Source organism: Dipteris shenzhenensis, chromosome 9 (assembly GCF_047967505.1).
Source record: "Dipteris shenzhenensis isolate YYH24624 ecotype China chromosome 9, Dip_SZ_1.0, whole genome shotgun sequence".
Classification (NCBI taxonomy): domain Eukaryota; kingdom Viridiplantae; phylum Streptophyta; class Polypodiopsida; order Gleicheniales; family Dipteridaceae; genus Dipteris; species Dipteris shenzhenensis.
In genome coordinates, this window is record NC_141604.1 from 14,132,208 (window position 1) to 14,204,296 (window position 72,089).

A 72,089-nucleotide genomic window follows, 5' to 3' on the forward strand; every position below is an offset into this window, starting at 1 on the left:
TTTTCTATCTTATGATCATGACATATTAATATATTTCATATGTCATGATGGATAATGCTACATATTGGCTAGCATCTATGCTATTTGAACAACCAGGGAGCAATAAGATCAAGTAGAATTCAAACGATGTCTATCAGTGGAGTAAAAAGATGGGCACAGTTGTGGGTGGAGAGTTGCCTACAACTACATGTTGTTGCTTAGAGAGATTTTTGATTTGGAGTTACTAGTCAAAATGGAATCATATATAGAAGTTGATCTACTAGTGTTTTGGGCTGAGAGTATTTAGCGCCTAATTGATACCATTGGGAAATAACCTAAAAATATGACTACATTGTAGCATGTATAAAACCTTATCTTTACACTTGTATGCTTGTAAAAGCCTTTATTTGAGATGTGTAAATCTCATAACTTTTTTATATTTCCCTCCAAGAGGAGAAGAGACCGAGTCTAATGAAAGTATGTTATGTTTATACTTCTATGATTATTTAAGCCTTTATTTCGGATGTGTAAATCTCATAACTTTTTTAATTTTTCCTCCAAGAGGAGAAGAGATTCAGTCTAATGAAAGCATGTATGAAACCTTATCTTTATACTCCTATGCAATCTAATGAAAAAACCATTATTAATGTTGGGGAATGACCTGAAAATATGACTACATTGCAGCATGTATGAAATCTTATCTTTATATTTCTATGCTTGTTTAAGCCTTTATTTGGGATGTGTAAATCTCATAACTTTTTTATATTTTTATAGCAGAAGGAGGATGTATAAGACATAGCAACTGAAGAAGAATACGATGTAGACCACTCTCTCAATAAGATGAGTCATGCAATATGACTCTATTGCAGTAGATTGGAAGTTCATTCAACGCTATGTTGTTAATTCAACAACAACCTCATACTTTTGAATTTGGTGAAGAGGAGATTTTAATCCTCTTGAATCCTTAGAAAGAGGTTTATGTCAAAGTCATTACAACCATCCTCAGGTTTGATACAACCTTTTCCTTGGCTTTATACTTTTGTATTTTGATTAAAACCAACAAGCTAATACTTTTCTTTTTTGGGTAGTAATGTTATAGCAGATTTTCCTCAAAATATACAAAGAGTTTCATATATCTCGATCCTCGTATTTCTAAAGTGCTTAGCAATAAAAAAAATACCATACAGGATGTTTGCAAGTGGTTGAAGCATGTTCCTATGAATGAGGCACATGTTATCTTTACAACATATTATGAGAAGTAAGCAACAAACCCTACTTGTTTTTTCTTTCTATTGCATTGCTAGAATTGTCTCAAACACAGTAATTATTCTTTATTGACAATGCAGCTCACATTGGAGTTTGGTGGTCATGGACATCTTTGCTAAGAAGTGCTTCTTTGCCAACTCAATGGCATCCATCCATGGCACTGTGTTAGAGTAAGTATAGACTACACTTGTTGTCACTTCTTTACATGTAGATTGATATGCAATGCACATATTCACTCTTGTTATATGTTTTGATGTGTAGATAGGTTGGAAAGTTGGTAGGTGCTATCAACATAGTAATGCGGCAATGTGACTTGGCACAACAAATAGAGTATATAACATGTCAGGTATCACATCAAGAGGATAGCCACATCTACAATTGTGGATGGAGGGTGAGCTACAATCGCTTTTTGGTACTTGGTCAAATTTTTGAGATACAAAATGACACCACATTGTCAACATGTTAGGACTTGCATCTCTATGCATTTATAACATGTACCATTCGAGCAATCATTAAGGGCAACATTATGGACCTTCCCACAAGTCAAATAGATAATGGCTCAGAGGAGTGAGAAATGAATGCCGTCAAAGAGTCAAAGGGGATAAAAGACCTCAACTCTACAAACGTGGCTTCATTGGAAGAATTGGGAAGCTCTTTTAATGTTAGGGTTATGATTCAACATAGACCTCAACAACTTCCCTTGTGTTTTCTTGTAAGGGCCAAAGGGAACATACTTAGCAAAGAAGGGGGTGGAAGGCCGTGAAAGTAGTAAAGAGCTTAGGAGCTTGGTTTTATTCCTCAATGTCAATCTTCCGCCGTCCTGGTTGGAGTTGGATTCCCTTGGCTTAAAGTTGTAATTGAACTAGTTTCGCAAGCTTCTGTTCCCTGGGCCTAAATTCGTAATTGAACCAGTTTTGCAAGCTTCTGCAAGGATCCCATTGCGGACAATAGCTAAGCAAGCATGTGAAGTCTCTACCATGCTCTCGTAATCTGAGTAGGAGACCCTTGTTTTGCATGATTGCACCATTTTTGCAAGATTCCATTTGTGCGTCTTTGTAGCTTTTTCCTTCTATAGACGATTTTTCTGTCTCAAAATTAATTTTCATGCACATGTCTGTAGGTTCATGTTTATAGCAGGATCCCTTCTTGCTCACAAGTTCTGAAGACAAGTTAGATTTCATAAGATTGATCATTCTCCTCTCTGCTTCTCCTGTTTCCTTAATGCTCCTTGCACAGCTTCCAGCGTCATGCAAGTGATGCCTCCATTTCATTTGAGAGGTATTATAGGAAATGATGAGGAGATTGCAAGCCAGTTGAATGTAGTTCTCTATGGATGGAGCTTGATTACTGGCTGTTCTATGAGGGGAGCAATGAGAATGTTGTCCTTGATGCTCTTTTCTGAAGGAAGTTTCTTTTGATGGTGAGTTGATTTGAAATTTTGCAAGAGAGATAGAGAGATATAGTTGTTGTGGGAAATTCTCCTTTTTGGGAAATGCTGCACATCAAATTCGATTGCGTGAAGCTTGAAGAAGCTTGAGGCTTGAAGGAGAAGCTTGAAAGAATGAGCCTTGTCCTTAATACATCAGCCATATTGTGTTTCAATGAAGTCTACTAAGATCATGCATTTGCGTTCCCTAGCATTGCTACGGCTATGCCCCATGGGGCACATTAATGAAGGGAGGTCATGAATTCTAACTGTGGAAGTTGCAACAGGCTGTGAAGCGAGCTTGGGATGAGCTAAGGATTGGCAACGGCTTTCCTTCTACTCCCTTTGCTCCAAAAACCACAAGACAGAAAAAGCCCTTGGGCTCCTTTACATGATACGTGTAGGTTGCCCATCGTTCATCCTCTGCTTTTGGTGATAATTCATCGTACCTAAAGGTCCTAGGTTGACCAAGATACAATAGTAGCCGTTAGATCAAGCCACATTCAAAAAGGTAATCGGACGACCCATTTGTGCCTCCCCCTCGGCCCTCCATGTGGGGGAATGGCCCATGGACAGCCCTTTCTTGGTCGAAAAGTGCCCGACCAATGGCTCATGGCTAGCGGCCGCTCGCCATTGGTCGGGCACTTTCTTCCCAAGAAATGCCTTCCTGGCCCAATCCCTTATACTTGATGCACTTGGTTTGTGGATGTGTCTATTGGATGGGGGAAGATTCCTATTCAATATCAAAATCATTAAAGGCTTAGCACCCTTGGACCATAAAAAACCCAAGGGCTCCAAGTTGCCCATGTGGCTTAAGAAGAGGCCACCTTTCCTTTTTATAGGCTAGGTGAGTCATGTATGTTAAAAAGAAAGAAACCAAGTCGTTTGATCTCAAAACGTATTTTACCATGCACAACTTTGGAATTTTTATTTTTTAGGCAATTTATTATGCTGCTATTTTTAGTTGCTTTATTATGTGGGGGTGCATCCAATCATCGATTTTATTATAGGTCTAAATACGTTAGATTTACAAATTTGACATTTCGATGTGGCTTGATGAGAGGCCTTGGATCTAAAAAACTTCATTAGGCTGCTTGTGTAATAAGCCTATGTGAGTGCTAAATGTGTAATGGAGATGGTTGCATGTTGTCCTCAAAAGCGAATGGGGTGCCAATTGTGCTCCTATTCACGCAAAGGGCCTGGCTTGCAAACCACCGTTTTCTTATCAAGCCGTACTTGCTCCTACTCCAAAGCAAGGGACCTGAGGAACAACCAGGTCTGTAGCCACTTGCACCAAGTGATCTTGATAGCAGAAAGCTGACCAGCAGGCTGCATGGTGCACATGTGCCTCGATCAAAGCCCTTGCTAAAAACCGGCACGTGAGTGGATCTTGGTTTTTAACGTCTATCTCGCTTGCGAAGCAGGCTGTGAGTCCTCGATCCTGGCCTGGACCAGTGGGCACAAAGCTTTGGCACATGTGGGTGTGTTAAAATAAAACTAGATTGCTTGGCCAGCTGGGCTCTTGATGAATACTTCTCTCTTTTGCTATCTTGTTGAGGTTCACATGAGTCACATTGTCAGAAATGATGCAGAAGATTGATGTTCAATTGCATGCAACCTTTTCTAGAGATTTCGTTATCATCCAGTCCTGCTTGCACTTGATGTTGTTCATGTCGACAGTAAAACGTAGTTTTTCTTTTTTTCGGAGGAAGACTAATTCCTATTCTTTGCACTGTAAGCAAATCTATTGTCATTCCACTTCGAGCGAACGACGGGGAGATGTATTTCAGAAATGTATAAATAATAAATCAAAACCAAATTGAGACAGAAGCATGCAACTGTGACAGGAATAATCCAAACCCAAAGCTGCATTGCATGTACGACAAAAGTTCCAGCACCATTTGCAACTTCATTGGATCCCTTTTTTCGAAGGCACAAATGTTTATTTTTTGGGTCAAATTATGTTCCTACGCTTTAGGAAATAGTACTTCCGCACTCTAGCCGGATGGCCCTCGAGCATGTTGTAACCTAATGGACCTACTGTGTTGTGGCTCCTTATGTAGTACTGCTCTAAAGTTCATGCTTTGTCTACAGTGTCTGTTGTTTCCAAAACTTTGATTTCGAAATTTTCTTTGAAGGGCTTGTAACGCTGCAAGTTCTCTTTCATTTTCGCCGGTGGTTTTTTATTGTGCTGTTTGATCCTCCACGGCAGGTCCGTCGTGCTCCCTATGTATTTTCTGTTGTTGGGCTTGCACGTGATGCAGTAGACGACGAGGCTCGCACGATTCCCTTGCGCGGGCGCTTCAGTGGAGGCTCCTCCTTCATCTCGAGGCTCGCGTCTTTCAATGTCGTACCTGCGTAAACATTGACAATTATGTTAGTCATCGAGGTTTTCGGTCTTTTTTTTTTCATTTGAGGTCCATAATAGAATGCATTTATTTACTTGCCCTGGTTTTTCTCTGTTGGCGTGAAAGGATCGTTTCCAATACCGAAGTGCTCCTCATATAAGTCCCTGTCGAAAATATATGTAAGCTTCTCCATTGTCATCACCGGGTGCGTCGCGTCGTGCATCCCTCCAAATTGTTCCATGAATTGTTCGAGTATGGCCGTTCCTTGATCGCGCGTCGTGTCCCTCAGCAACTCCAAGGATACGTTGTACCCGTAATGCAGCAGCTCGCACGCATACGCTGTGATCCCTTTCGTCTTCGTGTCTAGTAGCTTCTGCCCCTCCAAACTTTCCATCATCATATCGGTCTCATCGAACTCAATGTCAAGCTCGACAAGGATCTCTTTGAAGAGTCCTGCAGGAGAAGTGTAATCCATGATGAGTTTGTTGTTCTTGCAACTCGTTAATTCTTTTTCTCAATTGTTGCGGTTTTTTTTAATTTTCGGAAGCATTACGCACCATTTGCGAATCTCAAGCCTCCCGGCTCTCTTTTAGCTGGCAAACGCCTATTGCAGTTGTCAATGAAGTCGCGTAGTTCCGCATACGTATTGAAGCTGTTGATGTAAGCTCCCGGACGTTCTCCTGCATTGTTTGCTAGCCGGAATTGCTTTGTGGTTAGGAAGAACCTCCTCTTTGCTGGTGGAGGTTTTGTTGCCTTCGCGTTGCTTTTGTATAGCTCAAATAGCTGCTTGCAGGCATGACTTATTACACCGTCTTTTCAAATGAGCCCTCTTTTTAAATCTTCAAGAAAAAAAGATTCTTTCATGCTGGTGGAATTTACCTTGTCTGCGTCCATGTCTTATGCTGCAATGTCCCGAGCTTTCTGATTCTCTGCATCTGTTCTCGACAACAGACAAGATATTAGAACCATTTTCCTTGCACGCATGTTTGACGTAACATATTCATGACTTGTCTCTGCCTTTTTCAATCTCTGGTAGTGAATACCTTTATGCGCGTGGTTGTGTTGTCGGCTGTGAGAATTGTCGTGGAATTGGTTTGAATATGTCTGGATGTGGGCAATGTAGTATGCGCAGCCTCGTTCTCTCAGTCACTCTGGACAACATCACGTATGCTAGGCCAGGGGCAAACACTCCTCGAAATATGAGCAGCGCTTTGTTGGATATGGTTGCGCCTTGGGATTTGTGTCCCGTGATAGCGTATGCTAGGGTTAGTGGAAATGTGGACTTGTGGAACCATTTTCCATTTATTGCCTTTCGCTGATGCTTCGAGCGTCGTAATGTGAGCACGGCCGCTGTTGTGTCCACGACGACAGTGATACCGTTGATTTCTCCCCTGCTAGTTGCATTGATGCTCTTGATTTTGCACATTGCTCCATTTGCGGCACCTATTGCGAGGTCGATGTTTTCCGTTATCATTGCCTTCGCCCCCACGCAAATTTTTCCTATCTCGTTGAAGCTTTTGTCCTCCAACCATTCTTTGAGAGCTGGTTCGCTCGCGGCGTTACTGTGTATTTGAGCATGCACAATCATCTCAGGAGTGTTGAATTTCTCCACAAGCTCATCGTTGAAGGTAGCGACATCGATTCTGTGCATGCAAATGATGGTTGTTTCGGCATCGATGAAGTGGCATGCACCTTCCTTGTCGACAATGCACTTACCCAAATAGTCGGAAATCTCGTCAGTTGTGGGCGTCCTGAGTCTTATGGTATGCAAGAATGCCAGGAACGGCATGTCTCGTGCATGTCGCACCGAGAATTGCATGTGGTACATTTTTGCTTGAGCCCAGTGCGCGGAGGACGTGATGTGGCACGGCTCGCAGAGATCCTCGCGGTGTTTGTAGACTGGCGGTAATTGCGCCAGGTCACCAAAAATTATGAGCATTTTGTGTCTGAATGGCTCATGCAATGTGCCATTAGTCACATTGACGATTTGTCTTACCACGAGATCGAAAGTCATCCTTGTTAGCATGGACATCTCGCCAATGATGATCGCGCTGGCTTCCTTGATTGCGAGGTGTCGCTCATCCGTCTCATGGATGTTTAGTGGGTACTGACTGCTGTGCACAGGGATCTTGAATTGGTAGTGTACAATGGTTGCTATCCCGCTCAGCCGCGTCGCAGCCGCCCCTGTTGATGCACAGAGTATTGCCGTTTTGTTTTGCGCTACCAGATGCGAAACATAGTACTGTATCAAGAAGCTTTTGCCGCTACCTGGTGTTCCACAGACAACGTGCAGCCCCAAGCTTGTTGCAGCTAGGCTTTCGAAGACTCTTTGTTGTTCTACTGTCAATGCGGCATTGGCGACGGTGCGAAACTTGGCCATTTTTTCCAACATCCTCGCGCGTGTTGGCCCTTCGACGGTTTGCTGGTCGATGTTAGGTGCTTCCATCGGGCAGTCTCGGATGATCGCAACCTTTTGCAATATCATATTGATCAACTGGTCTGTGTGGTCAGTCGCTAGCAAGTTCCTTTGCGTGTATTCGGTCACATACATCTCGAGGTCCTCGTTGCTCAATATGAGGCCGCACATTTGGCATTCGACAAAGTAGGATCCAGCTGTGTTGGCAGGTGATATGAGCTCCGTTTCATTCCTGAAGCTGAGTTTTCGAAAGAGCACGTTGTAGAAGTACCCCTCTGGTTGATGTCCAGGGTGGTAGTCAGTGAATCTGACTACTCGCTCACATTTTGCGATCCTATTGCCTAAGAGGTCAAGACCGACCGTTCCACGTTGCGTTTCCTTGGGCTTTCGGATCACATATTGCCTATGGTAATCGTAGAACGTGCTATCCTTGATGACGCTCGGTCTCCCGCAGTATATGTCGACTGGGTGCAGGGTGACGTTGTTTTGCGAGACGATGCGTTGTCTTAGAGATGGTGGCGAGGAGTCGACATAGTGAACGGTCTCGCTCCTTGTGATTGTTGGTATCTGCATGCAGTTTAGCGCGGCCTTTGTTGGAGAGGTTGGTTTTGATAGGAGGCTCGCGGCAATGAGTTTCGGCTTTACTTCGTCGAGATGTTGCAACCCCAAACGCGAGGCGTCTTCTGAACGGATGTTCAGTTTGCCCATTGGTTCAGATTTCATCGCATACTTGAGGAGGTAGTGAGAGATTGAAGAGTTTGTCACCCGCTGTATGTTCATGTGTGCACCCCACAACAGTAACACGGAAGGGTGGTAAGGGATGACGTTTCGGTGCTCATGTCCTAGCCGGTAATACAACCAACGTTGCGTCAGAGGGTCGAGAATGGGTTCATATTCTGGCTGTGTTGCAAAAGGGAAGCCGTGCTTGCAACTGTGGTGTGACGGTCCGACGTAGCACTCTTTCCTGCATACGTGCAACTGCTTCCTGAGAACTAGTTCTCGCAGCCTTGTGTTTCGAGGATCCAGGGCCTCATCCCTGGGGACGTAAGCCGCAATCTCATTTGCAATTCGCTGACGGTCATCATGGTGGACCCACAATATGACATGGGCGTGTAGGGAGCCCCTGTTTTGTATCTCATAACGAACGACATGGTGTTGTATTCGGCCAAGCAGACCGTCGAACGAAAGCAAATGCTTGCGCATGAACATGTGGAAGCGTGCGTGGAAAAGTGCCACGCATTCAACAGGACAGTCCTTCCAAGTGAATTGCGCATTATAATGTGTTGCGATGCTCTCGATCACATTAATTTCTTGCCACCATGTATCGGTGACCTCGTCTGCAGTGAATGCCAGAAAGAAATCTGGGAGGCCCCAAGCATCGACCATCGTTATGAGGTCCTTCAGTTGCCATCGATGCCACGATGGGGACCCCGGCATTGTTGATGGCATGCTGTAGCGAAGCACGTGTCTCATTGCGTCTTCATCGGTCGTGGCAGGCTTGGCTTTCCTATATTGGTCGATGTCTCGTTGCAAGCATGTAGAGTTGCTTGAATTGGCAATCATCACTGCCTGTTTTAACTGGAACATGATCAACAAGTACGGCTTGTAGAGCGTGTAGATAGAGAATAAGGTGCATATTCTCATTTTCACATAGCTGAACTGTATGCAGCCATCATAGTAGCCCCGTCCGAAAGGGAATAGGAAGGGGAACATTGTTGACTCCATGGTTATGTCAACGCACGCACTTGCCAGCTCTGCTGCTACTCCGTCGACGTGGAATGAAGCGACCCTCTCTAAAAGCATTTCTGTACCCCGTAGCTGTATGGAGGCAAACTCATGCTTGTCCCTTGCATCAAAGGCGCGACGGTTCGCGGGGTCCACCATGTTTTGCAAAAGCAGGAGCTCAGGCTGAGATTCCGCTATTGACATTAACTCAAAGGGAGCTGTCTCATCGTGTAGTTCCAAGATACCTGCAATGGTTTGAGGACTCAAGATGCACATACCCATCTTGATGTCCGCACGCTCTGCTAAAGAATTGTACTTGCGCAATATTGGATTGTTCTCGATGTTGTATGCGAGCACAGCTGACAGCTCGTTCGTCACGATTTCTTGAGCCGAGCTTAGTGGGACGTTTCGCCAAGATATCAGAGGATTGTCTAGAAGTGACCTTCGATCGAGTGTGCCACGAGCAATCGCATTTGCAGTCGTGGTAACTGAAATGGATACATCTATGATGCTTAGCAGTTGCGTGTGGAGGTGGTTTGTTTTAAGCAACTGCTGAGAGTACTGTGGCATCAACCGCACAATGTATCTGCTCCGCTGGGCATCTCGTGTGCAGTTTTGGCATTTCCAGTAAGTCACTTGCATGCCCATATTCTCGCAGGCATCCAAAAGTATCATGTTTCTGAGTGCGGCGCTGTGGCTCGAGATGCCTATGCCTTGCGAAGAAACGATCCTTTGATTTGTAGACAGTCGCGTGGTTATGCCACAGACACCGCAGATTTGAAGGCTAGAGAAAATAGCCGTGCAATTACTAACCCATTGCTTGTATCTATCTGCAATGGTCAACCACGATAACGTAGCTGGCCTCAAGGACATCTTTCTTGATGTTATATCAAGTTGAATAGCTCGACCTCTGGCTGCTCTGAGCGTTGACGAATGGTCATGTTCGAAGGAGTTTTCGGTGGTCATTTCTACATTGTGACATGAATTGATGTCTTATGTTCGGGTTTAAACACCTACAGGGATTAATAATAAAAACCATTCGAAACTTTGCTACAATTTCACTCACGTGGTTTTGTCTAAACGCAACAGGAAAAACAAAATGGACTGAACCTCTATCTTTAGAAGGTGAAAGAATTGATAAAATAACTTGAATCAAGCAAATACATTTTGTTGTGCGTACCTTTAGGAGAAGACACTCATTTGGAGGCTGCAAACATCTCGAAAACAGAAGTGTTGTAGACATGATTAGTATGTTGGTCGAACCAAGTAAATGTAATGTTCCCTTGTGGAAATAGAATGTGCGAAGAAGTGTGCGTGCTCCAGATGAGGTGTAAAAAAAAAAAAACCATATGTAATGTATGGTGGAGAGCCGGCACATGTCTCTCCAAAAATTATATATCATAGGGGAATGTGCCATCCCCCCGTTTCGAATAGTCACCTCCAGTGTTGGAGGTGTAGCGCATTAATGCGGACTAGAGCAACAGACGGTGCAGAAACATTTCAGAATTGAAATGATCGTACATTCTACTTACGTGGAGTATCCTTTGTGACGTCCACAGCTCGACGAGAAGTCACCTATTTCTTTGCTGGAATGTTGGAATCTGAAAAACAATCATGATTAGTCAATATGCATTCCTCATGTTTTGCATGTTTGGATATGTTGGTTAGCATATGTGCAATTTCCTGAAGATGATAAATTCAAGCACAAAAGCTATACACAATCCAACGATCAAAGATGTTCAAACCATCAAGGTAATCATCTTCACACATCTTCGAGCAGTTGTAGTTACAATCTTTGCCTTTGCAAGATTCCAAAAAATTACGACTATGGAAATATAAAAGTGCGTTCTCAAATCCAAGAGAAGGTTTGCGATAGGTGGAGGCTCCTCTCGTGCCCATCCATTGCCTCCCAAAATTGAAGATGTTGTCCAGGATGTTGCACTCCTTAACAAACATTTATGATATCGACAAGATGAGTGTAACCACAAGCTCAAGACCTTGGCATCTACGGATCTTTTAACTCAGAATACCATTTAAGAGTGAATGTTTGAATACCCTCTAATCGACTACAATACCCTGCTACCTAAATAGGTTTTAGTGCATAAATGTAAGATGATTAAACTATACATCTAAGCTATCCAGCTTGAAATGCAGTGCATAAATGTAAAACGATCAAACTGTACATCTATGCTCACTAGACGCCCACTTTCATCTGTCCAGCTTGAAATGCTTTCGAAACTTTGCCGTGAACCCATCATGCTCATTCTTCAGTAGCTTAGAGCTTTCAGAAGCATCTACCTTGTCACCGGTACTGGAGAATTCCCTCAGTCTCCTCCACATCATCGAGAAAGATGGCAGCAATGTTTTGGGCCTGGATGTTGGTTTAATGTCATCCAGAGGTGCCGAATTCGGAAGGTGGACGGCTGACAGGTTGTCAGTAACCACTTCACCCGAGAGTTCGTCTTCTGGGATTGGGGCTAACGTTCCGTCGTTGTTATCGTGGCCCAAAGTAGCTAACTGTTCATCATATTGCTCCCTCTCGTGGTAATCATCAGTTTCTTCTTCTTGGGTTCTTATCGGCCCAGGGACATCGTAATCTCTAAATTGAGAGTCGTTGAAATTGTCATCCTCTTGTTGATGGGTCCCAGAAAAACCTTGAACTACATGACCTCGTTTGGATGAGGAAGAGAAACGGGATTTAGAGCATGCAGGGAGGAGGGAGGCAAGTGAATGAAAGATTCCACCCGAGAGTTCGTCTTCTGGGATTGGGGCTGACGTTTCGTCGTTGTTATCGTGGCCCAAAGTAGCTAACTGTTCATCATATTGCTCCCTCTCGTGGTAATCATCAGTTTCTTCTTCTTGGGTTCTTATCGGCCCAGGGACATCGTAATCTCTAAACTGAGAGTCGTTGAAATTGTCATCCTCTTGTTGATGGGTCCCAGAAAAACCTTGAACTACACGACCTCGTTTGGATGAGGAAGAGAAACGGGATTCAGAGCATGCAGGGAGGAGGGAGGCGAGTGAATGAAAGATTCCTAAGAGAAGGGAGGCGACCAAGGTAGCAATAAGAGGGATGATCTGAGTGGACAACAAGTGAAGCACGGCGTAACAAGTAAGGGCGACTCCCTGGACGAAAGCTATGAAGGAGGACATCTGCATAAGAGGAGCAGGAGGATACCAGCAGGCAAAGGTGTGCCGCCACGAGTTGATTTTTGAAGCGGAGGATGACGATGAAGACTACATCTTAGTCAACTAAGTGGCGTTCACGAGTTGTCCGTGTTAGGCGATGTTAAAAGTAGCTCCAAAAGAATTTGCATTTACAAAAGAAGATTTGGAAGCCTACCTTGATTGAATTTGGCAAAGCCTACGTTACAGAGCCTTCATGTACGAGACGGCTTTCGTTCGTCCGTTTCGCCTATATTTAAAGGTTTTGCCTTGGCTTTTTACGCAGCTTTTCAAAAGCTTTCAAAGCTTTTGGGCTTTCAGAATTTAAAAAATCTAAGGGTGTATATTGTGCAATGTGGAAGCACAGGATTTCAGAATTTGAAAAAACGTCCTAGTGCTGGCCAAGTAAATAAAAATTGTGGACGTTGAGGAATGAACCAACTGTGGTCAAACGTTTGACTTAGGAAGATCCGTCATCCAGTCTCAATCATCGTTCTCGTTAACGTCAAAATTCGTTTCATTCTGTCGCGTTTCGCTAAGCTTTCTGTTGTAATCTCCGTCGCATGGTGCCGCTCGAAGCTCAAACTGTGCAACTTCATCTCCATTTCGCATTGCTGCACTGAAATCTGAAGTCTGTCGCTGTAATGCGGCTGCAAATCATCCCACTCCCCAATTTTTGAAGAAATTCAGCTCAACAGAAGCCAAGAATTCTCTCCATCCATCATGGATTCTCCTTCCAGCTCCTTCCTGTCTTTAGCATTTACGATAGTCTCTCTGGCATTCTCAGCCTCCGGGCTGGATATCGTCAAGTTCACCGAAAGTGATACGAACACCGTATATAGCCCCTGCAAAGACACAACCGTGCAGAGCGGTGACGGATTCACATTCGGTTTGGCATTCAACACGAACACTTCCTTTTATATAAAAGGAGTACAGTATTCACCTTGTGACCACAGATTAAATATATCTTCTGGTCAAATGGCACTTTTCCGTCCCAAGGTTGATGAGATCAGTCTTCTCACTATCAACGCGAGCTATTTGGACCTGGTAAGCAGAGTTACGTTCTCAACAATCTAGGATCTGTGTTACGATCTTTAAAAATTTCGATGGTTCCCAAGAAATTCTATCGCGCTTTCTTCCTTCGTGCTTGCTGAACATTGATTGTGTCGATTTTAACTGTGCTTATCACGGTTAGGTTCTCACTAATACTATTTTGTGCAAGTTTTTGGTCTTTCTGTCTCACTTTGGGTTTTTTAAGTTTTCGCCAATTTTTCTTCCTTCAGTAGAGATTCTTATTTTATTAGGTCACGTGAACATAAGTCAATTACCTGCAGGACAATCCCATGGAAGCTCCAAATTTTAATGACTTGCTTTCTTAAACTCAAATAGAAGGTGATGTGTGGTGGTAGTGAAGCATCGTCTTTTAGTGCATGTGTTGTTAGCACCTGCAGGCTGGGGTGGATTGCTGCCTTCTTCCAGTATTTAATATTCTCCTCAATAAAAGACACAGCCTTATTAATAGTGTGTGGCATTTGAGAGATGGTGTTACTGTCAACCGGCCAGCAGGTATAAGTATTGCCGTCTCTCTGTTCAGGCCGTTTGCAGCTGGGCACTGTAAACGACCGTTGGAAGCTTTTCTTTTACTTTGAGTTGCGGAGATGGTATGTGTGTGGTCGTCTTGGGCAAATTAAAGATGCTCTGTCAAGACAATCACGTGCGGTATGCTTGTTTTCTAAAATCATTAGAACGATTTTGAAGGTACCTCTCAAATCTGATTGTCTGCGTGGAAAATCATATTTGACTGCTATAAGGTCCATTTTTGTGGGTTTTGTATGTACGAATTCTTTACGGCCTTTTCAGCGGGTCGTCTACCATGGATATTGTGTACATCTCTAAAGTTCTGAAATCTAGTGAGTGGCTCTCAGAAATCAAGATGTCTGCCATACAGCAAGATCAAAAACTTGATAAATAACATGAGTAGAAACTGTACAAATGCTGAAAGATTATCCATACTTTTGTTGCTTGCCAACTTTGACATTCAAATTATCTCATAAATTAGTGGAAATCTAGTCAAAACCAACAATTTTTAGATTCTTGAGTTTTAGGGTTCTAAGTCTCATGATTTTTTATCGTGTTCTCTATGTTGACCTTCAGTGTAAGTATGCTGAAATCATCTCCAAATTCTTATGATGTCTTTGAGCTTCATACCAGTAACCAAAAAAAAACAGATCCTCCAAGGCAGTTTTCCTTGTGCAGTAGTTAACATTACATGCAGTTTTAAAGTATCCATTTGGTACTGTAAAATCATTCTTTTATGAAATTTCTTTTCATTTAATGCAGAATAATACTGCTGAAGTTATGGTGGCATTTGCTGGAAGCAAATATGCAGCGCTGTCATTTCCTCAGGTGGTGACATCTCAACAGCATGTCATTACGAGTTTCACATTGGTACTCTCTTATATCCTATGAATTTTTTGTGGGAAAACTTCTTGCTCTTCTTACACCATAAAATTTACTTCATATGGATGGCTGCACGGTACCATGCAGCAGCATTGCCACGTGGTACACCGTACAATAAGGAGCAGCAGGTGAGGCCTGCATTTGGCCCAAACAGCAGCAGACAGCAGTGGGTTCAAGGCAGAGTGCCAATTGGCCTTATAAAGTTACAGGGGGCCGGGGGGGGGGGGGGTGTTCAGGGGTGCCTATAGAGGCCAATCCCACCTCACTCTAACATCATGAGAAGCATCAGGTTCACCTCTACACCCCAGCAACCTTCAGCTCTAGCAAGCACTCAGCTATGTAGTGGACAGCAACCTTGGGCTTGATCCCCAAAGGGTGTATGGGTGCACCACCAAACAAGGTTAAAGTAGTGTCTTCAGTCCGCGATTCTTTTTTTGCTCCAAGTTCTTAACCTTCACAATTAACTCTATTGCCTACCAAGTGGCTAATTAGACAAGAAGGGAACAAGGCCAACTAAGAAAAACCTCATTTGTGTGTGGACCCAACACAAGTCGCAAATATGCCATACTCCTCAACTCATAGCCTAATGCCTAATTCCTTGTGCATGCAGTATTGATCGTAAGCAGAATGCTGGAGACTGTTTCTCGGACTCATTCTAGACATGTGAGTCGGAATGCCAACACCTCTTCTAGCTATTAACTGTGTTACTTGAACAATGTCGATTCCAAACCATACAATTACACAATATGCCATGTAATAAAGGCAAGATGATACCAAAACCACTTCACTGTATACAAAGAAGAGATTTAAGAGAGCATAGCCAATTGCCTGATACTTCACGAGCATCTTCTGAATAAGATTTCCGATTTAGTGTGACACAGTCCACATTGGGACAGAATGCCAAACTTGCACTCCCGGATTTGCTTCACTCACTCAGAAATACACCACTTTCACCCCCTCCATTCCCTTCGCATTTGCATAAGGAAACCCAGCCACATTGCCTCTTATTTATTCCTGTTTCATTTGCACAATTTAAGAGGCAGGAAACACATAATAGGAAACAAAAGCCCTTCTTCACATACACACTGTATCAACCCCTTGCTGAACTCACCCTCATTCTAGTCTAGAACTCTTGCTACTTTCTTCTAGCTTTCTCGTCTACTCTTTATATGCATGCTTGTGTATATATCTGAAAAATACCAAGCAGGCCAAATCTGGTATCAAGAAGCCTCCTATATGCAAGACTGAACCTGGAATCAACAAGTCTCCTCATGGATTAATCTGTCTGTCACTAATCCTGTAGTCAGGTCATTAGCCAAAAACACCTGGACCTCTATGGTGCCTTTTCGTTATATTTATTCCTTGCTGATGCTCAACTGAAATGGCCACCAGTATGATTCTGGGCCTGGCACACAGCCTCACCCTTGCCTACTCCTAACCTTGATCTAATACCGATGTGAGCATGCAGGAAGGTGGATGCTACCCCTCCCTTGAGGTCAACTTTCAAAGAAGTCAATTCAACATCTGGTACCAAGGTCCCTATCTATGGTTGTGGAAGAGAATGTCTCCTCATAGTGGTGCCTATGCCTTCGTTGTGTAGAGTGGCATGATAGTTACTTGCATTGTTTTCTCATATGTGGCTCATTTTTGTGAATTTGTCTAATTCGCTGCACTCGGTTTCCCCCAAGTTATCCTGTATGATTTCTTTGAAAAAAAAAGTTAAACTGCATGATTTCTCGTCTTGAATAGTCTTAAGTAACCATCTAGAGGCTTTTGTGGGGAATTGCTGTCCCCTATGGAGTTGCAAGCGTTTGCACCTCTTTTGAAGTAGAGTAGATTATTTTGGCTTGGGAAGTGGGCTGTGCTCTCATCAAAAGGATCAAAATTTATGTTTCGCTTAAAAATGGAGAGGAGGATGGCTTCACATCATGTTCCTCATGGGAGATCAAATCCCTTTTGTTACACTTTTTTGTGTGTAATGAGGCTGTAGAATGTATAGCCGTGGCTTTCACACAATTATGCAGTTGGCTCCATTTTCATCAAAGTTCTGTTCTCTTTTGAGGTAGAATGCTACTGAGTCAAACATTGTAAGATCGTCAACTCTTGGCTTTCTGCCATACCATGCTTGAAAAGGTTCTTCTTGTAAATGCCGTGAGCATCTATTTGCGATGTGCATCTTCCCAAATATGTTCTGCAAACATTTACCCTTGAGTATGCATCTTGCCATTCCCATTAGGGTCATGTCCTTCGCTTTAGCTACTCCATTTTGTTATGGATGTAGAAGATGCATATTTTTATTACATTGGATTTGCATTACTCTTTGGCACATAATCTCTCCACTTCAAAATGTTTTTGGTTTTGGTTACACTGGCTCCCAGGCATGCTAAAAATAGAACAGAAATTGCTCTGTAATTCAGTGGATTCAAGTAAATCATTAAAGTCATCTGGTTGTTAGAAAGTAAAGGCTCCTCCAAGTGTTCTTAGCAATGTGTATGTGCTGTAACTGTCTGTGTAGATCTCACGAGTCTGAATCTTAATTTGGAAAACAAATGCAACAGAATTTACCATGGGTACAACCCTCATCCATAAGTGCATAAATAATGGGGGCTGCTGAAAGCATGTTCTTCTTGTAATGTGCCTTTTGAACAACATTATACATCCAAAAGCCAGTACTTTTTCTTAAGGTGAATTTTTAGAAAATTAGCCACTCCTTCTTCCTTAAGGTCCTTTTAGCCTGTGTGTGATTCAACAACAACTTCATCTCATTTTTAATTAGAACCTTAAGACACATTTCTTAATTGTCCTTTACAATTCACATTTGATGCCAATCATAATCAAAATCAGGGTTATACTGATGTCTCCATGGCATTCCTAAATGATATCCTTTCCTAGGAAATTTCTTTTCTCGTGATACGGCCCGATAGTGATTTCTAAATTCCTAACTTAAGCTGGGCAACCATGGTATTCTGTTTTTTGTGGGGTCAAAAATCTCTGTCGATCGCCAAAAATGGCCAAACTTTGACAACCTATATCTTTTGATTGACAAACCCGAATTGGGTCATGTAGCATATCAATCCAAATTGCAAGACTGTTTTTTTGCACCATTTAGTAAAGTTACATGCATTAAACAAGCATTTTGGCTAATTTTCTCCACCAAGTTTAGAGCATGGTCACCCATTTTAGGCTATCATTTCTCAAGGGTGAGGATGGTGTGATAGCGCACTTAGGTGCTCCTTTTTCAAGGGGAGTATTTGGGGAAAAAAACAATGCATGATGCATGTCCTCAAGTCTTGTATGCCAATGGCTCCCTGATTGAGTAGATGCTGCCCATGCATGCTGAGTTGTTTGGTTTGTATGAAGCATGTTAGGGTACCTTGCTTTAGGTCCCTTCAACACTTGTGCATCAACTCAAAGTTCTAGGCAAGCTCAAATGGTTCCTCACACATTGAAGGATGGAACTCTGGACATGATCTGGAAGCCTTTCTTCGCTCTTCGACAGTTGGATGAACTGAATCCAGATGTATGAATTTGTTCACACGATGCTTCAGTTACTCTAGAAGACCTTGCTGCATCTCAAAAACCCAGTTACTCTAGAAGACCTTGCTGCATCTCAAAAACCTAGTCCCTGAGTTGTTTGCGATACTAATGTGGTGAGGATTAAGGAAAGCTTAATATTTGAATGTGGCAACATCCAAAAGGTCACGATCTATGGGAGAGGGTTTTAGTTCTTCGTTTTTTATTGCAGAGTCCATGGCTCAGTAGAGCCTGTTTATCTAGAGCAGAACTGTTTTCTTTCATTTCTTGATACCGTAATTTCAGTGTGAATGACTTGGACTCCAAACATCGCATGCCCAAATGTCCGATCATATTAATGCATGGTTTTGAATACAATGATATTTCAAAACTTTGGATGGAACCGATAGAAACACTAGGAGAGTCCTTGTTTTCTCCTTTAACAAATAGGAAGAATGCAACATAAATATAACAATGTGCCAAAATACGAGTCAAGAAGAGTGTAAAACATGTATAAAGATGCAATTAGAGAGAGAATGCATGTAGGAGAAATCAATTGATCTACTGTCCTACACATTAGAACGGTGTAAATCTCTTCACCAAGGCTCTATTCAGAGAAAAGTTTCTAGCTTTCCGCAAAGCTTTGGGCTTACTTCCATTTGGTTATTGAAATCGCTTCTTGTACACTCGGACATTGTCACTGGGAGAGGGGGGGGAAGTGGGGGTGTTCGGAAATATTGTAATATTTCAGGCAATGGCCAATGCATTATATAGTTAGGTGGGGTAGGGACACTTCTTTCCCTAACCACAGTTAGTGGTTGAGTTTAGGTTTGTGCAAGATTTAACCCACACTAGGTTTACGTAGGGTTTATTAACAGCTCCTTGTACTTTCATTTTTGCAGCATCAAATCAGGATTGCTCCATGTTTTTACTCTCTCAATGTCTCCACTTCTCACATGGAATGCTTCAGGCTCTATCAAATCTGCCTTCAGAGCTCTAAGCCATGCAACGAGTGTGCTTCCAATCCATTTGGAAGCACTGATGTTTTGAAGGGTTCTATGCGTTGGATTGGTGATGTTTATATAGAGTAGATAACAAATAGATTGGAAGCACATGCATTTGAGAGAGACGAATGTGGCATTTCCTAAAGTGTCGAAGTTCTCAGGCTTTTGCTGTGCTGTAGTGAGTGAGGTAATGTTAAACGAAAAGAAAGGGTGAGCTAATGTTGCTGCCAAGTTGCTCATATGCAAATTCCTTGATCAGTCTTATGTGTTGTGCTACACTATACACTGTCTAGATCTTTGTATGTGATGTTGATTCAGTGTCCTGAACTGACATGGTGTGAATTGAATCTTATGTCACTTGTTGAACCCTTCGAACACTGCCGAGTCATGGCAAATAAATAGCCATCGCTGGCTTTTGTATTGTGGGAAGAGAAGACATCGTCCCTACCATTATTTTCAACAACTTCGTTGAGACATTCACTTAGCCCTTTAGATGTGTGGAACTGACTCATCTTGCCGAATGAGGAATTGAATTATCGTACTCGACTATTTGCTCCTGTGTGGATGCGATGGCTGCTGTGAATAGACTAATTGAATCTCTCCTAATATGGGTTCCAAAGTCAATGACTTGATGAACTAGCTAAACCATTGGATTTTAAATGGCGAATGCCATATTTTGACCTTTAAGCAGGCATGCCTATCCTTGTCTTTTTATTAGTAATGCCACGGAGGCCGATCCATATTTTGAGGCTGCCTGACTGTTTGCTTAGGGATCTGAATAACCGCTCTATTGAATAAGGGTTACTTATCTATGCACGATGTTATGCAACTTATCTTTCATGCAGTCTTTGAAAATGTTTCATGATGAAAGTGCGTGGAGGACCTAAGGAGAGCAAAACCTTGGAAGCATTCCGATTTGTTATGGTGCTTGTACTTCCACATCTCAAGCTAGCTTTACGGACTTTGTATAGTTGGGATATTTATTCTTACTGAATACTGGGATATTTATTCAACCTTGTTTAATCCTCTGCATACATATAGAACAACAGATCCGACCATCAATGGGACCGCCAAGGGTAGGATGGTATAATTGTGACAGCGCACTTTAAGCCAGAGGGAGGTATCTTGACAGATTATGCACAATAAGGCCTTGGCAGATAAGATGAGAGCCCAGACACAGGTTGTAGTTGACGTAGAGGCTAATTGCCTGGGTTCATCCTGAATTTTCAACATCTCCTCGCTGACACCAGATAGGAGGCAGTGGTTGACAGTTTTGTAAATTTGACTTGTGCTACTTCAGGTACGTTTATGACAAATCTGACAGCAGGGATCGCATGGGAGGGTTTCCAAGCATGTGTGAGTGGGAGGGTTTCCAAGCATGTGTGAGTGCAGATTGAAGCCTTCCAAGGCGTTTTTACGCTCGATTGGGTAAATGTCTTATGCAAAGTGCTTCCAAGTTCCTCGTGACATGCCTTGCTTCGTCTACCCAACCTGTGGGAATGTTGTCCGTCTATGAGATGCTGACCCTGTGGTGTATGGGGACATTGTGACACTAGCTGATCAGTGTGGCAGTTGAGACATTCAGCATGAATATGGTGCAATTTTTTATTGTACTTGACAATCAGATGAAGTCAACCTGCCAAAGTTTCTAAGGTCTCAAGAATACATCACCAAAATTTCTAAATATCTCAAGAACACGTCACCAAGCTGTCCACTGGGATTTGGACGTACACTGCATCCTTGTACTAATAGAACTTTGTATTAGGTAGCACTGAGTTTTTAGCAGTTTAGATCTGGCATGTTAATTAATCTATGTATATATCTACATACATATACATCCATGCATGTGCAGGCACTCACATTGCACCAGCACATACCTCTACCCTGTCAGTTGCGCACACATTTGCACATACCACTACCCTGTCAGTTGCACACACATTCACACAGATGTATTTTGTGCATGCGCACACGCTTACAAAGTGGTACTCTATTTCAGGTTTTGGATTTTAGTAAAGGAAGGCTGCAGAACCTGCTATGGAAGAGCGATGGTTGCAGCTCTTGTAAAGGGAATTCTGCATTCGTGTGCTTGAAAGGAGAAGATTGTGCCATCCCACTGACGAGTTGCAAGACCCTAGGAGGAAATGTTGATTGCAGTCTTAGTTTTCAGACATCCTTCTCAGGATCAGATGAGCATGATAGGGTGTTCAATTCTTGGTATGAGGTCGGTCATCTTCATCAGTACTCTCTTTATGACCTTTACAGCAACCTGAAGAGCTCGCTAACTAGTCAATATAGCAAGTATTTTTGAAGGATTCGGACCACACGTTCTTCGATGAGGGATATATATAAACTTGTATTTGGATTTACTATCCTTTGCATCGCTAATCATGTATTTCAGGAGCTGCTTTGTACATTTGTTTATGCATGTAATTGTCAGAATTTTCATCATAAGAGACATTTTTTCTACCAACCTTGTGTGCATGCATGCGTGTGTGTGTGCGCGCGCGTGTTTGATTAACAACCGCTACTTACAGCATGAGGCATATAAAAATATGGTCAAGGTTGCCATTGCTCCTCTTTGGGCACAATGTTGCAATTATGCCTGGACAGCTTTTGTAACTCGCATGCAGCATGCCTTTCGAGACTATTGAAAGAATTATATGCATAATCTTAAGGAAGATGTCGCAAAAGCTAAAAGCACTTGTCAAGAATTGATAGAAATAGTCATTTTTGAGATTTATCTTAAGCTGAGGCTGCTTGTCTTTGTCAGGCTACTCACTCTCTTCGATGCAACGATCGTAGAAAGTTAGAAAAATGGGAAACTAGGGCCAGGTGGAAGAAAAATGTGCGAAAGAAAGTGAAATCGTGACAACTAGTAGAGCTCGAAAACACACGGGATTACATTATTCACAGAAAGCATCCTTCTCATATAGAGGAGGTATCACGCCGATTCACATATCGGCGTTTATTACAACTCACACACCAAAGGCCGCTATATGGAGACCGCCAATTTATTCTCTCTCTAAATTGTTGTCTAATGCATCATTGATGGTGTCATCGTTTGTTTGCATCACTCCTACCCATCATACAATTTCCTAAACTAATGTAAACCCTGAGCTCTTATCGGATGATTCCTACCTAAGACAAATGACTCAACAACTCCCACAAATTGTCTATTCTGATGACTCCTACCTAATACAAGGACTCCTAGACTTGAATCAAATGACTCAATAACTCCCACAGATTGTTTGGTTATGGTGGGTCAACAGATTGCTCTTCAATCGGCAGAAGACTCCCACTCACAGCCAATGGAGCGACAAAGTCGATGATAGCGATCAACAGAAAGAGGCTTGGTGAACATGTCAGCGAGCATTTGATCTGTGGGATAGTATTGCAAAGTAACCTCGCCATCCTGCAAAGCTTGTCGAATAAAGTGATGATGAACTTGAATGTGTTTGGTTCGCTTATGGAAGGAACCATTCCCAAAAAGACATATGGCCCCTTGGTTGTGAGTGGATATTTGTAATGGGGAGTCAAGAGGTTGTTGGACGTCGTGGAGAAAGCGTTTGAGCCAAATTGCTTCTTTGGATGCGGAACTGAATGCAATATACTCAGCTTCGGTGCTTGACACATTCCTGTTTGCAGGAAGACCAAGTGACGGGGCGGCCAGCGAGGATGAAAACAAAGCCATATGTAGAACAACGAGTGTGAGGATCACCTACCCAATCAGCATCGACATATCCATGAAGGGGAGAAGAATGGGCATGGTAACAAATGGAAGCAGAGATTGTGCCTCGGACATAACGGATGATGCATTTAAGGGCAGCAATATGGAGAGGATGGGGTGAAGAAGCAAACCGACTGAGATAGGAAACGGAAAATGCAAGGTCAGGGCACGTGGTGAGCATGGCGAACATCAAGCTTCTGAGGATTTCACGGTAGGGAAAATCAGAAGGAGAGGTGGGTGGTGAGGATAAGGGAGGAAGAGACTGCATAGGAGTGGAGACAGGGTTACAATCTTGGAATCCCCATTTGCGAAGGAAAGCAAGCAGATAGCTCTCTTGACTAAGATGAACAGTGGAACGATCCTCAGTCCATCGTATGCGCATGCCAAGGAAGTGCGAAATGAGGCCAAGGTCCTTCATAAGGAAGGCACGTTGTAGAGCCTATTTGATTTCCATGAGAAGGGCTGGCCTGATGGAAGCCAGAGCAAGTCGTCTACATAGACGGCAATGAGGCAGATGATCCCATGATGATTTTGTATGTAGATGCTGGGATCAACGGAAAGCGGATAGAAGCGGTGTTGAGCGAAGAACTCATCCAATCGTTTATACCAGGCTCGAGAGGACTGTTTGAGGCTATCCATTGCCTTGTGTAATTTGCAAACGAGGTGAGATTTTCTAGGTGCAGCAGGTTGTTGAATGTAAAGATCTTCCTCGATGTTGTTGTGGAGAAATGTTGTGGTCCATCCATGAACAATTGCAAGGGCGAGAATGAGCCGAACAGAGGTAATGCGTGCTGAGTGAAGCCCTTTGCCACCAGACGAGCCTTATAGTGGGCAATGGATCCGTTCGCGTTGTGCGCTTGATTTTGAATACCCAATTGGTGGGAATAGCATTTCGGCCAGGAGGCAGTGGAGAGACCACATACTGTTGGCATGAATAGACGTCATTTCGTCTTGCATGGCTTGGATCCAATGAGAGGAATCCGCACCGTGAAGGGCAGCTCGAACTGTCAGGGGCTCAAAGTCCTCTACCATGAGGCCAGAGTCAGAATCATTTGTGGACAGTTGGAAATCTTGGAAGTGAGAGGGAGGCCGTCGTGCTCGGACAGGACGACTTTGATCAATCGGAGGGATGGGGTCAGTGTCATGACCATCTTTTGCCGAGTCATCTGATTGATGTGGAGCTGGGAAGGTGTGTGGGGGCGAGATGTCTTGAGTTGGACTAGGAGGACCATGAGAGAAAGGATCGGGTAAAGGGGAGGAATCAAGTGCAGAGGTGGAAGAGGATAGCGTGATGGTAGCTATCTGGGAGGATGAGTTTGGCTCAGAGGTGGAGGGGTGAGTTCCATAATCAACATATGAATCTTTGAGGAAATGGACATCTCGACTGCGAATAATTTTATGAGAAACATGGCAATAAAGACGATACCCTTTTGAATCAGTCGGGAGGCCCATTGATAAGTCCATCCTTGATTTGGGGGCGAGCTTGGTGTGGTCAACTTCGGGGATATGTACGAATGCTCGGCATCTGAATACCTTGAATCGGGAGACATCGGGCTTCTGTTCGGACCATCTTTCGTCTGGAGTCTGATGAGGATGGACTCGTGTGGGTAAACAGTTGAGGATGTCAGCCGCCATGCAGATTACTTCAGTCCAAAAAGGGGTGGGTAGTTGTGCGTCGAAGAGCATGTAAGGTTCGATTTACATTCTCTGCCACTCCGTTCTCTTGAGAAGTATGGGCGTGCAAGAGTTGTCTTGCTATACCTTCAAACTGGCAAAGATCAATGAATGCTTGCGAGTAGAATTCGTCGCCATTGTCAATACGAAGTGCAAGAAGTCGACATCCAGTCTGTCTTTCAGCGAAGGCTTTGAAGGAGTAGAATTTATTGAAAGCTTTACTTTTCAATTTGAGGATGTAGACGAATGTCTTGTGAGAGAAATTGTTGATAAATGTGAGCACATACCTGGAACCACCCAAGCTATTCTGCACCATGTCGCAGATATCAGAATGAACCAATTCGAGGAGACGAGTGGTCTTCATGTTGGAAGGCGGAAAGAGGCATCTTGATTGTTTGCCAGCATAGCATGTGGCACACGAAACCTTGATGTCAAAGAAGCTTCGATCCAGACCACTTACCATGTCATGACGTTGTAGCTATGCCAATCTCTGCATGCTTGCGTGCCCAAGTCGACGATGCCATAGGTTACCAGAGGACCATTCTTCGAAGCTAACTGCTGTAACTTCATCGTCTGGAGTTCGTATAGATTGCCGAACCTTCGCGCATTGGCGACAGTTTGACCTGTGCCATTTTTTATGAGACAGACTCCATTGCAAAAGGTGCTCGCATAGTGTTTGTCATCAAGAGAGCTGATGGAGAGCAGATTTCTCTGCATTCCGGGCACGTACATCACACCTTGAAGTTTGATGCATCTCCCATCTGTTAACTGAATTGTGATGTCACCGATGCCTAGTCCATATTGGACATTTGAGTCTCCCCAACTCCAGCTCCAACTCCAGCTGTACACACAAGCCCATGTAAGCAATCTGTCACTAGTCATTGGTTTTTCGTGTTGTTAATGTGAAATGACCATTCCATAGCTTTCTCTCAAAGACACTCTATGAGTTGTTTTTTTGAGCATATCTCATCTGCATTCTAGGGTTTAGGAGGATGGTAGAGTCCAACCGATTGATTAGAGTAGGCTTCAACAAATTTTCTTAGAAACATGATTTGTTCTTTGTTTTTCTCCTCCATATCGCGTTTTCTAGTAAAGTTTTTGCATGCAGGGTGTTCTTGAGGTATGTCAAAAAGAATTTGCTGAAAAATGCCATTTCAGCCTTTTCTCTACATTTTTGCACCATATCGCGTTTTCAAGCTAACTCTTGGGTTGCTGATTCCCTCATTATGTTTGGGTTTTTTTCCAGGAGAAGAACACAATAAACTATGGCAAGAACCAAAGCAAAGGCCAGAAGGAAAGGAAAAGGACCTGACATTGCAAGGGCTGCCACAGCTCCATCAAGTCTAAATGTTCAAAGAAGGGGAAGCCTATGCACATGCTAGCAAGGAATAGGAAAAAAAGAGTGAGCCAAAGCAAATCTATCCTAATGGAGATCAGGAAGGCTCAGAAATCCATAGGATATGCAATACCCATGGCACCAATCCAGAGGCTTATCAGGGCAATATGCATGAACTGGCATGTGGACTTTAGATGGAAAAGGATTGCACTACTTGCTCTCCAAGAAGCTACTGAAGAGTGGCTCATAGGGTTTTTCATGGACACCATGATGGTAGTAGCACATGCACACAAGGTCACTATCATGAAGAAAGACATCCAAACACTTGTCAGGGTCAGGTATAGATATGGCAAGATCCTTAATGCAAAGGATTGGGATGATCTCAAAATGAGAGATATCTTGTTGATACCTCCAGCCAGGAAACCTAAAGATGATGGAGCCAAGATCATAGAGGTCTTTCACCAACATGAGATGAGAGGCAAGGTTGCCTATGAAGAGTCCCTTGGGGAAAGAGTCAAAGAAACAATGTCTATCTTGCAATCCCAGACATTAGTGAGGATGGTACAAATTCAGCAGAAGCTCCTACAACTTGGACCAAGGATCAGAGTAGCTATCCAGACTGTGAAAGATGACCTAACCTGGGACTTGACAGAAGACTGCATCATGGCTTTAGCACAGAAAGAAAAACATGTCCCTTGCACAATCATGCTTGCAGCTCTATAGTAAGTATATCTTTCTATGTCAATTGTGTTTATGTCTTTGTAGCATTCACTTTTTCATAAGCTAAGTGAAGTTATTTTTTATAGTTTTTTGAAGAGTTAGATCCATTGGAGCCTTCAGTATTCTGTGTATATAGTTGATCCAGCTATATCTTTCAAGCTGAAAGATAACAAGACATCAACCAAAAGCATTTCCAAGTAGTTTTGTTTTTGTAATTTGGATGTGGTTGTTGATATGATTATCTTGCCATATTTCTCAGAGTATGTTCGCTGACCTTTTCCAGTACTACCCTCTAGTGACAAAATCCTAATTGTTTAAATTAGATTTACACTCTCTTGGTCTAATCCCCTCATGTTATTTGTTTCTCTTGCAGCAATCATTGGAGTTTGGTAGATATAGATGTACAGCAAAAGCTATGCTATACAGTCAACTCCTTAAACGGTACCAAGATTTAGAATTGTAAGTCAGTCATTGCCTATACTTTTGCTCTAAAACGAGATTTTCAAGTTTTCTCTTGAAAAGTCAGCCATATCGCATTTACTTTGCAGAAGTATGAGTTTTATAATTTGTTGCCCTTAATTCCCATTGCAGTTGTCTCAAAAGACTAATGGATGCACTGGACCTCTGTGATCCAAAGTTAAAGATGTTAGATTCAACTCACCCAATGCCATTGCAGGTACAGTAATCATTGTCACTTATCTTTATCTCCCTCTTTTTTTTGCACTTTCATAGTCCAATATACATCTTAGCTTTCTATTTTGATAACATAGACACCACAACAGGAGGATCCTTTCTCCTGTGAATGGAGGACTCATGATGGACACATACTTTTTAGAGAAATAGCCTGAATTCGTGAGTACTTTCATTGCATACTATTTGAGAAGTTCTAAATTCAATGCATTGATATAAAAAAGATTGAAAACATTCTTTGTTTTTATTGTAGATGAAAGAGGATAGTTTTGGCTTTGAATATGTACATAGCTTCAGAGCAAAGACAATTTTGAAGCTGCTAGAGCACTCTTCCCCTTGTTTAGCACTAGACCAACGAGTCCATACAGAAGAGGGCTCAAAAGGTGCTGAGGATCTCCGAGTTGAATAAGAGGCTCAGAATGTCCCAGGCACTAGCAATCTAGAAGATATTCTAGAAGGTGTTGGTGTTGATGAGCTGCTTGAGAAATTCTCGAAGGATCTAGAAGGAGAGCCTACAGTTGATCTTTTCCAAAAGCCCGAGCCTATGCATGAGAAGGCAAGGACATCAAAGCAGCATGAGGCTGAGCCCAAGCCCATGGACAAGGAGGCGGGAACATCAAAGCAGTAGGAGGAGTTGATGCACGAGGAGGCAGTACTGACAGAGGATGTGTAGCAGGATGATCCATAGTAGGATGTACAGCAGTAGGATCCACAACAACAGCAATCTAAGCAGCATGTGGAAGATTCTCAGAAGGAGTCTCCATTCCAAAAAAGTCAAGAGAGATTCTGAGCAATAATAGAAAAACAGATGATACTTGTAAACATTCTGTATTAATACATCAAATGTCAACTTTTTTTTTTTTGTTGCAAGTAATACCTGGAGTCAATAGCTTTGTATTATTTGAATTGTCATTGGCCAGTCAACTATATTCCACGCTGGGAGATCTTGCTTTTTTAATAAACCATGTGAGTGAGCATTGTCCATCAATTGATAAAAGTGATCATAAAAAAATATACCCGATTCAGCTAGTGTTGTTGATTTTCTACCTCTGTACTGTAGCTCCCTAATAGCACCATGTAAAGCATTAAAGAATCCCAGTATGCACTGGTCCTGCCACGACCTCTCACTATTGCCCGACCGTTATAGAAGCTTTTTCCTCAGTTCAATATATAATGACCGAAGTGAATTTTGGATGGCTAATTTGATCTATTCATTGATGGTCATCAAGTACGACGGTTTCAATCAGATGATTCCACATGTATTTTGTGTCTATCTCACAGGAGGGTTCAAAAAAAATCGTGAATTAACTTGGGTTACTGGTGTAATTCTAGCCATACCAATTGTATCTTCTGGTGTAATTGGATATTCCTTGCCTCAGGACCAAATCGGTTACTGGGCAGTTAAGATTGTAACCGCCATACCGGAAGCCATTCCTTTAATAGGATCTCCATTGGTGGAGCTACTACGAGGAAGTGTTAGTGTCAATCAATCTACATTGACTCATTTCTATAGTTCACACACTTTCGTCTCACCGCCTCTCACAGCTGTTTCTTGATCTGCATTGGACTTCATGTATCCCTGATCAACAAAATATTTGTCGAATCTGCTATACCAACTTCTGGGTGCTTGCTTTAAGCCATAGAGACTCTTCTTGAGATGGAAAACCTTATTCTCCTTTCTTGGTTCAATATAACCTGTTGGTTGTTGCATGTAGACTTCCTCGTCTAGATAACCATTGAGAAATGCATTCTTGACATCGAGCTAATACACATTCCATCTACTGAGTGTTGCTAGTGATATCAAGAACCATATGGAATCCATCTTTGCTATTGGAGCATAAGTCTCATCATAATCTTGACCATATTGCTGTGCAAATCCTTTTGCAACTAGTCTAGCTTTGTATCTTTGAATACTGCCATCTGGATTGTACTTCACTTTGTATACCCATTTATTTGCTATGGCCTTCTTTCTTGGTGGAAGGTCGCATAATTCCCAAGTATTATTCTTATACAAAGCATCCATTTCTTCTTTCATATCAGTTTGCCATTCTGGCTTGTCTACTGCATCTTCAAAGTACACTAGCTCTTCTATAGCCATGATGGTAGACATAAGAGCATAGTTGGTGGTTTCCACCTGAATTGCTTTGCCTTTCTAAGCATATGTCAATTTGGCTAGAGGTTTGCTTTACCTAGTAGACCGTCTGAGCTGCTATGGCTCAAGGGGAAGACATTACTATTATACTTTTGTACGTAGATGATCTGATTGTGACAAGAAGCAAGGATAGCTTCATCAGAAAACTAAAACAAGACTTATCTACAGAGTTCGACATGAAAGATCTTGGACTTATGCACTATTGTTTTGGAATTAAGTTCTAGAGAGATTCAGATAGCACATTCATAAGTCAACTCAAGTATGTTGACAGTCTCCCAAAGAAGTTTCATATGGCAGATTGCAAGATTGCAGCCACTCCCATGGAACAGAGTTTGAAACTTACTAAAGATTCAGAAAAGCCTACAGTCAATGACAGATACTATAGGCAACTCATTGGATCTCTTATATATCTGACTATCACACCCGGGGGATTCACTCTTCATTAAAGGGGGACGTCACCTGCGTGCATGAACTTCAAGAAAACCCCCTATTTAAGATCCACGTAGGATGATAAAACACCCCTATTTAAGCTTATAAGATACCACCAAAATTCCATTATGTCCCCCCCTTTCCTTAAATCTACATTCTCTCTCAAGCATTTAGATTACACAATAAGCAAATTTAGGTTTTTCCCTATGACTATTTAAAACCATACACAAAATCAAACTTGTTTGGACTAGTTACCCAAGGTAGCCTATATTATGTCCCCCCTTCTTAAATATGACATGGTCCCCCTAGCTTAAATTCAATATTGGGGAAAAAAAAGGGCCCCCACCCCTAATGTATAAGCTTATGCCTCATTTCAAAAAAACCCCCTATTGTACACTCACGTGATATCATAAGTTTCCCCCTGTGAATCCCTCGGGCTATCACATGGCTAGATATTTGTTATGTAGTAAGCTCACTAGCAAAGTTTATGGCAAATCCAAAATAGTCTCAGTGGAATGTAGCCAAAAGAGTCTTGAGATACATCAGAGGTACAAGATAGTTTGGGATAGAATATAGAGAAAGTCATCCACGATTGCATGGATATTGAGACAATTTGGGATAGAATACAGAGGAAGTCATCCACGATTACATGGATACTATGACAACGACTATGCCGAAGATCATGAGACCAGGAGATCGACATAGGGATATGCTTTTTTCCTTGGTCAAGGTGCTATATCATGGTTGTCAAACAAACAACCAACTATTTCTTTGTCTTCGACTGAAGCAAAATATAGATCACTCACTACAGGTGCATGCGAGGCTATATGGCTTAGAAGACTATTGTCAGAAACAGATTACTTTGATGAGTCAAAGTCAATAATAATATACTGTGACAATCAATCGCAGCTTAGCCAAGAATCCAGTATATCACTCCAAGACAAAGCACATTGATGTCAGAGAGCACTTCATCAGAGAAAGAGTGTTATGGTGACATCACATTGTAGCATTACGATAGGAAAGAAAATGTTATAGACATCTTTACCAAACCACTCAGTAAAGAGATTTTCGAGAAACACTGACTAGCTCTCAGTTTGACGCAGAGGAAGGGCATTCCCATTAAAGGGGTGTGATGGAATGTAATGCTCAGTCCTTCTTCGATTCCCTAGAATCATCACCTTGAGGGAAGGCCTACTTCATGATGTTGATCTTGAGGGAAGGTGTTGAGAGTTCACACTCAATCATGTGATCACGTGTGCATAGCACCATCATATGTGATCATATGTGCATAGCACTAACCCAATAGAGTGCTATAAAGGAAAGGGTTAGATCCCCTAACCCTAACCCTAAATGGGTTTGTATATATTCTATTTTTTCAACTAAATCTAGTGTACAGTTAGTCATTTGTGGTGTGCTCTCTAGCTGTGCCCTCTCTCCTCATCTCCACGCTACTCCTCTCCCCTCTTCATATTTTGTCACCTTGTAATTCCCTGGCACAAGCAGTGCAAGCATGAGGTGTACCTTGTTTATTGTTAGCCATGATGGGATATTTTCACTCACTAAGAGTATAGGCCATGTCGACCAAGATGTCGAGCGTAACCCAAAAGGGTTCACGTTATCCATGGCGAGCCCAAGATGTAAGTTGTGTGGCTTCCTCGCAAAGTCTGACCATTGATTGTGTATGTGCTTCCAAGCTACACAATTTGTAGGAATCCTCAATGTGTCATCAGTGGACCAATTTGTAGCATGCCAAGTCATCAACTCCGCTATGAAATTGCATCAAAACATGTGTTATATTCTAGCAATGATGGGAAAGTGTCTCAAGACCTTTACCGGGATCTACTCACCCTGCAAGTCATCTCTATATTGTGGGGGTTAAAGGTCACTGTGCCTTAACCCCGGTTATGTACAATACTCAAACACATATATAAATGAATGAAAAAGAAGATTAGGGTGGTTATGCACCCACCAAACTTGTGTGGCTCTCTGTCTCTCTCTCTTCTTCTTCCGTTCTTGCTTCCGTTGAGAGCACTCTCAACTGGTATCAGAGCCTGGGTGATCTAGCTGAGCGTGCGTGAATGCTTGAAGCTCAGCAGCTCTGTGGGAGGAAGGAGAAGCTTTGTGGGAAGCTTTGTGAGTGACTTTACTTGCATTCGAGTGTGCAGAGATTTTGGAGGAACCTTTGGAATAGTCACTTTGGCTTTGCGAAGTGGTTTTGAGAGCCTGTTAAGTGGTTTCAAAGAAAAAGTCGTTTTTTGAGCTTTTCCCTGTTCCGTTCGATGACAGAGACTCCATATTGACTTGTAGAGGCAACTATTGCTTGCTTTTGGTATCCACTTCACTTCAGGAGCTTGGAAACACCTTCATTTTTGAATCTGGGATCATTTCATTGGATTTCTGACTCAGTGTGTCTGTTCCTACGTTTTTTGCCCGAGTGTTGGAACTTAAGTTTCGAGCAACCATTTGTAGATCTGTCAGTTCCAGTGGACTCAGGAGGTCCTAAAACTTCTATGTTGCTCATCATTCGCACTCCGGTGGAGTTTACATACAGCTCTGTTTCCAAAAACGTTTTTCAGTCCGTGTGTTGGACCCAGTGATTGAGACCACGGTTTCCAAAACCGTCTGTCCCATTGCGTTCCGGATGCCCAAAAACCCCTACCTATTAGTTCTTGTGCAATTCGGTGGAGGATTTTCAGAGTTATAGATCTCTGTGTATTCGATTTCGTCTCTCTGTTATGCATTTTTCATTCTAAGGTTTTGAAACCTTAGATTTATGCCACATGGCAGTGGATAAGTGTTGACTCCCATTTCTCACTCATCGGTTGGGATTTTGGAGTTCTGGCAGAAGAGAGATATTTACAGATTTTCTTGCTAAGTCCGATTATGCAATGGCGCCCATGTTTTGAGGCATCTCAGGTTCTATTTTCAGTAGCGGTCATTATCGTGGGACTATGATTTCTTGAGCATACCTTATGCAGATCACTCTGGTTGCAGTTTGAGCAGTGTGCACTCATTCGTGGTATGATTGGGTTGCAGTGGATGATTTATAGGCCATTTGGATGCATTGTGGTCCTTATTGGATGTGCTGATAGGCCCAAATTGCCTTGTGGGATGCTATTTTTTATGGACGCTTTGCACATGGATGCTATTTTATGTTGAGGGACAGCTTTGACACATTGCTGGTGATGCACTGATAGTGCTATGCTCTCTTGGATGAGATATTATTGATGCATATGCCAGTGGATGGTGTTTATGCTTGAGTCATTTGGCACTTATTGGCATTTTCTTTTGGGCCAGATTTGCTCATATGGATGCGTAGTATATGCACTTGAGTCAGATGCATCTTTTGATGCTTTGAGCTTTGAGTTTTTTGTGATATTTTAGTCTATTGTGGCATACATATTTGGGTGCACCTGGTATTTGGTGTGATTCTCTCTTGCAGGCACTAGCATTTGGGATTTTGTTTCATTTGCATCATGGCATCCTCTTCCATGTCTGAAAAGGAGTTTTTCAACATTAAAAAGTTTGATGGGACAAACTTTTCTTTGTGGAAAGAACAAATAACTTATTCAAAAGAAGCAAATTAAACCCTTGGCAGGGATTGAAGCTAAGCCTGCAAATATGTCTGAGGATGATTGGAATGAGTTGGATGCATTAGCAAAGTCTACTATTAGACTTCAGCTTGCAGAGTCAGTTTATTTCACAGTAGTAAATGAGCAGACTACGGAAGATTTGTGGAAGAAACTGTGTGCCACTTATGAGAAGGAAACTGCCTCTAATAAAGTTTACCTCATGAAGAGGTTGTTTGAGCTGCAGATGAAGGAAGGGGTCTCCATTGCTTCTCACTTGAATGAATTCAATATTATTTTCAGCCAGATTCAGGCTCAAAATATGAATTTTGATGCGGAGACTAAGGCAATATTTCTCTTATGTTCATTGCCATCCTCATGGGATACCTTCCGTGATTAGACGGAAGTCTATGGATGGCAACAAGCAGGATGCAGCCTTAAATGTGCAAAGGGGCAGATCACAGCTCAGGGGGAAGTCCCAAGAAAGAGGGAAGTCTCATAGCAAATCTAGGGCACGGAACATTGAGTGTTACCACTGTGGCAAGAAGGGCCATATGAAAAAGGATTGCTACAAGCTAAAAAGAGAGCAAAAGGATAAGAAAAAGAATGCAAATTGGGGTGCGAATCAAAAGGAAGAGAGTCCAAGGGAGGACAAAGGAAAAGTGAAGATCGAGGAGATCAATGCTGTCACACATGATAGTGACAATGACGTTCTCTTCATGTCTAGTTTATCTACAGAGTTGCTTACCACTTTAGATGATGCATATTCCCAGGATTGGATTTTGGATTCTGGTGCTTCATTCCATGTTACTCCCCATAGGGAATGGTTCTCCACTTATGATAGTGGAAAGACAGGTTGTGTGCATCTTGGAAATGACTATGCATGTGACATAGTGGGAGCAGGTGACATAAAGTTTTCTTTTGCAAATGGGTCTGCATTTGTTTTGAAACATGTGAGACATGTGCCTAAGCTGACCAAGAGTCTTATTTCAGTGGGTCAGCTAGATGATGCTAGTTTTCACACCACTTTTAGCTTTCAGAGTTGGAAAATTCAGAAGGGCTCTATGCTTTTGGCCAAGGGTGCCAAGTGTGGGACTTTGTATCCCTTACACGTATTAGGGGTATTTGATCATGTTGTTGCAATAACCGAGCAGCCAAGCACTTCTTTGTGGCATTGCAGGTTGGGGCACATGAGCCAGAATGGAATGAAACTCTTATGCCGTTTGGGTTATGTACCGCATTTGAGTTTCTCTGATTTTGAATTTTGTGAGCATTGTCTCTATGGGAAGCAAACTAAATCAGCCCATAAAAGAAGGGGAAAGAAAGAGTTTGAAATGCTTGATTTGGTGCATTCAGATGTATGTGGTCCCATACCTACACGGTCATTAGGCGGGGCTGAATACTATGTGACATCCATTCATGATGCAACTAGGAAAGTGTGGGCTTATGCTATAGCTCAGAAGAGTGATGTCTTCCAGGTATTTCAGAAATGGCTGGCCTTGGTTGAGAATCAGTTAGGTAGAACGCTTAAATGCCTACGGACTGATAATGGTGGAGAGTATCTCTCTCATGACTTTCAGCATTTTTGTGATACACGTGGGATTAAGAGGGAGCTCACATCCCCTCGTACTCCAGAGCAAAATCCAGTTGCAGAAAAGATGAACCGTACCATTCAAGAAAGGTTGCAATGCATGCTTTCCAATGCAAGTCTTTCTGGTGGTTTTTGGGCTGAGGCAATGAAGACTACAGTGCATGTGATTAATAGATCACCTAGTAAGAGCTTGGATGGTGGTATTCCTGAAGAGGCATGGAGTGGCAAGAAGCCCTCTTACTCTCATTTGCATATATATGGGTGTAAGGCATATGCACATGTGCCAAAAGAGCTTCGAAAGAAGCTAGATCCTAAGTCTAGGAAATGCATCTTTTTGGGTTATGGTGAAAGTGGAGAGATGGGCTATCGTCTCTGGGATCCAGAAGCAAAGAAGATCATATGCAGCCATGATGTGGTCTTCAATGAGAAGAAGATGCATAAGGCACCCATGAGGGATGTGGAAATGAGGAGAATCACTTTCCAGGATGTGAATCCACCTGCATATGTTGATAGACAGCAAGCTGTCCATGCACCAAATGTGCAAGAAATGGTACCACCAAGTACTCCCACATGTATACAATCAAGGGTAGATGATGGATCATCTATTGGTGGAAATGATGAGCCAAATGTGGCTGATATGTAGGTGGGACAGCAAGCTGAAATGCCCTTGAGAAGATCATCTAGAGTGTCTAGACCGCCTGATAGGTTTGTTCCAGGGGTAGACTATGTGATGCTTACTGATTGCAGGGAGCCTTCTTGCTACAGAGAGGGTATGATGCGTGAGGATCAACGCAAGTGGAAGTATGCTATGCAATCAGAGATGAGTTCACTTATGAAGAATAAGACTTGGGACTTGGTTTCTTTGCCACATGGAAAGAAAGCCTTGCCATGTAAATGGGTCTACAAAATGAAGGTCACAGGTGATGATGTGCCTAGGTACAAGGCCCGTTTGGTTGCTAAAGGGTTCAAGCAAGAGAAGGGTGTGGACTTTGATGAGATATTCTCTCCAGTTGTGAAGATGACCACACTTAGATGCATGCTTGGACTAGTGGCAGTAGAGGATATGGAGCTTATGCAGATGGATGTCAAGACAGCTTTCTTGCATGGAGATTTGCATGAGGAAATTTACATGGTGCAGCCGGAAGGCTTTGAAGAAAAGGGCAAAGAGCATTTAGTTTGCAAGCTAAAGAAGAGTCTCTATGGTCTTAAGCAAGCGCCTAGAGAATGGTATCAGAAGTTTGATGCTTTCATTCGGTCCCAAGGTTTTAGAACGAGTGAAATTGATCATTGCCTCTATACTAAAAGGGCTAAGGATAATAGCCTGATAATCTTGGCACTATATGTGGATGATATGCTATTGGCTAGCAAGAATACTTATGAGCTAGATGCATTAAAGGCCAAGTTGCATGAGGCCTTTGATATGAAGGATTTGGGATTTGCAGGTCATATTCTTGGTATGCACATCATGCGTGATCGGAGTAGGAAACTCCTTTGGCTTTCACAAAAAGAGTATGTTACAAAAGTATTGCAGCGTTTCAATATGGAGGGGGGGGAAGGTAGTGAGTACTCCATTGCCTCCATATGTGAAACTGAGTCATACAGATAGTCCCAAATCAGAAGAGGAGAGGGCCATGATGGCCAAGGTTCCTTATGCATCAGCAGTTGGGAGTCTTATGTATGCTATGATAGCTACTAGACCAGACATTGCATTTGCAATGGGAGTTGTTAGCCGGTATATGGCTAATCCAGGAAAGAGGCATTGGGAGGCAGTTAAGTGCATCATGAGGTACATGAAGGGTACCAAGGAGATGTGCATTTGCTTTGGTAAAGGAGACATGTGTGTACTTGGGTACACAGATTCAGACTATGTAGGGCATGTGGATATAGTAGGAGATCCACTTCTGGTTATGTGTTCACCTTTGCAGATGGTGCAGTGTCGTGGATGTCTCGCGCACAGAAGTGTGTTGCTTTGTCTACCACAGAGGTTGAGTATGTTGCAGCCACAGAGGGTTGCAAGGAGGCTATATGGCTTGATCGGCTAGTGGGAGATTTGGGGATTCATATAGGTGTACCGACATTGCATAGTGATTCCATGAGTGCTATTCAGCTAGCACGGAATCCAGTCTTTCATGCAAAGACCAAACACATTGAGGTCAGATACCATTTCATCAGGGAGGTACTTGAGGACAAGTGCATAGAGCTTGTCAAGGTTCATACAGATGATAACCCTACAAATATGCTGACGAAGAGTCTACCTAGTCAGCGGTTTGAGTATTGTCATGTATTGATGGGCATTGGATAGTATGCTCACTGGTTGTTCTCCCTTAAAGGCACATTGTCCTTTAAGTGGGAGGTTGTGGGGGTTAAAGGTCACTGTGCCTTAACCCCGGTTATGTACAATACTCAAACACATATATAAATGAATGAAAAAGAAGATTAGGGTGGTTATGCACCCACCAAACTTGTGTGGCTCTCTGTCTCTCTCTCTTCTTCTTCCGTTCTTGCTTCCGTTGAGAGCACTCTCATATATCATTGTTCCTCACACTCCGGACAATTAGCCAAATCTCGATCCTCATGATAAAAGAGAATACAATCATTACGGTAAGCATGGATGGTATCATAATCCATACCCACTGTTGTCAGCATCTTCTTCGCTTCATCTCTTGATGCAGGCATGGTATTTGATGCAGGCAACATCTTCTAGAGCAATCTATCGCAATTCAAACATACATAGGCTTCTTATAATGAGAAACTATGATGATTCTTAAAACAAACAATATCCAAATATTGAGATAAATTAATGCAGGAGCTAACCTCATTAAGGCCGAGACACTTGTATTTGATCACTGATACTTTGCTTGTAGATTCAAGATTGAGAGACAAGCCCGTAGTTTTAACATCCCAGCACCCTCGTACAATTGTGTTGATTTCAACTCACATATTGGCCTCAGACTCGGACATCACATGTACATGTGATGTAGAGCCCCTAAAAATAGAATCCATCATGTCTGCCATACCCTCGTTCATCATCTGGCACATTTGGGCACTATCCTCCTGCTCAAAGTGTGAAGGTATATGCGCACCCTCACCACCCTTCTCATCCTGTTTCAAGGTTTCATGTAAATATAAGATCTTGTCTCAAGGTTTCGTGTCATGTATGCATGCAATATTAATCACGAACTCAAATAGCATTGACTTATCGATGATCCATCACCATGTGCACCACCAATGGCGGGTGCTGTTGCGGGCTCCTCCCCATACATCCGCAAGTGGCACATGACAATATGGTGTTGATGTCGTACTTCTTACTTGCAATGAGTGCAATGACAATACAACCTCTCCGTAAGCCACTCTGCGCTCCCGAGTGTTGGTGCATCATCTGACGAGCTTCCACTCATCCCTTCCATCTGCACACCTTCAAAATCACAACACAAAATGCAAGGAAATCCATTAAGATCCAAAAAATAGCCACCCATGAGCAACTTCCTTCTCTTGTCAAATTAAGTGCCCTGAACCATCGCTATATAGCGACGTTATACCCTATTCCATCGCTATATAGCAATGCTATATAGTGTCGCTATATAGCAACTGACCAGTGTTGCTATATAGCGATGCTGGGGGCTAAAACCTGAAACCACGGACGCCTCTGCCTTTCAAAACTCTATTGTGGGAAAAGCAAAAATATATTCTCCTTCATTATATTTGGCAATCTCACTTTCCTCCAACCTCTTCCCCACACTCCTCACCCCTACCAAGCTCCTCTCCCAACACTTGTGCTCCCTCTCCACCCTTCTTCCTCTTTGCTTGTGTGAAAGGACTTTTTTCAAGAAAGTCTTTAAGCAATCTAGGTTCATTTTTTGTGAGATTTCATTTTGTGTGTTGAAACATGTTTCTCCTTGCATTGCTAAGCCCATGTGCTAATTGTCATGCTTAATTTTCAGAGTTGGACAAAAAATGAGATTTGGTGAAAGAAGAAGACTCACCTCTTCTTTTTTTGGTATTTCTCTTCCTCCTTTTTCCCTTCCTTTCGTGCTTTCTCCTTGTCTGTAGGCTTATGCTTGTCCCCTCAATCCAATCCCTTTGAAAGTTGCTTCTCCAAACTCCTCCTTTCACTAATTAGTTATCGAAAAATGGTATGTTTCCTCTCTTTTGAAGGGCCAGTCTACGAAACACCTCCTCTTCCGAGCGGGATCTTTCCAAGTAAGAAAGTGCTTCCTCTATTTTCTTATTTTTATTTTCGTGATTTGCATTGGCCTGTAGCTAGCGCAAGCTGCGGTGATGGGCATAGGAACCCTCCCCTCTCTTATTTCCTCTTCATCCTCTCTTTCCCTCTTTTCCTCCCTCTTTCCCCCCTCTTTCCCTCCCTCTCTTGTTTCCTCTTCCTCGTCCCCTCTCTTTTCCTCTCTTTTGTGTTTGCTTATGCATGAGCTCATAAGCATATGCTCATATGCTTATGCTTATGCATGAGCTTATGCTTATATGCTTATGCTTATGCATGAGCATATGCTTTCTCTCTTCTTCTCTTTTTCCCCTCTCTTTCAATCTCTTCCTTCTCTTCTTTTTCCTTCTCTTTTCCCCTCTCTTTTCTTCTTTTCCCCTCTCTTTTTTCTTCTCTCTTTCTTTGTTTCATCCTCTTCCTTCTCTTCTTTTCCCCTCTCTTATTTCCTCTCTTTCATCCTCTTTTCTCTCTTTTCATAAGCATAAGCATATGCTTTCTCTCTTTTTCTCTTTTTCCCCTCTCTTTTTTCCTCTCTTTTCTTATTTTCCCCTCTCTTTTTTCTTCTCTCTTCCTCTCTTTCAATCTCTTCCTTCTCTTCTTTTTCCCTCTCTTTTCCCCTCTCTTTCATCCTCTTTTCTCTCTTTTCATAACCATATGCATTTGTGTATGCTTATGCTCATATGTTTATGCTTATGCATGAGCATGCTCATATGCTCAAGCATAAGCATATTTATATGCTTTCTCTCTTTTCTCTCTTTTTCCCTCTCTTTTTCCCTCTCTTTCCCCTCTCGTTTTTCCTTCTCTTTTTCCCTCTTCCTCCTCTTCTTTTTCCCTCTCTTTTCCCCTGTTTCATCCTCTTTTCTCTCTTTTCATAAGCATATGCATTTGCGTATGCTTATGCTCATATGCTCTTTTCTCTCTTTTGCTCTTTTCCCCTCTCTTTTTTCATCTCTTTTCTTTTTTTCTCCTTTATTTTTTCCTTAACTTTTCCCCTCTTCTTTTCCCCTCTTCCTTCCTCTTCTTTTTCCCTCTCTTTTCATAAGCATATGCATTTGCGTATGCTTATGCTTATACGCTTATGCTTATGCATGAGCATATGCTCATGCATAAGCATAAGCATATGCTTTCTCTCATTTTTTGCCCTTTTCTCCTTCTCCCCTCTCTTTTTTCTTCTCTCTTCCTCCCTTTCAATCTCTTCCTTCTCTTCTTTTTTCCTCTCTTTTCCCCTCTTTCGTCCTCTTTTCTCTCTTTTCATAAGCATATGCATTTGCTTATGCTTATGCTTATGCATGAGCATATGATCATATGCTCATGCATAAGCATAAGCATATGCTTTCTCTCTTTTTTTCATTTTCCCCTCTCCTTTTTACTCTCTTTTCTTATTTTCCCCTCTTTTTCCTCTCTTTCCCCCTCTCTTTCATCCGCTTTTCTCTCTTTTTTCATCCTCTCTTTCCTTCTCTTTTTTCCTCTCTTTTTCTCTCTTTTTTCTTCTGTTCTTCTCTCTTTTTTCTCCTCTTTTTCCTCTCTTTTCCCCTCTCTTTTTTCCCCTTTTTTCTCCTCTTTTTTCCTCTATTTTCCCCTCCTTTTTCCTCTCTCTTTTCCTCTCTTTTTCCCTCCTTTTTCATCTCTTTTTTCCTCTCTTCCCTTCTCTTTTTTCCTCTCTTTTTCTCTCTTTTCTCCTCTCTTCTTCTCTCTTTTTTCTCCTCTTTTCTCCTCTCTTTTCCTCTCTTTTCCCCTCTCTTTGCCCCTCTCTTGTCCTCTCTTTTTTCCTCTCTTTTGCTCTCTTTTCCTCTCTTTCTTTCTCTCCTTTCCACCCACATGAAGCTTCAACATCTAGACATTGAGCAAGCATATACAGACTTCCATCTCTCAAATTCAAAGAATGTAGGAGTCTATAAATGCTTTCTCAATGTCAGGCTATCTTTTTCTCAAGAACCTTTTCCTATTTTTTCTTTTGCTCCTTAGCTATATTGGGTTCTTTTTTTTCAAACAGATTCTAAATGGAACAACCACGCCCTCACCCACAACTGTCCTCTTAAAACCCCAACCCAGTTCCCCATGTTGGAGTGATTCGAGACATCTCATCTCTGCTGTTACATGTAGTAGAGAAGAATGCACACGATACAGACTGGGTGAAGTATAACGTCCAAGTGTGTGCACTTGGGTGGGGTTGTCACTGAAGGCGCATGGAGCAGGGATGATTGAGGAATGCACGACACAACCTACAAGATCTCCGTAGGTTTTGGAGAGACTGCCACGATTGCTAGAGCACCAAAGATGAATGTATAAAGGACACAATGGGTTGTGTACATGTCTTCATGGGCTGCAAGTATGTAATCTCTATAGATTATGACCTCATATTAGAAGAAATGGAAGATGAGGTCCTGAGTGACCCGCCTAGTAGCTCGGAGGAGGAAAGTACCTCGGACAGTAACGTAGAGCAGTAGACCTCCTCCACTATTTTTGCATTTTTAGAGAATGTCTCTTTTGGAGACAGATTTTGCTAAAGCATAGTTTTGGAGACAGATTTTGCACTCTCTTTTTGTATGTGAGAACTCTTGTTTAACAATAGTATTTTTTGAGATATTTTTTATATATGAAAACCTTCTTGGATTCCACTTGTCTTTCATAAATATTTGTCCTTTCAAAATTGGCTTTTCATAATTGTCTTAAGTAAATATTTGTCCTTTCATAATTGTCCTTTCTCGATTGATGTCCTTTCATAATTTTCTTAGGTAATTAATTGTCTTTTCATAGTTTTATCAAATTGAATTTGAGTTTGAATTTCATAACTATCTTAAGTAATTAATTGTCTTTTCGCATCTTACCTGCTCGTGGTTGTTTTTGTTTTGTGCTTGTGTCTACGTTTGTCCAATCCCCCCAAATTAGACATGGGATCACGCCGCATGTCCAATGAGTACAGAACCCCTCATAGGAGGAGACATCATGATCTGTACTCTCTAGAGGACATTGATTCCACTCAATCTACTCCTCATGGGCCTACTCCTGTGACCTTCCCTACCCCGACTCCTCTCATGCCTAGCACTGCGACTACCCCTCGACAAACTCCTTTGCTAGCAGCCCATGGCTTTGTCGAGAGTCCTGACAAGTTTGTCGCACAGATGAGTGATGTGGAGGTAATGAGATTCTTCTCTTTGCTATCCCAAAGGACCTCAGCAATTCCCTCTCCTACACTAGTAGCTGGACCTACTTGACAGCCATCCCCTCTAGCCCCTTTGACTAAGGGGGCGTACCCATCGCAAGGGAAGAAAGAGTAGGAAGGGTCAATGTTGCTAACTCAGGGGATGTAGACGAGTCAGCACACTCACATCCCTATAGGTCTCCACTTGGTCATGAGACCGAGTACCAGTAAGGTCCCTTGCCCTCTCCTACTCCAACTCCCTCTGCTACTCCTCGCTCCATAAGCACTCACAGTAACACCCCTCTCTCTAGCTCTGCTACTGCCACTCCCATGACTCCTCATTTCCTGCCCGAGGACCTAAACTATGAAGTCACTAGGAGTGGAGAGATAATAGAAAATAAAAAGGGCTCAAAAGTGCTAACCACCATGAGGCGGTTGATGAGCCACCACTTCAAGAGTGGCATAGCTACTGACGAGTGATACCAGGATGACGAAAAGAAGAAGTCAGTCATCGAGGGATTGAAAATACAATACCCTAACCCCCCAAATTGGGAGTTCAATGAGGATTACATGGGAGAGCGCATGTGTGCTGTCTTGAAGCATTGTAGGTCAACCTTGCGAACTTCCATCGCAAAGGGGAAGACTAAACCCAGCTGGGTAGACAAAGTTGACTAGAATTTTTTGAAGAAGGAGTATAGGGAACAACCCCAAAAGTTTAACAATCAAAGGAGGGTTGTGAGGAGATGATTGGACACCATAGGTGCTTCGCACCTCAGTAGTGGCGGACAGTTGGCATTCCAGGCATGGGTGGTAAGTCTACTTCGTCTCATTTAATTTATTGTTCTATTTGTTTTATTGGAGATTGCATGCACTTTATCGAACTCTCGTAATTTGGGCCCATAGCAAGCTGCGATGGGTCGCCTTTCCATAGACAAAGAGATGAGATGCGCATTTGGCATAGGAGCAAAACCATGGTTTATTGAGATGGATGTGCTGGGAGCGACAATCAATTGGACTGAAGTGGCTGCTTGCTCAGTATAAGTCTAATCCTACTTGTAATCTCACTTTTTAAATTGTTTTATTCTTTAAGTTCCAATCTAATTTCCAATTAATATGGTTTTACTCTTAGGGTGCAAGCTTGAACGTCCCATCAGCAGAGGTGAGCAATGATGACGAGGAGGGATTTGGATTACACGGCTTCGATGAGTGCTAGGGATTCAGGCGTAGCTCACGAGGGCCAGGGATCAGGCCAACGCAACCATGATGATGATGATTCGAATGAGCAGCAGTAGTAGTAGTATTAGTAGTAGTAGTTTGTATATACTTTGGCATGTATATGCTTTTGTATGTCGGCTCGTTTGAGTGAGTTTGTATCACCCTTTTTTCGAAACGGAAATTTTGTAACAAATAAGGTTGTATATACTTTGACATGTATATGCTTCTATCTCTCGGCTCGTATGAGCGATTTTGTATCACCCCTTTCACAAGGGAAATTTTGTAACAAACAAGGGTTGAGAGTTTTATCTCGCCTGTGTGCTTGTAAACATTATTTTGTAATGCAAAAAAAAAAAACATTAGTGGGGCAAAACAAGGGTTGTTGTGGCCTTGTTTAGCCCCACTAATGTTTTTTAAAGTTCTGTTAAGGGTCGCTATATAGCGACGCTTTACCAATGTCTTGATATAGCGATGTTTACCAGAGTCGCTATATAGCAATGCTTATATAGCGACATTTCTTTTTCGATGTTAATCGCGACGTAAATAGTGACTTTTGTGCCCGTTAAAAAAAAACTTTTTAGTGTAAAAAAGGTCGATATTTTTGTTGAAAAATGGCCTGTGCCTTTTAGTGAGGCTACTAAATTTTTGTAATATTTACAAATTTTGTAATAATACAAACACGTTTCTTTTTTATCACACTGTCAACAAGTGCTACATGGTGAAACTTCTTAGATTGTTGTAATAAAACTTTTATAGTAGACTATGATTTCATAGTAGAGTATGCCACTTTGGGGTGCTACAGGATTTTTAATATACCTTTGAATGCATGTGATAGTCTATTTTTCAATATAAAGTCTCTGTGTGATTATTATTTTCACTTTGTTTTAGTCCCTATGCAATTATGAGCATGCTCTAAATAGCCTCTAAATAGGTAAAAAGTTCTCTAAAAAGTGCGCAAAAACTGATCAAATAGTGCTAAAAGTGCATTTGAACCACCACTTCCATGGTTGGGGTGCTACTTGGGCTGCTAGGTTGGCATATCTATTAGCCCTCCCAATGGTCAATGAGATCTATTCAGGCACCATTATGTGCTATGCTGATATGTAGGTTGGGGGCCCTCAAGATAGCATTGAGCTCTAGAATTTTGTTTTATGCAACCAAGCACAAAAAATCTAATTTTGGACAATGATTTTCAAGGGAAGGTTGATACATCGTAAGATAAAATGGTTGATTTACTTCTTTGCACCAAAATAGCCATAACAATTTCTCCCAAGACCACCACGTTGGTTTTTAATAGCCTTAAAAGTGCTAAAGTATCTCTTTTTTTAAACAAGTGCAGTGGTCATAGAACTATATGCTAGCAAGAAGCTAGCGCAGTAATGGTGCACAAGAACCAATGTGGGCATCCCACTAGGTCACCACATGTCATACACTACATTGTTGTCCCAGTAAAGGCATGTATTCTTGTATTCCTCTATAGTAAAGGCATGGAGTGGTGTATGCCATGCTCTACACCGTGTTTATAATGGTTTTATGCCCATGGACTAAGGCCCCCATGGAGTAACACCTTGGAGTTTCGCATGTTGAGCTCTACACCATGTTTAGAATGGACATATGTCCATGGAGTTAAGGCCTTGAGTATTGTGTGTCAAGGTCTGCACAGTAAGTTCTGACAGGTTGTGTCTAATCATTACGCTGGTGTGGTAATCAATATGCTAGGCAAAGACCCGGTGATAGTGCCAGTCTGCCACAAATTTGAAATCCCACCCACAAATGTGTTGCAGCACGACTCAAAAAATGTCCCAAACATTATTTTGCAATTGGCTACACTTGATCATGCGTTTGCCTAAATATATAATAGGAACACAAAACCTAGATGATCTACATGAGCTTTGCCAATCACACATCTAGTTGGGAACGCTCTTATCAAGGTGATCAAGGCTATCCATTGCAAATGATTGCGAACCAACACCTAGATAATAATCAATTCTACTCATTGCCTCTGTGTATGTGTGTGTGTGTGTGTGTGTGTGTGTGTGAACCAACACCTAGATAATAATCGGCTCTACTCGTTGCCTCTGTGTGTGTGTGTGTGAGTTCCACACAAAACAAAAAAGTAAGTGTGTGTGTGTGTGTGTGTGAATATTCTCTCTCTCTCTCTCTCTCTCTCTCTCTCTCTCTCTCTCTCACACACACACACACACACACACACATTTTTTTAAGTGAAAACTTTGGTGCTTTATATTACAAGAGAACTATCTAGAAAAAAAGAGGTAAGCTAAAATACACACACACGCACGTGCACACACACACACACACACTTTTTTTTGAGTGAAAACTTTGAGTGCTTTATATTACCAGAGAACTATCCAGAAAAAAATTGGTAAGCTAAAATACACACAAACGCACACATGCGTACACGCATACGCACACGCGCGCACACACACACACACATAGACAGGGTAGTTTTTAAGAGGGAAACATAGTTATGGAAGTATGTGTCATTGGACGAAACTTTCCTAGGGTAGAGTTACAAATACTAGCTGATGCTACCATTTTCAAGGCTTCAATATGTTTGCTGAATTCAAACCTCATATGAGAATCCCATGTTAATTTTCTGGCAAATTTATCAACCTTGAAGCTTTGAATGGTAGCCCCCCACACTTGGAGAAGCTTCTAGATTCTCTATTGAGTGAGCGTTCACCCTAAAAATTCAGCATGGATATAGATGTACATATAGATATAGATATAGATATAGACATAGACATAGATAGATAGGCAAACATGTACATAGATATATAGATAGGTAGACAGATAGATAGATGGATAGATAGATAGATTATATGTTGGGTCAAAGCCAAGGAATTAAAGCCATCAAATGCAAACAATACACTCAACTTTGTCCCCATCTCTCTCTCTCTCTCTCTCTCTCTCTCTCTCTCTCTCTCTCTCTCTCTCTCTCTCTCTCTCTCTCTCTCTCTCTCTCTCTCTCAACTTGCGTCCAAATTGGAAAGAAAACTTCAATCTACTTTCAAAAGGTAACTCGAAGTATTAGGAGGGTAGGGGAGAAGTTCGCTCTGAGAGAGGGAAGGGGATCGAGGGGTAGACAGGTAGGAAGGTAAGGAGAGAGGTAGAAGAATGAACAACACGGTTTTAGTTACTCACAAGTTATACCAAGAAAAGCGTTGATGTCTTCATCAAAATATAGTACTATTCATAGTGATGGTAATACTTGCTAAAATATCGACATTGTTATACCAAACTACAAACTAAACATATAAATACCAACGTAATACTGATATATATACTGACAGATATACTAAATGCTTAACATTCTCGATAGAACTTATACACTAATATTTCTTATTTTGCAAATGTATTATCAAATTTACAACAACTCCCTCTGATCAAGCACTAAGAGAGTTTTTAATTTTAATGGTTCCATTGACACACTCACACTACATATCCAAAAACACCATCTTCATTCATGACAATTGTAATTATCAGTTTTTCCAACTCTTATAATTTAGGATATTAGAATGAACATCCGATTGCTAAAACTCTAACAAGGAAAAGCCATAACAATAAGCACTTGTGCTAGCAATTCCAATTACTTACTTTAAACGTTGTACTATAGAGTTACATGCGTATCCCTTGCATGAGTTTCGAATCAAATTCTTTTGAAAGTACTAGACTTAGCTTTGGACGCGTATCCCATTTTAGTAACGTCTTTGTAATCCGTGTATGTCATACATTAGTTATTGAATATGGGCAATAAACACAAAAATACACTTTCGCTTTAAATTCCTCGGTTTTCAAGCAAGTTTGTAAGCGACAACTTATGACGGTAGAACCAGTATACATAAATGTCAAAGCTTTGAGTACAGCGTGTATCAAGCTGGTTTTGTACACACTTTTACGGTTTACTATGTTGTATCGTACTTGTTTAACTCGCCTCACATTTCCTTGTCCTATTATGTATATGGAGCAACAAACATTCACAAAATGAATGAAGACGACAACTTCACGTTTAAATATCTATCCACTCATCGCAACCATGCGAGTTTAAGTCATAAGGGAGTCGACAACAAGAGAAATGCGTTAAAAAACTTGAAACAACTTTCACAACTGCAGGATGTTAATCGATAGAGGACTTGTTGCAGAACTGGGCTATGTAGCCCTTTCATGATGACAGTTTGGGCTGTGTAACATTTCCACTTTCAAAAACAGTTTAATTTTCAGCAGTATGGTTACAAAGAACAAAGATGTCCAGATCATCTCGAGATGCTTCCTACGAAGTGCAAGATCTGTCCCCGAAAGATAGCTGTAAGCTTAATATCCACAGTTTTCAAACAGAAATCAGGTCGACACTAACTTCAAGCTACGTAGTGCAAGATTCCATCCTGCACGGTAAGAGGAAGGAGTCATAGAATTGGGCCGTAGTAGCCGTTCAACTTGGCAAATTGTCTGTAATGCTCCCTTGAACAAAAAGCTTCATCAGACCGAGTACTGTTCGTATCATATAAACGGAATTAGAGGCGCAGGTGCTCGATTTATCGACTATAGTGAAGATTCACGCTTCCTTTTCCGTTTGCTGTGGGGCCTTTTTAAAACAACGAACGATTCATCTCCTCCCACTATATAGAGATCGGTCACTGGCCTAGACCGAGGCCTCACCCGTTCGTCAAAATCTAAATCCAAGGAGTTTTCATACTTGAAATCCTCGCTCATCTCCACATCGGTCATTTGCTTCGACACCCAACGACCTGTCATGGCAATTGCAGAAGAGGAAGCCGTGGGAGAGGGTTCACAGCTGCGTGCCTTGTTATTGAACGATCGTTCCGTCGCGCAAGAAGCCGTAAGGCTGTCAACCCCCGGGGACTGTGCGCACCGAAGAAGCCGAATTTCCTTAAGCTGCACGAGTTGCTCGACTGCTAGCATCTCCGTTTCTGTGCAGCCGGAGTCGCCTAAGGCAAAGGAAACCTCCGAAGCCGCGGCAGTAGCATGGCAGTCGGAACTACAACACAACCCAATCCGATCATCCCTACAAAAGAAGGAAATAATCACGACCCAATTCGAGAATTGCGACGAGGAAACCCCCGAGTAATTAGAACAAAGCTACAACAACTAGGGCAAAAAGGACTTCCAAGAATGGAGTCACAAAAAGACGATAGAATGGCTTACCTGGACGGGAGAGGAGGAACGGAAAGTGAAGGAGAGGAAGCTGGGAGACGGGAGATGGGGATGAGGACGGCGAGATGAAACTCAGGGGCAAGGGATACATCGATATTAGTCGTCATGGGCAAGAGCAGTCGTTGCGATAATCCACAGGTTACAAAAACTGCATCTATAATCTGTGATAGAAGATAGATAGGTTGAAGTGTGTATGTGAGAACGTAGTAATTGAGATCTCTGCAACCAACATCGATCCTTAGCACCATATCTATCTATTACTTTCCTTGTGTCGTTTGAAAAGATAGTCCTATGTCCGTCGTCCCTTTGCGGTCCGCTCCCCCCATCCCACGGTCATCTTGCACCTATTGACTTCACAATTCCTTTACTTTAAATGGACGTTGATACCTTTCATTCCAACTTCTGATTTTATTTATAAATCTCAATATCTAAGTGCTTCTCACGAATTTTAAAGTTGGATCTATATTGAGCTCTCCTTTAGCCACGTGTTCGATTGTAAGACTTTGATCTTGGATCGATCTCAAGGGCTAGAAACACACTTTCCCAAATTTGAGTCTACTTTTCGTCCATCCTTGCTTTTCGTTAATCTTCATGAATTTGTGCTATCTTTTAGCTTTAATGTTCTTCATCATTTATATCCGATATGATATAGTGTGTAGGATCTGATTCAACCGATGGGTTGATTGATCAATGGATTACTTGGACGCCATGGCAACAAGATTGCTAGAGGACGGTGAGCGTGATCTCAAGGGGAGCAAGTGAGTGACTGTATTTACAACAAGATTGCTAGAGGACGGTGAGCGTGATCTCAAGGGGAGCAAGTGAGTGACTGTATTTACAACAAGATTGCAACAGGACGGTGAGCGTGATCTCAAGGGGAGCAAGTGAGTGACTGTATTTACAACAAGATTGCTAGAGGACGGTGAGCGTGATCTCAAGGGGAGCAAGTGAGTGACTGTATTTACAACAAGATTGCTAGAGGACGGTGAGCGTGATCTCAAGATTGCTAGAGGACGGTGAGCGTGATCTCAAGGGGAGCAAGTGAGTGACTGTATTTACAACAAGATTGCAACAGGACGGTGAGCGTGATCTCAGGGGCCAAAGAGCAAGTGAGTGACTGTATTTAGTGCCTCGAACGATCGAGGTTATGACGAGAAGGTAATCATGGAAGTTTAAAGAAGCTTTAGCCATCACGCATAAGCCTCACTGCTACCCTCTGTAGAGAGCTCTTCATATCATTTCCGGCATTCCTTGTCGACCCACACATCCTCCATTGCTCATCTTGGTTGCCATGTTCCCATGCTTATCATGCACTAGCTAGGCGAACTCTAAGACAGTGATCGCCTCCCTTCTCGTGATCATTTATTTGTCAAGCGATTTCAATGTAACATTTAAAAGAATTACTCGCAGATGACTTTACGCTAGAAGGTAAGTTGCCGTCCCAAAATTGGTCGGACCCAAAGAGTTTACGATACCCACAGCATAAATCACTCTGAGTAGAGGCAGCTAACGTTATTCTGTCGAAGGTGGGTCTCTTTTGCAATCGTAGCAGTGGCCTCCGTGGTGCGGACCTAGCAAACAGCAAGGTCCAAGAGGTCACCATTGCACAAGCTATCCACAGTGGGGATGCCCACTTTCTGCTTCCAATCGCTAGCTGTCTGGATGCCACAGTAAAGGAGGGGGCTGGTGATGAAGGTAGACCATTGAGAAAATAACTTGCACTGCTGAAGGGATTCAGTTGGCGACACCATTGGACTGGAAGGAGGCAAAGCAAGCCTGGATAATAAATTGTTGGGGAGCTCGAAGCAGCTGGATGAGCGAAGGTACAGGGTGAGCAAATACCGAAGGTGTTGAAGGTGGACGAGCAGCAATAGTTGCAGGCGAGAGAGAGGTCGAAGGTGGGGAAGAACTGGCTAATGAAGGAGAAGTTGATGGGACAAGAAGAGGGGAGTCACAGGGTAGGGAGGAGGCCATGGCTATGGCTATGGCGAGGGCGAGGGCGAGGGCGAGTCGCAAGTAGATGGTCAACCTCTATAGAATTTGTTATACCCATGGCCAAGCTCTGAAACGACAATGAATCTAGGGAAGACTCTAGAGATCTAAGCGAGGAAGAAAGCGAGGATGAGATACATGACACAGATGCACTGATCAATAGAAGGGAGGGACAAAGACGCAGATGCCCTTAAGGGCCTACACTCTTCCATTGCTAATTTTCATCTCTACAGCATGTACAAATGAAATAGAAAAAGCTAGCACGGGATAGATGCACATAGGAAGGCTTTGGACGTCTTTTTACCTTAGAGTATGAGAATGAGTCATATTGGGAATTGCCTACATCAAGTCCAACTGTAGGAGCCGGAGAAATCTCTCTATTAGTTTAAATTCCTAGTAGATGCTTCCATGACAATGATCATTATTTCGAGGCTTGATCAATATTGGAGTGATCATCATTCAAGATTGGAGCAATCGTCATTCAAGATTGTGTCTCCACCGATGTCCAGGAAAGGATTTTGGTGTTCATGGAGATCATTGGCAAGCCTATTGACAAAGCAAGGGGCAGTTTCAGCATGGTATATTGTGCTAAATTTGCAAACAGAATGCTAGGAGCCATGAACATGGAGTAGATAAGGATGGCACTCGACATATCTTTAAGAAGGGGCTGATTTTGCTTGTGCGGGTTCACCACGCCCATCTTGTAAACCTGATCAGCTTTTGCAAGAAGAGAGGTAACATCTCATGATTCCTTTGATTGTGGCCTATGGGCGTACAAATTAATGAAATTGCAGTGATCAAATTGGCTGAATGGATTAATCATTTACGAGGTTTGAGGTCACAATATCTACTGAAGAATGGCAATTTCCATATAATGGCATGAAAATTTAACTACATACATGGGTCCATGAAACTGCGAAGGATATGATTCACACCACTTTTGTTTTCTGGTAGGTATATGATGACATAGAAGAAGGAAGAAAAATTTGCACCTATTACAAGTTGACAAATATGCCAACAACTATGGTGCTTGATTGCTGGATAGCATGCCACTCTTGGGACTTGGCTTCTTGGACGGTTTCTAGCTATTGAGCCACTCTTGGCCTTCTAGCTTGCATAATTTATCCCGTCGAGGCATGTTGCTCTACAAAGGACAGTTCGACCTTGAGGCTAGAGTCGCATCGATAGAAAAATGGATGCAGCTCATCAAAAGGAACAGAATAAAAGATTTATTCGCCTTTGATAAATAGATTTGGAGGGAGACAACACTCTTGCCTGATACGTCTGCTCTTATTCGATCCTCGTTGATAATCCTATAAAATGATCAATAACTGCATATTTAAGAGCAATACATGACATGAAATTGTGAACATGAATCACATATGCCTACCTTCTGTTGAGATTAGAGGCCAAATGCTATAACTAGGTACCTTCCAAACAAGCCAAAAAATAGGCCTCAATCTGCTCAATGAGACGTTGGAGGTTATTTTCTAGTTCATGGCCTTTAAAAGGGATGTGGCTACTATGCAGTTCTTCTAATCTTGTACAGCAAGTGCTGGCTAGATAATCGCATCGTCTTGAATTCAAAATAATAAACTACCCTCAGATGCTTGCAACTTCCGTGAGCACCGGCCAATGCTCTTCAAGGGAGCTTGGGGGGGGGGAGAGAGAGAGAGAGAGAGAGAGAGAAATTGGACGTGAGAGAGCGTTCACATGCTGTTCATACGACCTAGCATGTCTCGTAGTTTAGATGTCATCATACCAACCTCGCTACCTAAGATTCTGCTTCTTTTCATGACCATGTAGGTTTGTTAACGCAAGAATCTCTATAGGCATGCTCTATAAACGGCCCATAAACTACTTTTCATCATTTTTCTTTGGTACTAATGACAAGTGTAGATTGGGAGAGCTGGCCCCAAGCCACTTTCTCACCTTGATGGTTGCAGTTTGTTTGCAGCAAAAGTTGGAGAAAAAACAGTATTAGCAGTCGCTCGTGGTTATTTTACCAACATTCGACTACAATTATGACTATTGACATTCAGGTAATATGCCAATATCTTATGCATTCGCTCGACTTATTATCGGCATTTATATTCTTGGCATTTATATTCTCGGCATTTATATTATTGGCGTTAATATTCTTGACAACCAGGGAAGGGCTCGTTCCCTCGAATCATAACTCTTTGGGAAAGGAATTGCACCGCCTGCTGCCCACACTATCCGTAGTTATAATAATTATATATGATACATTACCATACAAATATTTGCAATCATTCATCCATTCAAAATCACTTGTTTTCAATCTGAATTCTTACAACATTCCTCTCTTTTGATGCATGTTCTCGATGTGAGGGAGCAAGGAAATCCAAGTTGGATGTAAGATTGAAAGATATTGACACCTTTATTCATATGGTTGTAGTCCATGTGACAATATTGTATAGACTGCAATGAGTATCAGTCATGAGCTCTTGTGAGTGTCGCTTTATTCATGTATTTCTTCGGCTTTAGCTTCCAATATTTGGACATCACAAAGTCAATAATAAATCACCACCCCTGACATTTACAAGGAGGATCAGGTCCTAACGGACTCTGTGCCATATCTCATGTCCATATTTAGACTCATTCGCTTCTTTCTTTTAAAACTTTGATAAAATTAAAGGATTCAAGTTCAATTTCAAGTTAGTAGTTACCTCGGGGGGTTCACCTCACAAAATTTTAGTGTACCACGTGCATTCAAAAGGAGGGGTATTTTAATTCAACTTTTTTTTAAAAATTAATAGGATTACAAAAACAGGAGGGGTTTTTTAATTCAACTTTAGAAAAAAATCACTTAGTTCACAAGTAGGAGTGGAGCATCATCAGCTTTGATATCATGATAGTAGCGAAAGTGAGAGAGGGAGAGAGAGAGAGGAGTGCACACGATATAGCTACCTATGAGCTACCTATACACTAAGTGTATTGACAATGAACATGAAGATATACATGTGAACCCCTTAGGGTTAGGGTTAGGGTTAGGGTTTGCCTCTATGCCCTATGTATGTCATCTCGACGGAGGGAATTGCAGTTGATCCAAACAAAATGGCTGTGATCATGCAAGTGCCTGTACCAACAATGAGTAAAGAGTGCCTATGGTTCCTAGGGTAGATCCGATGGCATGGCAGACATTTATTATTTCTGGCTCACATGGCCATTCCCTTGAATGCACTCGCTCATGTAGAGCCAAAGGCATTTCTGTGGATAGCAGAGTGCAACAAGGCATACCGGCAACTTAAAATTCAGCTCTCATGCACCCTTGTGTTGATGACCCCCGATTGGGAAAATTTTTTCCATGTGTTTATTGATGCTTCGGATAGAGCCATTGGCAATGTATTGATGCAGGAGGATGCTGACAAATGGTATCGACCGGTTTATTATGCGAGCTGATGACTTTTGGCAGTTGAGAAAAATTATTCCGTCACTGAACCAGAAGGACTGGGAATGATCTATGCAGTCAAGAAATTTCAGCCTTACCTATTGGGACAGCCCTTTGTGTTTCATGTTGACCATTCCACGTTGTTGTACTTAGTGAAACAACAAAATCTTACAGGTCGATTGGCATGTTGGGTGTTGTTGCTACAACAATATGATTTTGATGTCATTCATCGGCCAGGGTCCCAGCATGCGGTGGATGACTACTTATCTCGATTAGAGTCTGGGGAGATGCCAACAGGAGTGGAAGATGAGTTTCCTAATGTTGAGCTTGTGGCTATCTTTCGGGCAGATCCAATTGACGTTGAACCCAAGGTGGTTCCGACAGAAATCCTGGAGTCTTGGTATGATGAGATGCTATTGTTCTTGGCCACTGGGGTGATGCCCAAGTACCTGAATCGAGATCAAAGGAAGCAATTGGCATTGCGAAGCCGATCTTTTGAAGCAATGCTAGGCCAATTGTATCGACTGCATTTGACGGAAGCCTTGTTACGGTGTGTTCAACCTCATCAGCAAGAGGCGGTTTTGATGGAGGCATGTTGTGGGGTTTCAGGTGGGCACTTTGCAGGGGAAATACCGAAAAGAAGATTCTACAAGAAGGCTTATGGTGGCCAACCATGCAGAAAGATGCTCGATGGTTCACAAAGAGTTGTGATTTATGTCAGCGGTTGGGTCAACCCTCCAATCGCGGTCAGATGCCATTGAACCCTATCTTGCCACTTGAATCATTTCAGAAATGGGGTCTAGAATTCTTGGGTCCATTCTGACCTGTGGCTCGCACACAGAATTGTTATACACTGATGGCAATTGATTATTGTACCAAATGGGTGAAGGCACGGGCTCTGCAAGATAACACCGCAAATTCTATTGCCAAATGCCTCTATCAAGATGTGCTCATGTGGTTTGGTTGTCCGATCAAGCTAGTTAGTGACACGGGTACCCACTCTATATGGTGATTCACATGAAGTCTTCTCCATACTTCCTGCAAGCCAATGGATTTGCGAAATCGACCAATCATACATTCAAGCGGATCATCTCATTGCTAGTGAAAGAGCATGGGATAAAAAGTTGTTGGCTGCATATGGGCCTACCGCACGTTCTTCAAGGTGACAATTGGGCTGACTCCCTTCAAGCTGGCATTTGGAATTGAAGCGATCACACCGATCGAGCACGTAGTTTCGAGCTTGCGAATTGCAGTGGAGGACATGCTTCTTTCATAGGAGTCTATATATTCCATCTGGATGTACTAGATCAGTTGGATGATATGCGGATGGAAAGAAATTATCTTACTATGGAGGCGGAAGAGGAGGGTGGATTTGGCATTGAAAAAAAAGCTATTTGAACACGGGAAATTGGTGTTGCTATTCAATAGTCATCTGGTAGATGGTGATGCAGGTTCCGGTGCTGGGTCAATGCCACAAAGTGGTCCTCAAGTATAGACATCCTCCACTCCGATGGGTTTGAGTGCTTTTACACATGGGAGTGGTAATGTGGACAAGGGTAAAGGGGTGGTTGCGAAGTCCGTACCTGTTGAGGAAGATTAGCATGCAAAGTATGAAGAATTGGCTTAAGACATTGTGGAAGCTTTTGTTCGCTCAAAAATAAAGGTATAGGTTTTGAAGCGGCAAAGGCACTCTCTTTGTTTTTGGTTGGAGCTATGTGCCCACTCCTTCAGCATGTCCTTACCTCCTCGCCCTCCTTGGTGGAATAAAGCGAATCAATTTTTGGAGAAGTTCTATAATAAGCACACTCGTTTTCGTGGTTTGCCTGATCCCCTTTTGTACGAGCCAATTGTCATAGCTCTAGCGATCAGCTACACAAGAAGAGCACTGGCAACATCAATTGCCGCATGGTGCATGGATTGAAGAGATACTTCCTCTTGAGTAGTGGCCTGTGCATCATCCGGTGGATTGGTTGAAACCGCATCCATTACCGTCGCTAATGGGATATGGAAAAGGATCGGCAGTTGAAGCTACAAAAGAGGCAACAGGAGACTACTCATGCAAGTTCGAGTGGAGTTGAGCCTACAAAGCAGCTCCAAAGCAGTTGCAATTGGAGTTGCATGAACGCAGTGATGCGGGACTGAGCAAAGTTGGGGTTCTTGGTGCACACTTGCAGATGCACACTTGCAGAGTGGTTCAAGTTCGGATGAAGAGTAAGAGTGTGCGGTGGTGGCTTTTGGGTAGCCTCACAGTTCAGAAAGCACCCGGAGCGCTGTGTGATGTTGCACAAGCAGGCAATGACAGCTTGATTCTTACTTCTTCAATTAATATAAATTTGGAAGAGATGCTTACTTTCAGTGTCCTTAGTGAGTTGGTTGTGTTATTCCTATGTTGCACCTGGTTCTCTGCTGAGGCTATGCCCAAAATAATTGTTGCACAGATACTCGAGCACATATTGATGTTTGTCATAGGGGATGGGTATCTATTGTGGATTCACATAGTCCAACGTGAGTGCCATGTATTATTGCATAACCATGAGGGTTAGCAGTAGTGACTGCGAGGGGTGTGCATACTAGGTAGGTTAGTTGCAATGGCTAACAGTTTAAGTCTTCAATGGTTCCTAAACGATATCTTATTCTTGTATGCATGCTAGTACGAGCATTATGAGTTGTTCTTCCTAGAGATATATATGAGCTCTTGCTCTAACTTATATACATCTTATGTAGTATTGTGGCGATCTTCTTCTTTTCTTATTCTTTTTGTTTTCAATAAATGATGCACTGTGTATTGATTTGTTTACCCCATAGCGTTTGTGCAGTATAGTGATGCTACAGTCACTTGGAGACAATTGCATATAACAATAAAGTGGAACTAAACACAATGTCTGGCTTAGTTATCATGAGATACTTATACAAGTTGGAGATTTTCACTCTCTTCACATGTGTAGGGATTATAGGACTTTCTCTCTCTACATGTAGGAATTGCATGTAGGACTTCCATCTAAAATGTGCATATAGGAATGACATATAGAACTTGCATCTAGAACTTGCTTGTAGAAATTGCATGTAGGAATCGCATGTAGAAATTGCATGTAGAAATTGCATGTAGCATGCGTGTGTAGGAATCAAATGCAGGATTCCTAGGATTCCTAAGAAAGATTTAAGAGAGATTATTCCTAGGCTCATGTAAGTACAAGTGGAGCTTTGTCGCTACCATACACACACATTGTGTGCTACTTGAGTCCATGTTGACACACACTTCATATTGTGTGTCGAATTTTGCAATGGGATAAGCACCACACACATAGAGATTATACTTGGAGCCTATTTTCTATAAACAAAGTTTGTAATTAGATAAGGTTTCTATTTTCACCTGCTATATGATAGAGCATTTCTATTATGAGTGTTCTAAGAAGTATGATAGTGTAGGTGATGTGAGATTGGTTACCACTCTTGGTTTGGAAAATTGTGGGAAGAATTCTCTATGTTTTGAGAGTGTTCCAAAGAATTAGCCATTTATATTGACTTAGATGTTAACAAACAAGAGGGCACAAGTGCACCTGAGCACTACCTAGATGGTGGTAAAGCAAGTGCTTTTGGATGTAAAGAGAAAGCTAATCTATAATATATTAACAAGGCTAATCGGTTATTACCATGGAATTAACTTCAGCCCTTAGATTTTAATCAATCAATGTAATCCATTGGATGAAAATCCGTTAGGATTGAGGCCGCGTCTTGAATCTTGTCTTGTTCGATTTCCTTCATTGTCATATATGGTTTTGCTTTGTGACGTTCAATATCTTTCTATTCATCCTCATATGCATTAACGCTTGTGACATGCATGCACTTGAACCTGTATCTCCCTTTTGCTAGAGATGGAAAGGAATACCTCTCAGAAGTGGGTGTTTGAATTCCTTAGCAATGGCAAGGTATAGAAAGAGGTGTGCCTACAAATCAATTGCATTGAATAGTTAATCACGATTCTCTACACTAACTATGGTTGATCACTTTCATGTTGGGGAACGAGATCCTTATGAATCCTCAAGAAGCAAAAAGCATGCATCTATTATGCTCGATTGTGGGATGTGCTTTATTTGCACGAGCTGATGGATGAACTATACTTATTCCAAAGGTGCAGGATGCAAGCAATTACCTATCTATGTTGCATGTAAGCTATGAACTAAATTCAAGTCTTAATCTTTCTTATGGGAAGGCATGTAATTTTGATATTGTTGCAAATTTGACGTTGGTAGCAATCAGTTCCTAAGTTGCAAATTGCAAATTAGTGTGCTGAATTTTTTGAAATCTAAATTCAATGGCAAGAAAGGATGGAGCATCTCCTTGCATTGTTGAAAGGTGGATTTGCCAACGCAGTATGTGATTCTAAGTCACAAGTATACAATTTAACGAGACTGTTAATGCATTGCAAAATGTATGGATGGATGGCATGATTGTCAACTAAGGGGAGTCACGAGGTGTCCTTTGATAGCCATCCTGACTACTATAAAAGAAAGGCTAATATTACTCCTATTGACAATTACAATTACCCATAACTCTGGCATCATGAACAAATTGCGATTCGCAAACCAGAGGAGGGTGCAAAAAGTAGAATAAAGGACAAACATGTAGAGGCTTCCGCAACTGGAGTTCATGGAGTTGGAAGACAGGGGGGATATGGTGAGAGGCATATTGAAGCTGTTAACTATAGAGACATCATGGAAGGAGACATTATTAGGTCCTCCAAGCACAAAATCCATGGCAGTGATGGGAAAATTAGGGGTGCCATTGATATTGTCACAGAAAGGACCACCTGTGCAGACCACTCAAAACTACCTAAAGATTTTTACATTCCAAGATTCAAAAGGTGGAACTATTGGGGATGATTCCAAATAAACAGTGTGGGCGCTACTACATTCAATGGAGAAGTAACATGTCCCGACATCGACATTGTTTCCATGGTTGGAAACATGACACAGAAGCATCCATGGAAACATCCGAAGTAAGTCCGTCTAATCATAAGGCATCATTCTCACTCATTATGCCAACATCTGGTCAATTCTTTGTCATGGACAAATGCAGCATACTCACTCTCCTACCTCGCTCTTTCCATCGCTAGCTCATAGTAAATATATCCATTGATCTTTGACTATCTAGGCCCAAATTGCAGGCTGCACTTGCACCCTTACTTGCACTCTGACATTCTTCTTTGCGGTGATTCCTCAACATCACGATTCATTGCATTTGCTACCTCTCCTGCATAGCAGTTATGCAAGCTACTATAGTTGTCACAAACATTACTTCCTAGATTGTAGGTGAAATACATGAGAAAGTGTGGGGTCGGTAAAGCAATGTGTTCATCTTGTTCCAAGGTTACTATCAAATCACCAAATAGGTCTCTGATCATGGTTTTTTGTAGTGGCCGAGCTTTTTGGAGAGGATTTGCATATCTCCTCGGGTTCAGTAAGAGACCATGGAGTCTAGGTGTTGATTTAATATAGAAAAAAGCACACAATTAAGAGGACAAGGAAGCCGTGGACTTGATGAAAGACTACGATTGCGAGTTTTGTGACAAAGCTCTCCTTGTAAAGAAGGAATCGACAAAGATTGTTGGTGAAGAGCTCCATGCATCTAACTGTGTGACCTACTAATGATGAAGTGTTGCACAACAAGGGACCAATTGGATCCCAAGCATCCTGAGTGTAGCTAACTAGGCAACGACGCAATGACTTTGGATTAGCAAACTGGTGATTCATTTGCTTTGTAGCCCGTGGCTTGCCACGGGTTGCACATTAGTAGTTCTAAAGGGAATTGGGCTATTAAAAGGTGATTTCCATAAATGAAAATTTGAAACACACAACTTAATTATATATATTTTTAAATTACATGTGGAAATTCACAAAAGAAATTTACATGCTCCACTATAGCACTACATCTATGGAGGTAATGCTACAATATCCACCTATCTTTCCATCCCTTAATGTAAGTATACTCGCTCTCATCCTTTCCTCCAATATCCACCTATTTCTTGAATAGAAGTTTTCTCCTCTTTTGAGCTATCATTCCAAATTCAAATTGATGTTTCAACCCATCACCCAATTGATCACCTTTTTTTTTCTCCTCTTTTAATCTATAGTTCTGATTGACATTTCAACAAATCAATCAATTCATCACACATGCCTTTATGCACTTGCTAATTGTTATCTTCCTACACTCTTCTTATTCGACTAGTGCTTGTGGAATCCAAATTTCTTGCTTATACTCCTCTTGACACCAAATGCCAAACACCAAATCATTATCCATTGGTCAACCCAAAGATTCTCACCCAACAATGACATGTATATCCAAAAGCCAGATGATGAAATGTTGCATGTTTGTGTCTGAGGCTTGACGAATGGGTTGTACACAATGGATCCGACACTCTTGTGCCCCTACCCTCTGAGATTAGAGAGTATTTTGCAATTTAAAACCACACAATTCAACTACAAATGCTTATAAATTAGCAAAGACAACATCCATATTGGCACTCATCGCTTAATGAACCTATTGTATGCTATTGCAAAATCAGTGCATAACTGTTTAAGTAATCTATGTTCATAAGCAACAAACGACTTCGGTGTTGCAAATCTACAGAATTGTGACTGATCCCTTTGTAGCAAGATCATCCAAAAATTGATACTTGCTCAATTGTAGATTAGAGCAAATTATCGCTCAAAATTTAGCTAGAGTGCATGCTTGATTCAGTAGTGGCATCATCTTGATGAGACAAATGCTAATCTCCATTCTACAATAGTGGATAGAAACACCACCAATCAAGTGCTACAATTGTCGAGAGAATCACCAAATCACAAAGTGCCCTCATCGTGGTAGCCCCGCTACTTTTCAACCACTTTGTAGAGATTGTGCAATTGGTCATGCATGCATTGATTTTCCCCTAAATCCCAAACCTCTGCAACAAAATGAGGCTAAGTCTAATGTTATAATAGGCATCATTAGGGGAGCATTAGGGTTCATCAACAAAGTGTAGGGCCCAAAAGAATTTCTATTGCAATTGACCAATGTCATCACACGACAAAGAGGCTACCAAGAAACATTTAGTTCTTGTTCAAGAAAAAAAGCCTCTCCAAAAGAAAATACAAGTGCTAATCCCTCCACCAAGTAAATAATGGCCAAGTACATCAACCTCAACCTCCAGTTTGGATCCACTTATCAAGAAGCTCCATACCCTAACATTGAATTGGAGAAGGATCAATTTCAGGCACTATGGCAATGGGTGAAAAAGGAACAAGCCCATTTTGAATCTGAAAATCAAGCACAAGATCTAGCCCCTAAGTTTTCTCCCCATCAAGCTTGACACCATAAAACTCTATACACTGATCCATGAGAGTGCTCTCAACGGAAGCAAGAATGGAAGAAGGAGGGAGAGAGACAGAGAGCCACACAAGTTTGGTGGGTGCAGAACCACCCTAATCTTGTTTTTCATTCATTTATATATGCGTTTGAGTATTGTACATAACCAGTGTTAAGGCACAGTGACCTTTAACCCCCACAACCTCCCACTTAAAGGACAATGTGCCTTTAAGGGAGAACAACCAGTGAGCATACTATCCAATGCCCATCAATACACGACAATACTCAAACCGCTGACTAGGTAGACTCTTCGTTAGCATATCTGCAGGGTTATCATCTGTATGAACCTTGACAAGCTCTATACGCTTGTCCTCAAGTACCTCCGTGATGAAATGGTACCTGACCTCAATGTGTTTGGTCTTTGCATGAAAGACCGGATTCCGTGCTAGCTGAATAGCACTCATGGAATCACTATGCAATGTCGGTACACCTGTATGAATCCCTAAATCTCCCACTAGCCGATCAAGCCATATAGCCTCCTTGCAACCCTCTATGGTTGCAACATACTCAGCCTCTGTGGTAGACAAAGCCACGCTTTTGTGCACGAGACATCCATGACACTGCACCACCTGCAAAGGTGAACACATAACCAGAAGTGGATCTCCTACTATCCACATGCCCTGCATAGTCTGAATCTGTGTACCCAAGTACACGCATGTCTCCTTTACCAAAGCAGATGCACATCTCCTTGGTACCCTTCATGTACCTCATGATGCACTTAACTGCCTCCCAATGCCTCTTTCCTGGATTAGCCATATACCGGCTAACAACTCCCACTGCAAATGCAATGTCTGGTCTAGTAGCTATCATAGCATACATAAGACTCCCAACCGCTGATGCATAAGGAACCTTGGCCATCATGGCCCTCTCCTCATCTGATTTGGGACTATCTGTATGACTCAGTTTCACATATGGAGGCAATGGAGTACTCACTGCCTTCCCCCCCTCCATATTGAAACGCTGCAATACTTTTGTAACATACTCTTTTTGTGAAAGCCAAAGGAGTTTCCTACTCCGATCACGCGTGATGCGCATACCAAGAATATGACCTGCAAATCCCAAATCCTTCATATCAAAGGCCTCATGCAACTTGGCCTTTAATGCATCTAGCTCATAAGTATTCTTGCTAGCCAATAGCATATCATCCACATATAGTGCCAGGATTATCAGGCTATTATCCTTAGCCCTTTTAGTGTAGAGGCAGTGATCAATTTCACTCCTTCTAAAACCCTGGGACCGAATGAAGCATCAAACTTCTGATACCATTCTCTAGGTGCTTGCTTAAGACCATAGAGACTCTTATTCAGCTGCAAACTAAATGCTCTTTGCCCTTTTCTTCAAAGCCTTCTGGCTGCACCATGTAAATTTCCTCATGCAAATCCCCATGCAAGAAAGTTGTCTTGACATCCATCTGCATAAGCTCCATATCCTCTGCTGCCACTAGTCCAAGAATGCATCTAAGTGTGGTCATCTTCACAACCGGAGAGAATATCTCATCAAAGTCCACACCCTTCTCTTGCTTGAACCCTTTAGCAACCAAACGGCGGGCCTTGTACCTAGGCACATCATCACCTGTGACCTTCATTTTGTAGACCCATTTGCATGGCAATGCTTTCTTTCCATGTGCCAAAGAAACCAAGTCCCAAGTCTTATTCTTCATAAGTGAACTCATCTCTGATTGCATAGCATACTCCCACTTGCATTGATCCTCGCACATCATAGCCTCTTTGTAGCAAGAAGGCTCCCCGCAATCAGTAAGCATCACATAGTCTACCCCTGGAACAAACCTACTCCAAACCTATCAGGTGGTCTAGACACTCTAGATGATCTTCTCAAGGGCATTTTAGCTTGCTGTCCCACTTGCATATCAGCCACATTTGGCTCATCATTTCCACCAATAGATGATCCATCATCTACCCTTGATTGTATACGTGTGGGAGTACTTGGTGGTACCATTTCTTGCACATTTGGTGCATGGACAGCTTGCTGTCTATCAACATATGCAGGTGGATTCACATCCTGGAAAGTGATTCTCCTCATTTCCACATCCCTCATGGGTGCCTTATGCATCTTCTTCTCATTGAAGACCACATCATGGCTGCGTATGATCTTCTTTGCTTCTGGATCCCAGAGACGATAGCCCATCTCTCCACTTTCACCATAACCCAAAAAGATGCATTTCCTAGACTTAGGATCTAGCTTCTTTCGAAGCTCTTTTGGCACGTGTGCATATGCCTCACACCCAAATATACGCAAATGAGAGTAAGAGGGCTTCTTGCCACTCCATGCCTCTTCAGGAATACCACCATCCAAACTCTTACTAGGTGATCTATTGATCACATGCACTGCAGTCTTCATTGCCTCAGCCCAAAAACCACTAGAAAGACTTGCATTGGAAAGCATGCATTGCAACCTTTCTTGAATGGTACGGTTCATCTTTTCTGCAACTGGATTTTGCTCTGGAGTACGAGGGGATGTGAGCTCCCTCTTAATCCCACATGTATCACAGAAATGTTGAAAGTCATGAGAGAGATACTCTCCACCATTGTCAGTCCGTAGGCATTTAAGCGTTCTACCTGACTGATTCTCAACCAAGGCCAGCCATTTTTGAAATACCTGGAACACATCACTCTTCCGAGCTATAGCATAAGCCCACACTTTCCTAGTTGCATCATCAATGAATGTCACATAGTATTCAGCCCCGTCTAATGACTGTGTAGGCATGGGACCACATACATCTGAATGCACCAAATCAAGCATTTCAAACTCTTTCTTTCCCCTTCTTTTATGGGCTGATTTAGTTTGCTTCCCATAGAGACAATGCTCACAAAATTCAAAATCAGAGAAACTCAAATGCGGTACATAACCCAAATGGCATAAGAGTTTCATTCCATTCTGGCTCATGTGCCCCAACCCGCAATGCCACAAAGAAGTGCTTGGCTGCTCGGTTATTGCAACAACATTGTCAAATACCCCTGATACATGTAAGGGATACAAAGTCCCACACTTGGCACCCCTGGCCAAAAGCATAGAGCCCTTCTGAATTTTCCAACTCTGAAAGCCAAAAGTGGTGTGAAAACCAGCATCATCTAGCTGACCCACTAAAATAAGACTCTTGGTCAGCTTAGGCACATGTCTCACATGTTTCAAAACAAATGCAGACCCATTTGCAAAAGAAAACTTTATGTCACCTGCTCCCACTATGTCACATGCATAGTCATTTCCAAGATGCACACAACCTATCTTTCCACTATCATAAGTGGAGAACCATTCCCTATGGGGAGTAACATGGAATGAAGCATTAGAATCCAAAATCCTGGGAATATGCATCATCTGAAGTGGTAAGCAACTCTACAGATAAAGTAGACATGAAGAGAACATCATTGTCACTATCATGTGTGACTGCATTGATCTCCTCGATCTTCACTTTTCCTTTTTCCTCCCTTGGACTCTCTTCCTTTTGATTTGCACCCCAATTTGCATTCTTTTTCTTATCCTTTTGCTCTCTTTTCAGCTTGTAGCAATCCTTTTTCATATGGCCCTTCTTGCCACAGTGGTAACACTCAATGTTTCGTGCCCTGGATTTGCTACGAGACTTCCCTCTTTCTTGGGACTTCCCCCTGAACTGTGATCTACCCCTTTGCACATTTAAGGCTGCATCCTGCTTGTTGCCATCCATAGACTTCCGTCTAATCTCCTTGGCCAACAAGCTACCCACAACATCATCAAATTTCAGTACTCCACCAGGTGCAGAGTTACTGACAGCTGTACGAAAGGTATCCCATGAGGATGGCAATGAACATAAGAGAAATATTGCCTTAGTCTCCGCATCAAAATTCATTTTCTGAGCGTGAAGCTGGCTGAAAATAATATTGAATTCATTCAAGTGAGAAGCAATGGAGACCCCTTCCTTCATCTGCAGCTCAAACAACCTCTTCATGAGGTAAACTTTATTAGAGGCAGTTTCCTTCTCATAAGTGGCACACAGTTTCTTCCACAAATCTTCCGTAGTCTGCTCATTTACTACTATGAAATAAACTGACTCTGCAAGATGAAGTCTAATAGTAGACTTTGCTAATGCATCCAACTCATTCCAATCATCCTCAGACATATTTGCAGGCTTAGCTTCAATCCCTGCCAAGGGTTTAATCTGCTTCTTTTGAATAAGCACATCCCTTATTTGTTCTTTCCACAAAGAAAAGTTTGTCCCATCAAACTTTTTAATGTTGAAAAACTTCTTTTCAGACATGGAAGAGGATGCCATGATGCAAATGAAACAAAATCCCAAATGCTAGTGCCTGCAAGAGAGAATCACACCAAATACCAGGTGCACCCAAATGTGTATGCCACAATAGAGTGAAATATCACCAAAACTCAAAGCTCAAAGCATCAAAAGATGCATCTGACTCATGTGCATATACTATGCATCCATATGAGCAAATCTGGCCCAAAAGAAAATGCCAATAAGTGCCAAATGACTCAAGCATAAACACCGTCCACTGGCATATGCATCAATAATATCTCATCCAAGAGAGCATAGCACTATCAGTGCATCACCTGCAATGTGTCAAAGTTGTCCCTCAGCATAAAATAGCATCCATGTGCAAAGCGTCCATAAAAAATAGCATCCCACAAGGCAATTTGGGTCTATTAGCGCATCCAATAAGGACCGCAATGCATCCAAATGGCCTACAAATCATCCACTGCAACCAAATGCACACCACGAATGAGCGCACACTGCTCAAACTACAACCAGAGTGATCTGCATAAGGTATGCTCAAGAAATCATGGTCCCACGGTAATGACCGCTACTGAAAATAGAACCTGAGATGCCTCAAAACATGGGCGCCATTGCATAATCGGACTCAGCAAGAAAATCTGCAAATATCTCTCTTCTGCCAGAACTCCAAAATCCCAACCGATGAGTAAGAAATGGGAGTCAACACTTATCCACTGCCATGTGGCATAAATCTAAGGTTTCAAAACCTTAGTATGAAAAATGCATAACAGAGAGACGAAATCGAATACACAAAGATTTATAACTCTGAAAATCCTCCACTGAATCGCACAAGAACTGACAGGTAAGGGTTTTTGGGCATCCGGAACGCAATGGGATAGGCGGTTTTGGAAACCGTGGTCTCAATCACTGGGTCCAACACACGGACTGAAAAACGTTTTTGGAAACAGAGATGTTTGTAAACTCCACCGGAGTGCGAATGATGAGCAACATAGAAGTTTTAGGACCTCCTGAGTCCACCGAAACTGACAGATCTGCAAATGGTTGCTCCAAACTTGAGTTCCAACACCCGGGCAAAAAACGCAGGAACTGACACAGTGAGTCAGAAATCCAATGGAATGATCCCAGATTCAAGAATGAAGGTGTTTCCAAGCTCCTGAAGTAATGTGGACACCAAAAGCAAGCAATAGTTTCCTCTACAAGTCAATACAGAGTCTCTGTCATCGAACGGAACAGGGAAAAGCTCAAAAAAATGACTTTTTCTTTCAAACCACTTAACAGGCTCTCAAAACCACTTCGCAAAGCCAAAATGACTTTTCCAAAGGTTCCTCCAAGGTCTCTGCATACTCGGATGCAAGTAAAGTCACCCACAAAGCTTCCCATAGAGCTTCTCCTTCCTCCCACAGAGCTGCTGAGCTTCAAGCATTCACGCACGCTCAGCTAGATCACCCGGGCTCTGATACCAGTTGAGAGTGCTCTCAACGGAAGCAAGAATGGAAGAAGGAGGGAGAGAGACAGAGAGCCACACAAGTTTGGTGGGTGTAGAACCACCCTAATCTTCTTTTTCATTCATTTATATATGTGTTTGAGTATGTACATAACTGGGGTTAAGGCACAATGACCTTTAACCCCCACAATCCACCTACTACGAATCTATGGCATACCCAAAAGACTTTGGAATGCATTTGTTCTATCTGAAAATGATGTTGGATGAAATACAAGGAGTTCAAGATCTTGCCCAAGATTAGGGAGGTAGTTTTAGATATGTTGTTGGATAGTCATGGCAATACACCACTGAGCGGGAATCCCTTGACAATATCTAGGTATTCCCATCCACTGGTAGCAGTTAATATCTACACTCATTATTTGGTTGCTGACAATGGAAGGATTCCTAATAATTGTTATAGCACACTATAATTTGGCAATGCAGTTGTACGTGATGTTGATTATTCTAGTGTATGGCATGGTGGTTGAGCTGGTATGGGGAGAATGGAAGATCAGCGAGTCAGGGGACCCGTCGCACGTGAAGTTGGTAGGATTCAATTTGGAGAGTCCACCAATGTGCCATCCTCCTCTCTACAAGAAGTAGGGTCTCACATAACATTGGGCATTAGATCAATTGTTGCCGAGACCATTCATGAGGTGCTTAGCACGCTATCATGACTAGAGTATCCCGTTGGCATGGTACTATATATTTATTTTATTTGTTGTCTTTTTTTCTAGTTACAGATTAAAGTTTATAGTTCTTATTTGTTTTGTTATTGTGATGCAGGCATCTTCATCACGGCACTCTCTTGTAGTGGCTCTGATGTGCTTCATGTTGTTGTTGCATCATTTGCGGTTACTTCTCCTATCATGGTATGTGCCACTTTTTCATTTTCAAAATTTATTTTTTGTTTAGGATCATTAAGGTAGATTTTAGATTTATTTTATGTTGTTTTGTAGGCATTACCTTCTAGCAATGGAGACATGTCTCATGTTCTCGGTTCGCCATCTCCGACCCTCACCCTCATTAGAGTGTGTGTCAATTTTTTCCTTTTTTTTGTTATTTTTGTCCATTAAACTAGGATTTTCATTTGTGCTATGTGCATGTATGTTTAGGCACCATGACCTACCTCAGCACAGCAGACACACATGAGCTGACTTTCTTTGTTGAGAGATTGAGGGAAGGTTTTAGTGACAGTCAAACTCACCTCCATCAGTCACACACTCTCCTAGCTCAGACATCGGTTAGCATCGATGAGATGTAGAGTCATCTCCATGAGTCACAGTCTCTCCTAGATCAAACTCAGGTCAGCCTTAAAGAGACACAGAGTCATCTACATGCCATGTAGAGTGAGAAGACTGTCATGCATAGGATTATCTAGCATCGATCAGAGGTGTACTTCATGTAGCTATGATGTGGTGAGCATCAAGCATTGGAGCAATGGGACGAGCTATACGTAGCCCTTGCCTCACCTTTAGTGTCCGATGTGCTTGCACGTCCTAGGTTTCTAGCTACAGCACCTGCTTTTCTTCATGACGTAGTGTGTTCAATGTGTTTAGAGGCACTCGATGCAATAGGATTTCACAGGCTTGGGTGTGGCCATTTGTTCCACCTATCTTGCATGATTAGACACTTAGCATGTCGAGCGACATGCCCTCTTTGCCAGTATGAGGTGGATGTCACCACTTATTGTGTTGTTGGTATCCATGCATTGTATCCCAATGCACGTGTCATGGATCCCACGATTGGTCAGCCTCTCTCACATAAGACTCGAGAGGATCTTGTTAGGATTGCACACATGGAGGGTTATATTCCTACCAACATTGAGGACCCAACCCCTCTAGCATGGATGGATGCATACTTTAAGGAGGTTGAGATAGCAGCTTGTGTTCTGAGGGAGAGCAGTTATGATGCATTGTAGCATGTAGAGGCTATAAAGGCATGGGAGCAAGACCAACAATACGCAGAGGCTGAGAGTGTGTCCTACATTGAGTTTGAGGCACGAGTGAGAGAAGACTTTTGTCTGTGGTGCAAGAGGTGGGCACTATTGCGACAGGCATGAGTTCATGATCATCACATGTGTTGCATGGTGAGTAGGCATCGAGTTCTCATCATGTTTATGATGCTTCCATGATAGCTGGCTGAGTGGCACATCGAGGTAGATGGACAGCATTACGAATGTATGATATTATGGATTACAATTTAGTATCATCAGGCTAAACCTAGAGGAGCTAGCTCGGCATGATTGTATGTAGTTTTTTTGTAGACATATATTGTCCTTATGCTAAACCTAGACTAGAAGGGTTAGCATAGAGGTTGTACCTAGTTTTTTGGTAGACATGTATTGTCCTTATGCTAAACTCAGACTAGCTGGGTTAGCATATCTATTGTATCTATATTTTTGTGGACATGTATTGTTCTTATGCTAAGCCTGGAATTAGCTAGGTTAGCATAGTGGTTGTATCCATTTGATTTGATAGACATGTATTGTTCATTAATTTAATATGCCTTCATTACAATGGATCAAAATTTTTTTGTTAATTAGCTTAATTTTTTTATTTAAATAAAGTGATCAAGTATGCAAATCAAGTGATCAAGTGCTTCTACATAAAAAAGATGCCACACCACCCTATTGCCACACACTAAAAGAGATGCATCGCCACCCTATCTCCATGTGATCGATAAGAAGCGGCAGCACTACTACTCAAGTGATGTGTGCACCACTATACCACATCATGCATCCCTAAACCTCCCAACATCATGCCACAACTGGTGTCATCTCAAACCATGCTTCACGCCTACACCACCATCGTGCTCTCCCTTCCCATGCCCTATCTTGAAGTAGATCAAGATCACTGGGATGCTAGTCTCATGGTGCCATCTGCATAACCAAAAAAACTATCTAGCAGATTTGAATTGTCTTCCACATCCATCAAACCCAATCCAACGTTATTGCCATGTGACTCCCTTATTTCTTAAGTAATTGTCATGAAGGGTAAAGAAATGCTACACAAAATGGCCATCATTGGTCATTGATGTAGAAGTGATACTCTCTGACAATGACTTGAGAGTCAGGGGTAATATCAATCCCATCCAATTGTGCCTGCACATGATGATAGCTGATGTGCATGAATATAGCAACCCATGAAAAGATACCAAATAAATAATGAGGGTGATGGAAAGGAATATGATGCTCATGCGAACACAATAAACATAGCATGTGTTACATGCTCTGAAAAGTAGTACTCTGACTGAATCTCATGCTGCAGCACGAAAGTTTAGTTCACCGCAAAGTCCACCACAGAGACAACCACCCCTATGGGAAATGTGCTCAAGCAAGTACGAAACTTTCAATCCTTCCACTCACAGCGTGGGTGTGATGGGTGGTAGCAAGCTAAGGGTGTCCACTTCTGGACCACGTACTAACGAAATATGCGTGTGGACTTATCTGTTAGGGATCAACTCTTAGGCCACCCTAGACATACATCCATGCAAGATTTGGTCTCGAATTGATTTGGTATGCGCCACGTGGAAGGTATAATGCGTACATTTTTACAATCCCTACTAGCATGACTACGTATGAAAAATGGCACACGTACTAACAAAATATGCATGTGGACTTATCTGTTGGAGATTAAACTTTGCATGGCTCTAAGGCTACCGTAGACATACATCCACGCAAGATTTGGTGTCCAACTGATTTGGTATGCGCCACGTGGAAGGTATAATGCGTACATTTTTACAATCCCTAGTAGCACGACTACGTATGAAAAATGACACACGTACTAATGAAATATGCATGTGGACTTATCTGTTGGGGATGAAACTTCGCACAACTCTTACGCCAACCTAGGCATACATCCACGCAAGATTTGGTCTCAAACTGATTTGGTATGTGCCACGTGGAAGGTATAATGCGTACATTTTTACAATCCCTACTAGCACGACTACGAATGTGCGCCATAGCTTTGCCACAGTCGTGCTAGTAGGGATTGTAAAAATGTACGCATTGTACCTTCCACGTGGCACATACCAAATCAGTTCGAGACCAAATCTTGCGTGGATGTACGTCTAGGGTAGTCTAAGATCCATGCGAAGTTTCATCCCCAACAGATAATTCCACGTGTGTATTTCATTAGTATGTGCGCCATTTTTCATACGTAGTCGTGCTAGTAGGGATTGTAAAACTGTACGCATTATACCTTCCATGTGGTGCATACCAAATTAGTTGGACACCAAATCTTGCGTGGATGTACGTCTATGGTAGCCTAAGAGCTGTGCAAAGTTTAATGTCCAACAGATAAGTCCACATGCATATTTCGTTAGTACGTGCACCATTTTTCATACGTAGTCGTGCTAGTAGGGATTATAAAAATGTACGCATTATACCTTCCATGTGGCGCATACCAAATCAGTTTGAGACCAAATCTTGCATGGATGTATGTCTAGGGTGGCCTAATAGTCGTGCGAAGTTTCATCCCCAACGGATAAGTCCACACGTGTATTTCGTTAGTACATGCACCATAGCTTTGCCGCAGTCGTGCTAGTAGGGATTGTAAAAATGTACGCATTGTACCTTCCACGTGGCGCATACCAAAT

General features: G+C 42.2%; 3 protein-coding genes across 4 annotated transcripts; 2 read left to right on the forward strand and 1 right to left on the reverse strand.

The window, feature by feature from the left end:
- Positions 1-12,829: 12,829 nt before the first annotated feature.
- LOC147898240 (uncharacterized) lies at positions 12,830-21,747 on the forward strand. Of its 2 annotated transcripts, none has more exons than XM_087379482.1 (3): positions 12,830-13,381; positions 14,666-14,773; positions 21,299-21,747. In XM_087379482.1, exons 1-3 carry the CDS (start codon positions 13,049-13,051, stop codon positions 21,608-21,610), a joined length of 753 nt encoding a protein of 250 aa, XP_087235608.1. In that variant the 5' UTR covers positions 12,830-13,048; the 3' UTR covers positions 21,611-21,747. The 2 variants fall into 2 exon arrangements, with proteins under 2 accessions (XP_087235608.1, XP_087235609.1); XM_087379483.1 differs by having other exon boundaries at positions 12,830-13,372.
- A 26,155-nt stretch (positions 21,748-47,902) lies between these two features.
- On the reverse strand, positions 47,903-49,174 carry LOC147898241 (uncharacterized). The gene is made up of 2 exons (XM_087379816.1): positions 48,951-49,174; positions 47,903-48,810 (listed from the first exon to the last, which is right to left on the reverse strand). The coding sequence occupies exons 1-2, from the start codon at positions 49,064-49,066 to the stop codon at positions 48,327-48,329; spliced, it is 600 nt and encodes a 199-aa protein (XP_087235942.1). The 5' UTR covers positions 49,067-49,174; the 3' UTR covers positions 47,903-48,326.
- A 5,254-nt stretch (positions 49,175-54,428) lies between these two features.
- Positions 54,429-55,124, forward strand: LOC147898242 (uncharacterized). Its single transcript, XM_087379138.1, has one exon. It carries the CDS (start codon positions 54,429-54,431, stop codon positions 55,122-55,124), a length of 696 nt encoding a protein of 231 aa, XP_087235264.1.
- The last annotated feature ends 16,965 nt before the right edge of the window (positions 55,125-72,089 follow it).

Coding starts and splice junctions, on each gene's coding strand:
- LOC147898241 (XM_087379816.1), bottom strand. CDS start 49,066: ATGACGACTAATATCGATGTATCCCTTGCCCCTGAGTTTCATCTCGCC. Junction 48,811..48,950: donor GTTCCTCCTCTCCCGTCCAG/GTAAGCCATTCT, acceptor CTTCTTTTGTAG/GGATGATCGGATTGGGTTGT.
- LOC147898240 (XM_087379482.1), top strand. CDS start 13,049: ATGGATTCTCCTTCCAGCTCCTTCCTGTCTTTAGCATTTACGATAGTC. Junction 13,382..14,665: donor ATTTGGACCTGGTAAGCAGA/GTTACGTTCTCA, acceptor CATTTAATGCAG/AATAATACTGCTGAAGTTAT. Junction 14,774..21,298: donor TCATTACGAGTTTCACATTG/GTACTCTCTTAT, acceptor ACTCTATTTCAG/GTTTTGGATTTTAGTAAAGG.
- LOC147898242 (XM_087379138.1), top strand. CDS start 54,429: ATGATCTATGCAGTCAAGAAATTTCAGCCTTACCTATTGGGACAGCCC.